Source organism: Rhinolophus hipposideros (assembly GCF_964194185.1).
Source record: "Rhinolophus hipposideros genome assembly, chromosome: 8".
Classification (NCBI taxonomy): domain Eukaryota; kingdom Metazoa; phylum Chordata; class Mammalia; order Chiroptera; family Rhinolophidae; genus Rhinolophus; species Rhinolophus hipposideros.
The window spans coordinates 4,221,924-4,293,521 of record NC_138054.1 but is presented as its reverse complement, the minus strand read 5'-3'; the positions used below and the strand labels follow the sequence as shown (position 1 = coordinate 4,293,521).

General features: G+C 43.3%; 4 protein-coding genes across 6 annotated transcripts; 3 read left to right on the top strand and 1 right to left on the bottom strand.

The window, feature by feature from the left end:
• Positions 1 to 15,836: 15,836 nt before the first annotated feature.
• Positions 15,837 to 16,214, top strand: LOC308500948 (large ribosomal subunit protein uL23-like; the record flags this gene model as incomplete). The annotated part of the gene is made up of 1 exon (XM_081056442.1): positions 15,837 to 16,214. The coding sequence occupies one exon, from the start codon at positions 15,837 to 15,839 to the stop codon at positions 16,212 to 16,214; it is 378 nt and encodes a 125-aa protein (XP_080912568.1).
• Positions 16,215 to 25,235: 9,021 nt separating this feature from the next.
• Positions 25,236 to 25,916, top strand: LOC308500825 (large ribosomal subunit protein eL29). The gene has a single exon (XM_081056265.1). The coding sequence runs from the start codon at positions 25,337 to 25,339 to the stop codon at positions 25,814 to 25,816; it is 480 nt and encodes a 159-aa protein (XP_080912391.1). The 5' UTR covers positions 25,236 to 25,336; the 3' UTR covers positions 25,817 to 25,916.
• Positions 25,917 to 29,531: 3,615 nt separating this feature from the next.
• LOC308500823 (tubulin beta-2B chain-like) lies at positions 29,532 to 33,525 on the top strand. Its single transcript, XM_081056261.1, has 4 exons — positions 29,532 to 29,705; positions 30,972 to 31,080; positions 31,431 to 31,541; positions 32,273 to 33,525. The coding sequence occupies exons 1-4, from the start codon at positions 29,649 to 29,651 to the stop codon at positions 33,331 to 33,333; spliced, it is 1,338 nt and encodes a 445-aa protein (XP_080912387.1). The 5' UTR covers positions 29,532 to 29,648; the 3' UTR covers positions 33,334 to 33,525.
• Positions 33,526 to 33,925: 400 nt separating this feature from the next.
• BPHL (biphenyl hydrolase like) lies at positions 33,926 to 70,848 on the bottom strand. Of its 3 annotated transcripts, XM_081056262.1 has the most exons (8): positions 70,491 to 70,569; positions 70,283 to 70,441; positions 62,659 to 62,762; positions 58,845 to 59,011; positions 57,426 to 57,579; positions 46,729 to 46,860; positions 43,239 to 43,362; positions 33,926 to 34,310 (listed from the first exon to the last, which is right to left on the bottom strand). In XM_081056262.1, the coding sequence occupies exons 2-8, from the start codon at positions 70,384 to 70,386 to the stop codon at positions 34,223 to 34,225; spliced, it is 873 nt and encodes a 290-aa protein (XP_080912388.1). In that variant the 5' UTR covers positions 70,387 to 70,441; positions 70,491 to 70,569; the 3' UTR covers positions 33,926 to 34,222. The 3 variants fall into 3 exon arrangements, with proteins under 3 accessions (XP_080912388.1, XP_080912389.1, XP_080912390.1); XM_081056263.1 differs by lacking the exons at positions 70,283 to 70,441; positions 70,491 to 70,569 and adding an exon at positions 70,660 to 70,848; XM_081056264.1 differs by having other exon boundaries at positions 70,283 to 70,578.
• Between the last annotated feature and the right edge of the window lie 750 nt (positions 70,849 to 71,598).

Sequence of the window (71,598 nt, the reverse complement as noted above, 5' to 3'; positions counted from 1 at the left end):
TGGTGCAGAATTGTCACCTCTGAAACAGAGTGTCCTTCTAGGCAAGCATCCTGCCCATCTTTCCTCAGGAGGCATGGCTGATACCCAGGCCAGAGAGCAGGAAGATGGTGACATTACATGGTAACTGAGTGAATGGGTTTGGGGGTGCCTAGTTACAAGAGCCTCACTCTTGGCACTCCCAAAATATGAGTTTGAATCATAAACAATTGTTGGAGTTTGGAGAGAAAACTATAGATTTCTCTTAGTGTATCCCCACTTTTAGTCAGGTAGAGGGGACCTGGGGAAACGTGGGTTTTCAGGTCTCCTAGCTCTTATCACTTCTCCCAGGTGCTCCTGATGACTCATCACGTAGCCAGAGTGTCTGTGTCTGGGCCTCCTCCTTAAACTTTAAACCTCCTGCTCCCCACCTGAGGATCTTGTTAAATGCAGATTCTGCATTGGGAGTCCCAGGGGGGAGCTGGAAATTTTACTCTTCTAACAAGCTCCCAGCCGCCCTGCCAGACCATCCTGTGAGTAGCTGGGCTCTAGAAAGTTGTCAGTAGAGTCTTAGCTCTGGAGATCCCAGAATTAATCTTTCCCTTGCAATATTAGCATATTAAAAACAAAATAAAACAAAGCTGCATGGGGCCTGTGAGATCTGTGTCACACCCCCCACACTCACCTGTCTGGAATTTCATTATCTCCATTTTTTGCTGCAAGTCCACTAAACCTATTGTGGGGACAGAGACCCAGAGAGCAGTTTCCAGGCTCTCAACCTCATGTGGAAAGGTGCTGGCTCAGGTAGTAGATGAACATCAACTGTGATTGGATGGCCATCAGCTGTGGCTAGTTAGCCATTGGCCACTGATATAACAGCTGCTAGCAAGCTCAGACTGTGACTAGCAAGTGGGGTTAGCAAGCAGATTGTGGATTGCGGGTCGTGTTGATCCCACTTCCTGTGTCTTGCCGGGCCACCAGCTAGACTGGGGTGCAGGAAGACCCCTCGTTGGACTGATGGATGTTTGCTTTTCTGTCTCGACCAGCCACTATCAAGAATATAATGGTATGACTCCCCCATCTATGGCTCCATTGTTGTTCCTTTTTGGCCTCACTGTATCCGCATTCTTGTGTGGGGAGCGGGAGCTGAGTCCCTGCATTACACCTGTTTTTGTCTTTCCTTTCTTCATTGACCATTCATTGAACAGATATTTACTGAGCACACCCTGTGACAGACATGGTATACGAAGACAAATGCCTTTGTATTGCAGACGAAGTATCAGAAATGAAAACCTGACTCTTACAATTCTCCTGTTTCCCAATGATATGAAGTGCAAGTGCCCATAAATGGCATTTCTAATACCTGCTAAAAGTAGACTTATTCTCTCATCCACAGCTCACCTGCCCTCAAGCCCTACCTGGTACTCGTAATTGCCTGCTGACCTGCCTAGGAGCTTGGCTCCTGCTCCCTCCTTCCACTTCCAGTGAGCACTCTTCCCACCGTCATTGATCATGCATTGCTCACTCACCCCTTTCAAGATGTAGCTCACCACCTCACCTTTCAGGGAGCCTTCTGAACTCTCAGGTGAAGTTCCTGTACCTGCTTCATTCTGACAATTTTACATTGAAATTCTGGTTCTCTCCATGCTTAATTTTAAGTTTCTCAAGTATAGAGAAATGTCTCAGTCATTTCCCCAACACCAAATTTCTGCTGAATTGCAGTTTGGTTTAATTACTACACCACCTGGCAGGAACTCCTGACTGTAGGTTTTCCCATTTGTGATGCCCACAGGCTGTGACCCGCTTCCAAGTCATTAGTTTTCACCTCCTAGCAGCTGGCAAAAGGCTAGATTAGAGACTGCTGGGGAATGAGAAATGTTCCAGGGCGAGGGTGCGTCATCCGTGGTATGTAACATTTTACAGCCCAGCTGTCGAGACAGAATCAATAAAAACTCTGTCAGTCTGGTCTACCACAACCATGTTACACTTAGAAATAGAGCAGGACAGGAATTTTAGATCTGCTCCCACCCTGGCAATCTCTCAGCTTTTGATATAATGAGATGCTCCATCTAATATTTGGGATGGCTAATCTTTTCTAATTTAGCAGCCTTTGTAACCATTTCACTTTTATGTCATTGAATTTCTATAAATCTATTATCCTTTTATGAGAAGAGGGTTTTGCAAAATTTTTGATTTTCATTCTCTACTCTTGAAATCATAAGCCCCATTCAAAAATCACACATACACACCACCAACACCATCACAAACCAGATTTTAAAAATTTAATTAGGCACATAACCCATTTTTATTGTAGGAAGAAATGCACATGTAAGTAAAAGAATCATTTCACTTAGTCCCACCATACACATGTGAGACACCTGTACTGTGTATGTTTCCAGATCTATTTCTGTGCACATACACATGTGTAAATGTTATTAGAAAAATATGATCACCCTAGGATTCCAGGAGAGGACGGGGAAAACCTGCCAGCCAAACTCAGACCCACCCACACCTAGAGGTGTGCAGACACCAGGAACAACATAGTCACGGGCCCAGCTTGAGAGGCACAAGACTCAACATAGCCAGAGGCTAACTCCAGGCCAAACCAGAGTACTACCAGGTTTGACCCACAAGTCACTCACCCAGAAGCAAACATAGAGAGTCAGCCAGAATGGGGAAACAAAGAAACATGTCCCAGATAAAAGAACAGGAGAAACCTCCACAACTGTAACCAAATGAAGCAGAGGTAACCAACATATCAGAGACAGAGTTCAGAACACTGGTGATAAGAATGTTTAAGGAGCTTAGAAATGACATAAAGAAGGATGTAGAAATCATAACGAACAATTAAATTAAAGAACACAATTATCGAAATTAAGAACTCTCTTGAAGGAATTACCAGCAGGTTAGATGAAGCAGAGGATCGAATCAGCGACTTAGAAGACAAGTTAGCAGAGATCACCCAAACAGAACAACAGAAAGAAAAAAGAATAAAAAACAATGAAGATGGTTTAAGAGACCTCTGGGATAATATCAAGCGCAACAACATGCGCATCATAGGAATACCAGAAGGTGAAGAGAGGAAGCAAGGGATTGAGAACATATTTGAAGTAATAATGTCCGAAAACTTCTCTAACCTGATGAAGGAAACCAACATACAAGCCCAGGAAGTGCAGAGAGTTCCAACCAGGATAAACCCAAACAGGTACACACCAAGACACATTATAGTTAAAATGGCAAAGGTTAAAGACAAAGAGAGAATCCTAAAAGCAGCAAGAGAAAGACAGAGGGTTACATACAAGGGAACTCCCATAAGACTATCAAATGACTTTTCTACAGAAACATTGAAGGCCAGGAGGGAGCGGCAGGAGATACTCAAAGTGATGGAACACAAAGGCCTACAACCTAGATTGCCTTATCCAGCAAGGCTATCATTTAAAGTTGATGGAGAGATAAAGAGCTTCCCAGAAAAGAACAAACTGAAAGAATTTATGACAACCAAGCCAGAAAAGAATAAATCTGGAGTAGCAATACTTATATCTGACAAAATAGACTTTAAAATGAAGAACATATTAAAAGACAAAGATGGGCACTGTATAATAATAAAGGGATCAATCTGACAAGAGGACATAACCCTAGTAAACATCTATGCACCCAACATAGGAGCACCTAAATATATAAAACAGATATTGACTGACATAAAGACAGAGATCAACAGTAACACTATCATAGTAGGGGACTTCAACACACCTCTGACAACAACGACAGAAAATCAATATGGAAACAACAGCCTTAAATGACACATTGGACCACTTGGATTTAATCGATATTTTCAGAGCATTTCACCCCAAAGCTGCAGAATACACGTTCTTCTCAAGCGCACATGGAACGTTTTCCAAGATAGGCCATATGTTAGGCCACAAAACAAGTCTTGATAAATTTAAGAAAATGGAAATCATACCAACTGTCTTCTCTGATCACAGTGCTATGAAATTAGACATGAACTACAGGAAAAAAACTGGAAGACACACCAATTCATGGAGACTGAATAACTTATTACTAAATAATGAATGGGTCAACCTGGAGATCAAGGAAGAAATCAAAAAATATCTCGAGACAAATGAAAATGAAAACACAACGACCCAAAATCTATGGGATGCTGCGAAAGCAGTCCTAAGACGGAAATTCATAGCATTGCAGGCCTACCTAAAGAAACAAGAAACATCACTAATCAACAGTTTATCTTCACACTTAAGGGATCTGGAAAAAGAACAGCAAAATAAACCCAAAGGGAGTACAAGGAAGGAGATAATAAAGATCAGAGCAGAAATAAACGAAATACAAACCAGAAAAATAATACAAAAGATCAATGAATCCAAGAATTGGTTCTCAGAGAAGATAAACAAAATTACCAAACCTTTAGCCAGACTCATTAAAAAAAAGAGAAAGGACCCAAATTAATAAAATCAGAAATGAAAGAGGAGAAGTGACAACAGACACCGCAGAAATACAAAAAATTTTAAGAAATTACTATGAGCAACTATATGCCAACAAATTTGACAATCGGGAAGAAATGGACAATTTTCTAGAGGCGTACAACCTTCCAAGGTTAACTCAAGAAGAAACAGAAAACCTGAATAGACTGATTACCACCAGGGAAATTGAATCAGTAATCAACAATCTCCCAACAAACAAAAGCCCTGGACCAGATGGCTTTACAGGTGAATTTTACAAAACGTTCAAAAAAGAATTAATACCTATTCTCCTCAAGCTCTTCCAAAAAATCCAGATGAGGAAGTACTGCCAAACACTTTTTACGAAGCCACTATCACCCTGATCCCACAAGCACACAAAGACACCACAAAAAAAGAAAACTACAGGCCGATATCTCTAATGAACGTAGATGCAAAAATCCTCAACAAAATATTAGCGAACAGAATTCAGCAATACATTAAAAAGATCATACACCATGATCAAATGGGATACATCCCTGGTATACAAGGGTGGTTCAACATCCACAAATCAATTAATGTGATACACCACATTAACAAAATGAAAAATAAAAATCACATGATCATATCAATAGATGCAGAAAAAGCATTTGATAAAATCCAGCAGCCATTTATGATAAAAACCCGTAAGAAAGTGGGAATAGAGGGATCATATCTCAACATAATAAAGGCCATATATGATAAACCCACAGCTAACATCATACTCAATGGGGAAAAGCTAAAACCACTCCCCTTAAGATCAGGAACAAGGCAAGGTTGCCCACTTTCTCCACTTCTATTCAACATAGTGCTGGAAGTTCTAGCCACAGCAATCAGACAAGAAAAATAAATAAAAGGCATCCAAATTGGTAAGGAGGAAGTAAAATTATCATTACATGCAGATGACATGATACTGTATATAGAGAACCCTAAAGACTCCACCAAGAAACTATTAGAGCTGATAGATGAATTTAGTAAAGTAGCAGGATACAGAATTAATATTCAGAAATCAGTTGTTTGTATATACCAATAATAAAACATCAGAAGGAGAAATTAAAAAAACAGTCCCATTTACAATTGCTCCAAAGACTATAAAATACTGGGAATAAATTTAGCCAAAGAAGTAAAAGATCTGTATTCACAAAAGTATAAGACACTGAAGAAAGAAATGAAAGAAGATACAAATAGATGGAAATACATACCATGTTCATGGATAGGAAGAATTAATATAGTTAAAATGTCCATACTGCCTAAAGCAATATACATATTCCACGCAATTCCTATCAAACTACCAATGAAGTTTTTCACAGAAATAGAACATATAATCCTAAAATTTATATGGGACCGTAAAAGACCCCGGATAGCCTCAGCAATCTTGAGAAATAAGAACAAAGTGGGAGATATAACGATACCTGACATCAAATTATACTACAAGGCTATAGTAATCAAAACAGCATGGTACTGGCATAAAAACAGACACATAGATCAATGGAACAGAATAGAGAGTCCAAAATAAATCCATGCCTATATGGCCATTTAATCTACGACAATGGAAGCAAGAATGTACGGTGGGGTAAAGACAGTCTATTCAATAAATGGTGCTGCGAAACCTGCACAGACACATGCAAAAAAATGAAGCTGGACCACCTCCTTACGCCATATACAAAAATAAATTCAAAATGGCTTAAAGACTTAAATGTGAGATCTGAAACCATAAAATTCCTAGAAGAAAATATAGGAAGAAACTTCACAGACATTACCCGGAGTAAGATTTTTACTGATATATCCCCTCGCACGAGGGAAGTAAGAGGAAAAATAAACATGTGGGATTACATCAAACTAAAAAGTTTTTTCACAGCAAAGGAAACCATCAATAAAACAAAAAGGGATCCTACTAAATGGGAAAAGATATTTGCCAATGATATCTCTGATAAGGGGTTAATATCACAAATTTATAAAAAACTCACTTAACTCAACTCCAAAGAAACAAACAACCCAATTAAAAAATGGGCAAAGGACATGAAGAGACATTTTTCTAAAAAGGATTTACAGATGGCAAACAGACATATGAAGAAATGCTCAACCTCACTAACCATCAGAGAAATGTAAATAAAAACCACAATGAGATACCACCTCACCCCAGTCAGAACTGCTGTCATCAATAAATCAACAAACAACAAGTGCTGGCGCGGATGTGGAGAAAAGGGAACGCTAGTGCACTGTTGGTGGGATTGCAGATTGGTGCAGCCACTATGGAAAACAGTGTGGAGGTATCTCAACAATCTGAAAATGGAACTACCTTATGATGCAGAAATTCCACTCCTAGGCATCTATCCGGAGAAATCCAAAACTCTAATTAAAAAATCTGTATTCACTCCTATGTTTATTGCAGCACTATACACAATAGCCAAGACATGGAAACAACCGAAATGCCCATCGGTAGATGACTGGATTAAGAAGCTGTGGTACATTTATACAATGGAGTATTACACAGCCATAAAGAAGAATGCAATCTTACCATTTGCAACAACATGGATGGACCTAGAGAACATTATGTTAAGTGAAATAAGTCAGACAGAGAAAGACAAATACCATATGTGGTATTTGTCACTTATATGTGGAATCTAAAGAAAAGAATAAGTGAATGAACTAATTAGAAACAGTTTTGGAGACATAGAGGAAAAACTGAGGGTTGTGAGGGTTGCTAGATGGGCAGGGGGTGGGGATAAGGGGTTCCTTCACCACATTAGGGAAGTTTTCCATCATTATTTCTTCAAATAGGTTCTCAATTCCTTGGTCTCTCTTTTCCTTCTGGTACCCCTATGATGCAAATGTTGGTATGCTTGATATTGTCCCGGAGGTCCCTTAAACTACCCTCATTTTTTAAGATTCTTTTTGCTGTTCCGTTTGGGTGTTTCCTGCTACCTTGTCTTCCAAATTGCTTATTTGAACCTTGGCTTCATGTAATCTACTGTTGATTCCCTCTATTGTGTTCTTCATTTCAGTTATTATATTCTTTATCTCAGACTGGTTCTTTTGAATGCTTTCTATCTCTATTTTTATGTTTCCTATCTCTTTTTTGAAGTTCTTCCTGAGATAAGTAACCATCCTTATAACCAGTGTTTTAAACTCTATCTGGTAGATTGCTTGTTTCCATTTTGTTTAGTTCTTTTTCTGGAGCTTTCTTCTGTTCTTTCATAGGACATATTTCTTTGTTTCCTCATTTAAATTGCCTCCCTGTGTCTGTTTTTATGCATTAGGCATAGAGCTATTATGTCTCCCAGTCTTAGGAGAGTGGCCTTATGTAGTAGGTGTCCTGTGGGGCCCAGTGGGCCAGTCCTACTGGTCACCTAAGTCAGGTGCTCCAGGTGTGTTCCTTGTGTGGGCTGTGTGTGCCCTCCTGTTGTAGTTGAGCCTTGGGTGCTGTTTGCACATCAGTAGGAGGGATTGACCCTCAGGCTGATTGGTTATGAGGACTGGCCAGGACTATGGTGGAGGAGCTGTTGTGCAGGGGCTGACCCGACAGAGCAGGATTCGCTTTAGCAGGGCTCTGGTGCCTGCCCAGTCTGCCTTTCAGGTGTGTGGTCTGTGGAGTGGCCTGGTGGTGCTCTGGTGCAGTCCGAAGCTGGCCACAGGGCTTGCTGGCCCATAGGGCCTTCTGGGAGGGGCTCTGCCACAGCCAAGTTCACTGCAGCCTGTACACTGCTGGGCCACCTGGCATGGGCCACAAAGCAATCCACAAATACCTTCCACCTGCCCCCGGGCGTGAAGGTGCCTTGGAGAGGCTAAGCTACAAACTGAGGCCAGCTGCCACTAGTCCTGGGCCTGGGGCTGCTTAGCAAGAGGTACAGGGCACACTGAGGCCAGATGCTGCTTCTTTGTGGTTTGTAAAATGTTGAGAGATCTTAGCAAAGTCCATAGATGAGCCAAGACAGGCTGTTTGTATGGAAAAGCCACTGAAAGCAGCTTGGGTGGGCCCACAAATTGGGTGGGGCAGGGTCTCCGGGAATCATCAAGGCAGGGCAAACAGTGTTAACCAGGTTGCTGGAGACTGAGATATGGTGGCTACCTGAGTCTGCAAGCTGGGAGGGGAAAGGGCTCAACAAAGAAACAGTAGCTTCTTCCAGCACTTCTGTCTGGGAGAAAGATGCCCTTCCAGTCCTCCCTCTGTAGCCAGACAATTCAATTCCTCCCTGTATGTCCTTGGCATCTTTCAAGCTGCTGCCCCAGTGCTGGAACTCAGAGCTAGTGAGTCCATCAGAAAATAAGTCATGCTTAGGCCCTTTAAGAGGAACGCCTGGGACTGCAGCAGCTCTCCATCTCACTTAGCCATAATCTCCACTGGTTTTCACAGCCAAAATTTAAAGGGACTTCTCTTCCTGGTATTGGAACACTGAGCTGGGGAGCCTGGTGTGGGGTTGGGACCCCTCGTTCCTCAGGGGGGACCTCTGCAGCCAAGATATGCCTCCCAATTTTTAACCACCACATATGAGTATGGGGACCAGCCCATTCCATGTCTCCATCCTTCCTACCAGTCTCAACGTGACTTCTTCTCTATATCCTTAGTTATAAGACTTCGGTTCAGTTGACCTCAAATGATTCTCAGTGATGCTTGTTCTGTAGTTTAGTTGTAATTTTGATGTGGTCATGAGGGGATGCAAGCACAGTATTTACCTACCCTGCCATCTTGACCAGAAATATTCCATAACAGCTCTTTTAAAACCATTGTCTGATACATTATTTTTATGTGTCATTCCTGCATCTCTTTCTATTGCCTTAGTTTTTTATCCTGATTATATGTCACATTTTCCTACTTCTTTGCATGTCTAGTATCTTTGAATGAAGGATATTGCAAATATGTCTAGTATCTTTGAATGATACTTGTATGTCTAGTATCTGTGAATGAAGGATATTTCAAATATCAATTGAATGAAGGATATTGCAAGTATTTCATTTTTTAAGCACTTGAATTTTGTTATCGTATTTTAAAGACAACAAGATATTTGAGCTGTGTTCTTGCAGGTAGTTAATTTACTTGTAGATCAGCATGGTCCTTTCTGAGGCTTATTTTTAAGCTCTGTTGGGTGGATCTACAGTAGCATTTACCTTGGTGCTACTTAAGTTCTGTTCCTAAGGTATGACTTTTCTAGGATTTCTACTGAATGTCCTGGGTGTTCACTGAAATATCTCCATGTGGCTGGTCAGAACTCAAATGTCTCCAGTCCTGTGCAACCTATAATTACCCAATGAGTTACTCTTTTCCCTGGTACTTGTTCTTTGTATGGACTTGTGGACTCTCACCTGAACATCACAATGTAGCATTCAGCTGAAATCTCCCAGATACCATGGGTTTTTTTCTTATCTTTGAAAATTCAACTTCCCTCAGCCTTCTAAACATCTATCTCTGTCTTCTCAGCTCTCAGCTTCTCAGCACAGCAAGAATGCTGCGCTCTGCGTGGATTCCTTCTCTTTGTACCATAGTTTAGAAAGTACTTCAGGCAGAAAGCAGAGTATTGTGGGACTCGTTTGTTTCCCTTCTTTCAGAAGTTATAGTCCTTGTGTGTCTATTTTCCAAAGACTGAAAAGAGTTGTTTCATTTATTCTGTCCAGTGCTCTGGTTGTTTATGGCAGAAGGGTTGATCTGGTATCAATTATGCGAATACACTCTTTTTAAATGAGGCTTTTGTAGTTGTTGTTATGTGGTAATTAACCAATAGTACACCAGTTTTGGGGAAGGGCTTTTTTTTTTCTGTCTTAAACATTGTTGGGGAAAAAATAAATAGTGCCTTTTTCGCTTCCGAAGACACATGATGCCAGGAACTGTTGCAGCAGCAACCATGAGGAAAGCCTATTTACGAAGACAGGGCAACGTGCTGAAAATGTCAGACTAGAAAGAATGAAAACAACTGGATCTGTGAAAACATCAGTGAGATGATATATCATAACCAACCCTGAAACCGTCTTAGCTCTAAACTAGCAGTTCTCAAAACTTTTGGTCTCGGGGCCCACTCTTAAAAATTATTGAGGACCCAACCAGCTTTTGAATGTGCATAGTATAGCTACCAGTATTTACCATATTATTAATTGAAATTGAGAACAAAATGGTACACAGAATAAAGAAGGCTACCTTAATTCCCACTGCTCAAACACAAAAGGTAGCTTCATTTTTCATGTTACCGTCTAATCTTGGCCTAACTACACAGATAGTTTATATATAATGATCTATCATCAACCACGCATTTCCCCCGTGACCATTAGACATCAGTCTGCCATATTTAGTCTGTAAACATTTATCATAAAAACAATGGTATTATGGATCAGCATGACCCTTAGCTATTGTAGAATTCAAATATTGTCACATCTCTTTATTTTACTTTTTTCCATTTATTCATTCATTCACTCACTCAGCAAACATTTATGGTGCTAGGCAATGGGGGTACAAATATAAATAAGACAGACACTGTCCCTGCCTTAAAGGATCTTACCATCTAGGAGGGGAGATGGACATCATCGTGTAATTTCATGCATTTATCCTTATGAGCCATGCGTTAGTGTTATGTTCACACAAACGTCAAAATATAGAATGTCTAATTTTTTAATGCTCTTGTGAATTATGTACAAGTGGCCAGACGTGGCAGCTCTGTGTGTTTTGGTTGACCAAGTTAGTTCCTCAAGGCTATAAAAACAGAACCATGAAAGGGATGTGTCTTCCACTTTTGTGGTTTAATCTCCAGACAGCACTCCATTCTACTTCCTGCCACAGGATGGGTAGTCAGATAAAATGCTCTTTTGAATGAGGAGAACAATTAAGTATTCAAAATGTGAGAACAAGAAAACACAAGATAAAAATAGAACTCACCAGCTTGCTTTGTGAAACGTATTTGTAACTGGTGGATTTAATCGTAGCATTTTTACCACATTCCAGCCTCTCTGAAGTAGACCACATTTATAAGGAAGAAGTCAGCAAAACATTAACCATACCACTTACTCTATTTTTTAACTCTAGGCCAGTTATGAAGAAATCTGTTTTCTGTTTCAGTCATAGAACTAATCATAAATTCTAAAAAAAAAAAACTTATTTAGAAAATAAAACTTCCAAGTTGATAGAACAGCACAATCAACCCTTGTATACCCTTCCTCTAATTTCAACAGTTATTAATGTTTTGCCCACTTTTGACACATTTGCTTGCATATGTATACTTTTTGGTCTGAATTATTTGAAAGTAGATTATAGACACCACAGCACTTCACCCCTAAAAGTTTCAGTACATACCTCTTAAGGACAAAGACATTCTCATATAGAGCCACAATGTCATTACCACACCCAAGAAACGTTATCATTAATTCAATAGTATTAATTCAAAAGTAGCCCTGGGATTGTATGTCGACTCAGCCCATCTTCCTGCTGGAACTAGCTGCCTGCCCCCCTACATGGGCACTGAGCCCTGTCCCAGCCCTGTCCACTGCCTGTCCAGAACTATAGCCTGACTTGGCATGCTGTTACTGTCCAGAGACTGCCAGGCACCTTCATCCACCAGCTCAGACCTTGGATGCTGATGCCTTCTACACCCCTAAACCAGCCCACCATTCCCCATCCCTGGGGGCCAGCCCCACAGTTAGGCTAATGCCTCTTGACCTTTTGACCTTGATCTGTGGCCTTTTGTAGCTTCCCATTGATATTTAAAATGGCAAGATGTTAACTATACATAATAGGACCAGCCATAGACATTTCCAATGTGTTCCTTGTACATAATGCTACCAAGAAAAACGCTTTCAGCAGTAATACCCATGAGCTTAAATTTCATTAATATTTGGGGCATAAAAGCGAAGTGCATTCCAGCTTTGTAGTAAGGGAAAATGCTTTGGAATGATGAAGATCAAATTGTTGAAAGTGGTGAGGGAGTGGACAGCTTTGACTCTTAGTCTCCTCACTTATTTAATCTCTCAGCCTAAGCTTGTCTCTTGTAGCAGGGCAGGGAGAGCAAATTCTTTAGGTCCCAGTGGGAATCTGCAGTGACCATCACAGCACAGCACACAATAAGCAAAGACTCAGTACCAAGATGAACAGGCATGTGACAGACATTTGCCAGCCTTGGTCCCTGTGAGGTCATTTGCAGGTCCAGGGAATGGCAAGGACTCTGCAGAGCACTTTGACCATGGTGACATTCGAGGGCACAGGCTCATTTGAATAGGAGTACTCACTTCTGCTGTCTGCCAGTAAAAGGAACTTGCTGCAGGAACAAAAAGCCTGAGAGTAAAGGAAAAAGCAGGGGAGTGAATCAAAATAGAAACAGGCTCAGTGCTCTGACAGGCAAGGTTCTCAATGAAGATGGTCCTTCAGTGAGTAGAAATATCTCATTTGAAATAGAACCTCATCGGCAAGTTTTGGGCTTTCTATTTTGCCACATTAATGCTCTGACAAAAGGGCTGCAGCACCGCTGATGTAGGAAATGAGGGGGAAGAGTAGACATTAAATGGATCTTCCATTCCTCCCTTTTATGCAGCGGGTATTGGAGGCTGTGTGCTGGTTACCTAGGAAACAGCTTGGATGTGAAAATCCAGAAAATGTGCTGTCAGGCAGCAGGAGATGCAATTGTTGATTTTTTTTTTGCTGGCATTGCGTGACGCCAGGCCATTTTCTTAACCCCTCAAAATCTGTTTCTTCCTGTGCAAGGAGAGAATATCTACTTCGCAAGTGTGTGAGTGTACGTGAGTATGCACATGTGTGTCTGTGTGTGTGAAGCGCCTTAGCTGGTTGTAGAACACAGAAAGAGCTCAGTGTGGATTTCCTCCCTTCTTTCCTACTTGCCTCACAAGCATGCCACACTTCAAAGTCGCCATTGATTAAATGGGATATAGACCTGACATAGAAACAACATGGGTAATGAATGAGAAGTTAATTCAACTTTTTGCAACAGGAACGATATTTAACACTTAATAGGAAAATGCATTATGTGGTATTAGATGATAAATCTTTTGTAAATCAAAAAATCACTTAAAATGCAAATACTTCTAATTTATCTTCCATGTGAATTTGAAATTATTTAAATTGAATATTGTAGATGTTCTCTGAATGAGTGCAGCTGCATAGCAGTGGTATGATGGGCCTCAGAAATCTCTTTTGTTCTGCTCGAGTTCAGACCAAATGAGAGGTGAGTGTGAGAGCTGGACATATCAATGGCAAAATGGCAGCATTATTACTGATAAAATATATGTTACTGACCTGTGCAGCAACAATGGGCCTTTTAATGTTGCTCCCCAGAATTGGAAAGATTTCCCACTCTCCTCCCCATAGCACTGGACAGTCGTGGCCACTGCCTGCCGTAGCACCCCAGTCCAGCTTGCTGCTCAGCAGAGGCAGCCCACAGCACACTCTCAGTAAGCAGACCCCTAACTATCCCAGTAATGCCAAAGAATTAGAGGTTGTTGACCATGCATGCATTAAAGACTTCAAAGACGTTAAGGCTACAAGTTTCCAATTTCATTAAGGAAGTGAATTCCCTCTTCAGGACTATGAGGCTCACATCTCCCCAGGTGCTGGAGTTTGGGCCACTGATGGCCCTCAGCTGAGCCCCTCTCTTATCATTACCTTCAGCTAAAGAGAGCTGCCTCTTCCAAAGTTGTGGTCCTTTCCTCAGGGACACCTTATATGCAAGCGCTCGTCCATGGGAGGAAGGTACAAAGGTTTACCCCCTTGCGTCAATTTGGGACATCTCTGAAGGGTCACCTGAGCTCCAGTGCACCCGGTGGGATTGGCTGAGCCCTTCATGGGGCCTGCACATTTCAACTCCTCACTTCCCCCAATCCTGCTTCCTTCATGCTCCAAAATACTTCTTGTGCAAATCTCTCTGTTTCCCAAGAAACTGATCTGACATTATTTTTCAAAGTAATTAAATCATGCATGTAGCTTGTAAGGAGGCGATGGACTTCACCAGACAGAATGACATCTGGAAACTCACATTCTTCTGTCATTTTCTTGATATATTTATATGATCATATTTCTTTTTTTTGTTTTGTTTTTTTTTTCTTTCCAATTCTTTCTCTGTGGTTCCTAGTTATCAGATGTTGGACTTCTGGCTGGTCTTCTAATTTTCTTATTAAATTCTTTCCTATTTTCCTTACGGTACTTTCTAGATTTGCTTGGACTTTATCTTCCAGTGTCATCAATTAAGTTTTCATTTTCACTCTTGTATTTTTTAATTTCTAAAACCTTTTTCTTAATTCTTTAAATTTTATATTTTTATAGGATTCTATTCTTATTAAATGGATGCACTATCATCGCTTATCAGAGGAGATTCATGAGATCTTTCAAAGACATTTTTCTCTCCCTACATAATTTCCTCCATATGTCTTTTTTCTTTTTTAATCTTTGTTTGCTTGTTTGAGCCTCTGTCTTTCATGATAGAGGTTTTCTTTAGGTATCTGGCAATCTTTTGTGTGCTCCTTTTAAAGAGAGACAGGAAGAAGCTAATTGGGATCTCTGAGCCCAAGGGCAGAGCTTTTTGACTTGAGGATTCATTGGGTAAATTATGGGTGATCTGACCAGTTGTTTGCTTGGGAAACCATCAGAGACAGTGTACAGATTGAATGATAGCTGAATATTTGCTCTGTGATAGTGCAATTTTATGTCTCAACTTGGCTAAGCTATGGAGCCCAGCTGTTTGGTCAAACAGCAGCCTACATGTTGCTGTGAAGGTATGTTGTAGACCTGGTTCACATTTACAAGCAATTTACTTTAAATAAAACAGATGACCCTTCAAAACATGGATGAGTCTCATCCAACTGGGTGAAGGCCTTTAGAACAAAAACTGGTTTCCCAGAGAAGAATCCCTTCAAGACTGTAGAAACCCTGTTTGAGTTTCCAGCCTGCTGGTTTACCCTGCAGATTTTAGGCTCTATTGGTCCCGTTTCTAGAGAACCCTGACTGATACACTCTTCTTTGCAAGATCACTTTTCTCCTCTACCAATCAAGAGGTGGAGTCTATTTCTTTACCTCTTGAATCTCGGTTTAGCTACATGATTTGCTTTTGCCAATGAGACATTAGCAAACGTGATGCAAGCAAAGATAGGAAAAGCCCTTGTGAATTGGAGCTTGCCCCCTCCTGCCGCTGGGGACCCTTTTGCCACTAGAGGAATAAGCATGATTAACCTGATGGTCAATGAAAGACACTGGGCTGTTGTTCCAGCTGACATCACGCCAACTGCCAGACATAACATGCGTCTCTCACTAGACCAACAAGCCTGTCAACCACCAGATGTGAGTGAAGCCACCCTAGAATATCAAGCCCCAACGGAACTGGCCCATAAAAAAATTATTCATCAAACTCTCAAACTTGTGATTAATAATAACTGTTCTGGCTTTTCATGAAGATGCTGCCAAAAGTGAAGAAGGACGCCCCTGCCCCTTCCAAAGCCGAAGCCAAAATAAAGGCTTTCAAGGCAAAGAAAGCAGCGCTGAAAGGTGTCCGCAACCACACAAAAAAGAAGATCCGGACGTCACCCACCTTCCGAGGGCCCAAGACACTGCGCCCCAAAGGCAGCCTAACTATCCTCGGAAGAGCCCCGAGGAGAAATAAACCTGGCCACTACGCCATCAGCAAATTCCCCCTAACTACCGAGTCAGCCAGGAAGAAGACAGAAGACAACAGTACACGTGTGTTCATTGTGGATGGCAAGACCAACAAGCACCGGATCAGACAGACTGGGAAGACGCTCTGTGACACTGACGTGGCCAAGGTCAGCGCCTGATCGGGCCTGATGGACAGAAGACCGTATATACGCTCAGCTGGCTCCCGACTGTGATGTTGCCAACAAACTTGGGGTCATCTAACCTGAGTCCAGCTGGCTAATTCTAAATATACAACTTTTTCACTGTAAAAAAACCAAAATAACTGTTTTGTCTTAATCCACAAAATTTTGGGTTAGTTTGTTACACAGCAAAAAATAGCAGATATGATCATTATTATTATATCTTTCTTCTTGAAATTATCATATACCCCAGAACATCCCCCACGTCTTATGCCTGGCTGCCAGCATTCTAAGAGCTGCGTAGAAGCCTGGAGGATTCAGCATTTAACATGTAAATATTTACTTAATCCCCTTCATAAATTAGGGCCAACTACAAACTTAAAGAGCACAAAGTATCCACATAGAAGTCTACCCTCACTTCTGACAAGTGCAGATTTGAGAGGTTCCCAAAACTACCCTCAGTTTCCATAATTTGCCAGAGGACTCACAGAACTCACTGGCAGCTGTCGTGATTATGGTTTATTATGGGGAAAGGATACAGATTAAAATCAGCCAAAGGAGGAGACATGGGGCAGGGGTCCAGAGGGGTCCAAATGTAGAGGTTCCAGTCATTCTCTACCCACAGAGTAATGGACAATGTGAACTCCCAGAGTCAATGTGTCACAACAAGCACTGAGGCCTGCCAACCACGGAAGTCCTTCTGAGCCTGTGGTGTCCAGAGTTTTATTGGGCTTTGGCCACATACTGCCCACACAGCCAATCTTTAGTCTCCAGCCCCTCCTGGAGGTTGGACTGATACCTTTAGTCTTTAGTTCCTGGGAGATCTGAATTGGAACCATGTGGCCCACAGCCCCTGTCACAAATCACACTAATAGACTCTCAGGTACACAAAGCCCCCAAGCAAACAAAGATCCTCTTATTAGGCAGGACATTTCAGGAGCCTAGAAATCACCTCCCAGGAGCCGAGGGCAAGGGCCAGACATGTCTTAGGGTAAGATGAATTATTCACGACACAGACCATCCTCTGGCCTTTGGCTGAGACAGGACCCTGTGGTCTGGCTCACGCCTCCCTAGAAAGAAAAGCCTATTCTGTGTGATTTTGGATGCTTGCAGATGTCTCAGATCAGCACATTCTCATATTGCAATAGTCTTTTTAGTTAAAGTTGCTCCGTATCTACGACTGGATATGTGTTTATTTGACAGTGGGGTCCCAGAGACAAAGATATAACATAACTTCCCTAAATGAGCACCATCTAGATACGGTGACATATAATGCCGGTCTGGCGTCCTGTCTGCCAGGCGGCAGGTGACAGCATTGGGGCTGCAGTTACCCACCAGCTGGGTGAAGCAGGAGCAGGCATGGTACATGGGAGTGGGCCGGCATCCGAACAAGGACATGGTCTCTGTCAGAACAGCCATATTGCCCACCCCAACCTCCCCACCCCCTTCTCTGCTGCAAATTCACAATGGAGTCTGCGCCCTCACCAAGGCTAGCTCCATTCACTGCCCCAGTCGTACTCCCAGGCTTCTGCCTGCCCTTATCCCTCTCTATCCCCTGCTGTGCTCAGTGGCCAGAGGCAAGTGTGGATGTCAGTGGTATAAAATTGCACTGCGTGGAGGGCTAGCTGGGGTTTGTGCCAGAAGACACTGATTCCTAAGGCAGCCACAGGGGGAGATGCACCTGGTCCTCATCCTGCCAGGACCCATCCATCAGCTGGGATGCTGCAGCATCAGCCCTACCTGGGGATGACAGCCTCCCCGGCATCCATGGCTTCCCCAGAAGGAGATGTGCTGTGGCCACACTTCTCCGTCAGTGCCCCTCCCGGCTTTTCAGTTGTTGTCATAATATGGCCGCTGCTCTGCGGATTTCCAAGCCCCTCAGCAGCAGCTGCTGGAGGAAGAGAGGCGCACAGCTATCTGGTCTGGCTAGCACTCTTTAACTGTCTGACCACGATGGCCACTCTTCCAAGGACACAAGAAGAAGAAGTGGGCCATCCTTTCTGATATTTAGGATGCTAGGCCATCACGTGATTTTTTTCTTTTTTTTTTTAATTTCCAGTTTTGGGAGGTCATCAGTGATGAACATGGGATTGACCCCACTGGCAGTTACCATGGAGACAGTGATTTGCAGCTGGAGAGAATCAATGTGTACTACAATGAAGCTGCTGGTGATTATTTGCATATGGTTTGCTTTCCTATCAGTCTTGCTTTCCATACTGTGGCAGTTGCAATGTACTAGAAACATGCAAATGACAAAGAAATGCTTCTTGCATTCATTTTAAATGTCAACTGCTAAAAAATACACTCTATGGTTCCTTAGGACTCCTGCATGTTCGCCATGACTAAGCCTGCCCTTTATCTCCTTTTTAAAGCAGAAAAGCTCCCCTATGTTCATACTTTTGTCTCACGTGCTGGAACTTTCTCTAATGAATTGCTGTGAAAGTAACATAGAGTAAGTACTATCTAGTCTGCTTCCTTTGCCAACCGCAGGTCTAAGTCCAGCTCTGTTCCCGCAGGAAACAAATACGTACCACGGGCCATCCTTGTGGATCTGGAACCAGGCACGATGGACTCAGTCAGGTCTGGACCATTCGGCCAGATCTTCAGGCCCGACAACTTTGTGTTCGGTACGTAGTCATGATCAGTGGGGACTGGCTCAAAGAGTCTTCTTCCTAAACACAGTGGAAACCAGAGTTCTTAGGGCTGAATGCCAAGGTGGACACTGCGTGATCACAGATAGCCCTGAGTCCTGACCTAGCTCCACCTTGTCCACGGGCGGTAACTCTCTAGACACCTCTAAGAACAGTGTCAGCCTCTGAGAATGTCAGGGCTACAGTGTCAGCTGTAACCCTCCTACTACAGATCCGTCTGTGAAGGGGAAAGAATAAAGGGAAGAAAAAAGCTTCAAACGAGTTCATAGGCAACTGGTAATTTCAGAGGACTGGTGACAACAGGTAACCACTTCAAGAAGCAAAGGCCAAAGGCACAGTTTATGACCGGAAGTGAGACAACAGCTTAGAGCCCGTGTTCTCTTCTGATCTCACCGTGTCTTTGCCCGGGCCTGTCAGTTGGACCTGCTTTAAGTTTATAAATACTGTACACAGACCTGTGCACACTGGCTGTGAGCATGGTGCCCTTTCCTCAGTATCGGCCCTGACAGCGTCTGAGCTCACTCTGAAGATAAAGTGTCCTTGCCCACAATCCACATGCTAACAGCAGAGGGAAAGGATGGGTGAGATGGTTCTTAGCAGCTCCACAAAGAACCAGGACAGCTTTATAGGAGTCACCGGTATGATGAGGCTGCCCAGAGCCTCAGAACTGCATTCATTATAGTTCTCAACTAAGAACAACCCTACTATGAGTGAAAAGGAGAAGGGATTGAAATATACAAATTGCCAGTTATACAAACAGTCACACAGATGTGCAGTCAATGGGGAATATAGTCAATAATACTATAATAATGATGTATGGCATCAGATAGGTACTAGACTTATAGGGGTGATCATTTCGTTAGCTTTATAAGTGTCTAATCACTATGACCACTATGTTGTACACTTGAAACTAATATAATATTGGATGTCAACTGTAACTGAAAAAAAGTTTCTTTAAAGAAAAAGGGAAAAAAAAGTATAACTTGATTGGTTCTGAATCCTGTGCTTCCCCAGATTATGAAGGACTCAAATCCTGTTTCACGGCGGGATATGGGGGCCCAGGAAGGGACTGAAAATGTTTAGCTGGTATAGCTATCTGAAAAGTGTGAAGAAGACAGACATCAGCTAAAGGGGCCAAACAGGGACCGATAGCTAAATGGCAGGTGTAAGGAGATGTGGAGAAGCTTTCTAACGAACATGTTTGTGGCCCGCACTGTTGGTACCCGCCTATGTTCCTTTTACCCTCATTCTTCCCAGACTCCCTACTGCATGTCCTACCTGTAACCCCACTTTGGAAGGAGAACCCATTCAAGGACAGGCTGGAGGCGGATAGTCCAGTTTCCTAACTTTCAGGGGGACTCTGAGTGATGGTCCACCTTGTCTGTTACAGACACCCAGTGTGGAGCCCTGTGCCCACAGCAGTAACCCGCTCACAGATGCAGCCTGCTGGCTTCCTTCCCTCTCAGCTCAGTCCCCCACTCCCCTCCTGCTGCTTCCTGGGAGCAGCTCCCTAAAAAACTTCCACTCAATCCTTGACTCAGATTTGCTTCTGGGGTCTGACCTAGACACTCACCAAAGAGGAGATGATATAATAGTTTTCTACTGTTGTGTAACAAGTTACCACAAAATCAGTGCCTTAAAACATCATAATCGTCTAACAGTTTCCATGGTCAAGAGTCTGGCGTGCTGGGTCCTCTGCTCAGGGCCTCACAAGGCTGACCACCCTGAGCTACTCCATCTGGAGTACAGGGCCCTCTTTCATGCCCTTCAGGCAGCTGGCAGAATCCAGCTCCCTGCAGACGCAGGTCTGCAGTCCGTTTGGTTGCTGGCTGTTGACCAGAGGCTGTCCTCTGCTCCTAGAGACCGCCTGCCATTACCTGCCACATGGCCCTCTCCACAAATGGCAGCTGCCCCTTCAAAGCCAGCAGGAGGGTATCTCTACTGCTTCAAAATGCTGACCTTCTCTTCTGCTACCAGCTGAAGAAACTTCTCTGCTTTAAAGGGGCTCATGTGATTTGGGAAGGTCCACCTGAATTATCTCCCTATTTTAAGGTCAACTGATTTGGGACCTTACTTACATCAGTAAAATCCCTTCCCAGCACCTGGATTAGTGTTTGATTGAACAACTTGGAAAAGGTGTATGCACTCCAGAGCCAGAAGACTCTTGGGGCTGTCTTAAAATTCTGACAGCCACCAGTAGGCAGTTTGGAGAACGGAAAGATGTTCTTTGGAACATCTTGTTCATAGAGTAAGTGACTTTTCCACTTCCTAGTAGTATGGCCTTGGGCAAGCATTTTAATCTCTCTGAGCCTTAGCTTCTTTTTCCAGAAAATGGTGATCCTTGTGCTTACTCCAGAAGGTTATTATGAGGATTAATGGAATAATTCATGTAAACTACTTGGTGCTGCCATGAGCATTCCAGTAAGGAAGGTGTTCAAGGAAGGGCTGCGTGACTTCTTGTCAGGAACTCTACAAGGGAAACCAAGACAGATTAATTTAGGAGTACCTGTTAATTTTTAGAACATATGATTTTCAGGTCCCTTTTGATCACAGAAGTCTATGGCTGTATGTGAATATTCTTGGAAGAGTTAATATACTTATCAGAATAAGGCCTTAATTGATTAGTATTAAATTATTTCCTTGGTACAGATTTTCATAAGGGGGTGGAATCTGTGTGCTCAAATTGGGGGAAGAGTAGCAAGAGGTGGGAAAAAGAATCAAAAAGGAAACTTAACCACCCTTACAATTTCACTTAGGTTAAGTTCCAATTTAGTGAGTTCAATTTGCAACTGCAGCTACAATGAAAATTTCTGTGTTAGTCTGGCTCATAGTAGCAACCTAAGATTTCCCGAGGCAGTCCTGCAGGGCAGAGACATTCCCTTCGAACTTACTGCTGACATGTGCTTCCTAGTTTTCTTGTCTTGCTCTTTCATCACTTCCTTTTAGCCGAGACCTAAGATTGGACAGCAGCTTCTGATCCCGGCACTAATTTCTGGTCGGACTTGAAAGCTCATTTGTTGACTCAGCTCCAGATCTTGCTGGGCCTCCGTCCTCTCTTACTCTTCCCGCACCCAACCTAGGGACAGCCTCAGCCTCTGCATGAAGTTCAGCTTCATTTCCCCAGTGTCAGTATGGGCATCTCATCCAGATCTATTTACCTCATTAATTACAAAATTATCCAACCTTAGATGGAAGGAGAACTGACTCTGGGTGGTGAACACACAATGGGATTTATAGACGATGTAATACAGAATTGTACACCTGAAATCTATGTAAATTTACTAACAATTGTCACCCCAATAAATTTAATTTAAAAAAAATTATCCAACCTTAGAAGTCATCTGTGAATTAGCACAATATACAAGTAATCCATGAAAACAAAAATTTGACTTTGAAACACCCAGTACAAAGAAATGTCTGATTGTATATTGCTTCTCTATCCTATACTTCACGCCAAGGCCTACCTCTCCCTCTTCCCCCAACAAACATACAGCAACAAAGCTGTCCTTGGCCAGTGCGCCCCCTGTTGGCCAGGGGAGCTGTGACGGGAGCTGAGTGACCCAAGACCTCACCACCGCCCTGATTTTCTTCAAGGTAACTGTCCACACACCTGCTCCTCCCTTTTCTCTTTCAACATTCACAGCTCTGTTAAACCTCTTTCAGATGATGCCTTTCTAACTTATTTGTCTCCATAGTCTTTAATCTCTTCTAGTCATCAAAAACATTCTAATTATTTATGTCCACAAAAATGATACTAATAGTGAGTGATGGATGAAGCAAGTTGAAGAGCTTTGTAGGTCCAAGGCACTCTTATTTTTGGAGGCACCATGCCACATCCTATCAAAAATATTTTCATTTCTATTTTGTAAAATTTGTACATTAATTATAATTTATGTTATGATGTAAAAGTTCAGTTGCATTTGACTAGTTGATGGGATGTGCTCTATAGATATGTAATCAGACATTTATTAATTTTACTATTGCAGTTTTCTTTCCATATTTTGGAATTGTCACCCCACTGCCCCTACTCCAGCACCCCATCTAAATATCTTAGGTCTCGAAAACTAGATGCTTATTAGTGCCTAATGGTAAAATCGACCTTTCTGTTAAGATTAAAACAGTGGAAGTAACAAATATTCCTTCTAATTAAGAGAAACAAAAGACTATTGGCAGCGTGTTACACAAGTATCAGACATATGAGTGTTCAACAACATTTGGTATAACCATATAATAAATTTTACAAAATCAATCCACCACATATTTGAAACGATGCCTATTACTATGTTTGTACTACATGAAAATAAGGTATAAATAATAATTGATAATAAATAAGCAATAGTATTTGTATACAAATTGAGTATTTCTGAGATTTAGTCAGAAACAAAAGAAGAAACCATGAATAAGAAACAATTTGGGGGTGTCTCTGAGGACTCCTGGCTGCACAATTGAGGAGGCCTTCGGAGACTAGATATTTCCCGAGTTTAAAATAAAAGGCACTTCATATTTTGAGCACATTTTCCCCCTAGGTATTTTATGAGTTTGGTGGTGGTTGGTTGTTTCTCCCACTGCAAAGACTTTTCTTGAGAAAGCTGTATAAACCACCATGTTGTTGGTGGGGTGGGGGAAGGGGGAGAGATTTCTATATTACAGGCTAAAACATTGGCAGTTTGGAATGGGCACGGATTAAGGCATGGAACACCTTCCAGGAGAGCAGAGCTGGGAGAGGGGCAGTGACAGAAGAGAGGAGGGCTGCTACAGCAGGACCAGGACACCCCGGGTGGCAGCTTCCCCCTTCCCCCCACCCCAGTGCACCAACTTGCTGTAAGCCTCTCACAGCACATGATCAGCAGAAGAAAGAATTATTAGGCTCTGCACAGACTAACTAGCTTTCTCACCATGGGGAGGAAAATGATGATGTCAACCTTTCCGTAATTGCTCTTTGCCTTGAAAGTGAAACGGAACAAAACTTGAGCTCTGGAGCTACTCAGAAAATGACCAGCATCTTTTCTGTACCAGGCTTGGCCCCATGGAAGTCAGCATGGTTAGCCCCACCAAAATTCTTTGGCAACTCAGATTTTGTCATGAAAAAGCCAGTTTTCAGAAAATAGGTGGCCAGGGAGTCTGAACATTGGAAAGTGACAGGAAAAGGTTCTCTTGGGTTCCAGACTTCCTCCAGGAGCTGGTCCAGTCCTGGGGGTGCTCGGGCTCAGAATCATCCTCAAGGCATGGGGACTCCATTGACCCATAGACCCTAGAGGGTTTGTGTGAGACAAAGAGCATGGTGCCTCAGCTCACTGCTTGAGTTGTGCTGCTTGTTTATTTCTACAATAGCCCCTTTCCTTGCCGTGGACAACCTCAAGGACTAGGGGTCAGGATTATAATACAGAGGTGTGTACACAATGTTATGGGTACAAAGGAGGGAGCATCACAGAGAAAGTGACATTAGAGTTGAGCCCTGATTTATGGAGAAGATGTCCTGGGGGGAGGGAGGGAGGGAAGGAAGGGAAGAAGGAAGGGAGGAAGGAAGGAGGAAATTGTAATACCAATTATAATAACTAAAATTTATATAACACTTACTGTGAGTCAGGCAGTATTCTAAGTGCTTTCACATATTAATTTATTCAATTTTTGTAATAACCCTAGGAGGTAGGTACTATTACTATTCCCACTTTACACTAGACACAATTGAAGCACAGAGAGGTTAAGTAACTTGCTCTAGGTCACACAGCTAATAAATGGCAGAGTCAGGATTTGTATCTATTCTGCACAGGGCCTGTGCTCTAAACCACTCAGAGAATGTGGGGGTGGGCTGAATCAGATGGGGGAGGAATTCATGCCAGTCATGTGAACAGTCTTGGCCACGTGAAGCAGAGAGTTTGCGAAGAATTCAGCATGGCCCAGACACTCTAGATCAGGGGTGTCCAAAATGCAGCCCGTGGGCCAAGTGCAGCCCATGATCCATTGTTAATCGGCCCACAGCAAATTCCAAAAATATATTTAGTTTACTTAAATAAACCAGGTGAGGCAATACGTACTTCACCTCGAGTGAGTGGCCCGGCTGTTTGTGTATTTTACCGCATATGGCCCTTGGTGAAAAAAGTTTGGACACCCCTGCTCTAGATTATGGGGACAATGATAGCAGTTCAGAGAAGTTTAAATATATTTGAAAATTTGTGAGATTATGTCTGATTTAAATCATGGCATAAGAAAATGTAGTATTTTTCCATTCTTAATATCAAAGACAAAAATAATTGAACTTATGTTAAAAACAAACAAACACCTAAAAAATCCCATGAAAAGAAAAAAAAGGAAGATAATGTATCAAACATGAATAGTGAAAAAAAATATATTTAGAGAAGAATGAAAAGATATTTTTATGTTCTTTAGTATTTTCTAAATCTGTAATCAGAAAATATGTACATATAAAATAAATGTTCTTGGAGTTTGGGAGTTGCGGGCTAGGGTGCAGACATGGCCAAGTCCAAGAACCACACCATGCACAACCAGTCCCGAAAATGGCACCGAAACGGCATCAAGAAACCCCGATCGCAAAGATACGAATCTCTGAAGGGGGTGGACCCCAAGTTCCTGAGGAACATGCGCTTTGCCAAGAAGCACAACAAGAAGGGCCTGAAGAAGATGCAGGCCAACAACGCCAAGGCCTTGAGTGCACGGGCTGAGGCCATCAAGGCCCTCGGAAAGCCCAAGGAGGTCAAGCCCAAGATCCCAAAGGGCGGCAGCCGCAAGCTCAGTCGACTTGCCTACATCGCCCACCCCAAGCTTGGGAAACATGCTCGAGCCCGCATCGCCAAGGGTCTCCGGCTCTGCCGGCCAAAGGCCAAGGGCAAAGCTCAAACCAAGGTCCCAGCTGGTCCTGCAGCTGCAGCTCCGCCTCCAGCTCAGGCCCCGGCTCCCAAAGGTGCCCAGGCTGCCACGAAGGCTCCACAGTAAAGACCTCTGTCTGCCGATGGAGGACGGAGAGACTGGGGGACCCTGGGCTGCTGTCTGCGTGGGGCTGGTGTCCTCCTGTGTTATCTGGACCAATAAAGCTGAGGCAGGATCTGGCAAAAAAAAAAAAATGTTCTTAGCACAATAAAATACATGTATACAAGTGTATGTGTATATTGTACTCACACACATATATTTTCAATTTTTAAAGGTCCAGATTGACAATTCTAGTAAAAATAACACAAACTAGACATGAAACATTCCAGAAGGTGGCTGAAAAACATTACTATATATTTACTCCAAATTATTATTGTCTGGTGGAAAAATGTATAAACTTTGGTAGAGCTGACATTTTCAAAGTAAATTAAATTGGGGTTGAGACTGTTTATAGTTCAGGCAGCACTATAAGCTGCCTAAAGCAAGTACCTTAAATGCTTTAAGCAAAATTCTTCCATCTTCACAAAGAGATGTTTTATTAAAAGCCTGAAAATGTGTGCTCAAAGTCAAAGGAGTGCAGGGCTGTTTTAGATGAGATTCATGTGAAAGAGAAATTGAGGTTCTTCATCCCCTCAGCCTTTTCTGAGAGCACAGTCATGTCGGATGTGAGACTGTTCTAGAATAATTGAGACAATTTTATTGCTGGGATGGTTCTTGGGTTTTCATTATTCTGCAGGGGGTCCTCAAAATTTCAGGACCCCCAACCAGATCTATTTCAACTAGCTCACATCTGTCATTTTAGAGATGGCATCAATTAACAGAGATTATCACCATAATACCACATGCTCAGAGGGCACTTTCACTAGAACCCTCTCACTGAAGGAAGGAGAGGAGGAAGGGCAGGCAGAGAGAAGGGTAAGATCCTGAGACCTTTTGTAAAAGGCATTGCTGAGCCTCCTACGGGAGTCACACCTTCCCTCTCCAGTCTGAATTCTGTCATCATCACCCCAAAGTGTCTTCTGGGTAAGGGTGGCTCAACCATTGTTGGTGACATCAGTTCCAAAGCAGGACATGACATGTGGCAGGAGAATGTTGGCTCCCTTCCCCATCACTCTGCCCAACAGAGCCACAAGAGAAATGAAGAAAGGGAGAGTAGGGGGGACAACCTTCCCCCCAAAGCTCATCAAAAGCCCATCCCAGGGAAGGAGAGGATCAGCTGGCCCCATTTCCTCCTGCTATTATCTGCCTGGATGCAGATAATAGCACTGTTGTGTGACAGCCTGGTGGCTGGAATGCCCACGTGGTGGAGGGAACAGGAGCTCACAGTCTTGGATGAGTCACTCTAGGTTGGGCAGGCATTATTTAAAAATCTGCTTGTGTGCTTCTCTGATTATATACTAACAGACACCAGGGGCAGGTGTTGGAGGAGGAGCGGGCAAACAAGTAAACAGGCTGGGGTGTGTATTGGGTAGCAGGAGGAGGCAGGCTTGGGAAGAACATTTGTTGCCAGTAGTCCACAGAGCAGGGAGTCCTCGGGTGGCTGGGCCAGCTGTAATAAATGCTGTCACCTATTGACTGCACGTACACTAAAGGTCCAGTTCACAGACACTGTCTCTTCATGATGTAATAAAAAACAGATTTTCATATTTCAGAGATGGTAATAGAAGCTCTGAGAAGTTAGGTGACTTACTTAACAACCCAACCAGGATGCAGCAGAGTGGGCATACTCCATGAGAGTATGTGTATATTATACTCTCGCCCTCCACAGGTAGGGAAACGCCCACCTGTTAGAATCTCCATGTCCCCAACAATCCCTTCCAGGTCTCATCCTCTGCTCCTCTTTGGCCCAAAATTCCCACCATGAATGAAACATCAAAGGCTAACAGGCAATTATCTCCAGAATATCTTTGTGGAACTGTGTAATCAGTGAACTTACCTGGAGCAGGGCCATTCTATGGAGAGGTTCCGGAAGACTCCAGCTGACTATGAAGAGCCCAAGATGTGGGAGTTGGTCATAAAGGTGAGGAGCAGATGGAGGCCCAGCCCTAGGAACCTGGGAACAACACCAGTGGGAGGGGAGAGAGGAGGAGAAAGTCTAGGAAAACTATCCCACCCTGAGAGGAGGCCCCAGGTGCCTGCTTGTGTGCTGGGGGCTCCTAAAGGACCAGCTTCCTGAAGCAGGAGGTGATAACGCCATGATTTTGCCCTTCCACCTCTGATATATGCCCACTATTAACATGACGAATAGGCTAAGTATTTATGATAGCATCACTTTGGGTTCTATGGGGTCTTTTTGCTCCATAAACTTGACCCACTTTCATATAGAGCTTGTCATTTCCTACTCACAAAGCTGGCTGCGGGATACCTATAATTATCATCATTTTATAGCTGGAGAAACTGGCCCCAGAGAGGAAAAGGAGGATGTGCTGGGAAACAGAAGCAGTCCCAGGTGCCTGCTCACCTAGCCCACTGTTAAGATCATCTTGGAGAAGAATTAAGTTTGAGTCTTACCTCATCCCCACTAAGCCGTTAAAACTCACCTGGGCTTGCTCTTTGTACAAGATCTAGGTGCCCGCACTTACTAGCTTTGTGGCCAGTCAACTCTTTCTGCCTCCTTTCCCAGCTGTGAATTGGGACAGTAATAACGTTTGCTCTAGAACAGTGCTGTTCAATAGGTAATTTAAAATTTTCTAGCAGTCTAGAAGACATTAAAAAAGTTAAAAGAAAGAAGTGAAATTAATTTCGAAAATATATCCAAGATGTTATTCTGATATGTAATCAATTTACAAAATCAGTAATGGAATAATTCACATTTCTTAGTGATCCATGGAATCCTCTGCGTATTTTACACTTAAGGCACATCTCAAGTCAGACTACACACATTTCAACTGTTCCATAGTCACACGCGACCGACTGGTGCTGACAGAGCTGGACTGCCGAGCTCTAGGAGGATGCTGTGAGAATGAGTTGATATATAACTCATATGTATGTAAGGCACACGTGTTTTGGCTGACGCGTGGCTATTATATTTACATTCACCCCCCCTGCCTGACACACACGCACGCAGAATTTTCCACATTTAAGTGGCTTTTACGTGGACCCAAGACCCAAAACAGATACGAGACAAATCCAGCGCCGAGTTCCTTTTCCTAGCCGCTCCCAAACCGACCATCTTCCTCACGTATAGAAGCGAAAAGCCGCCCACCCTGCCATCCTCGCTGTTCCTGAAGACAGCTGCCGGCCATCGGTTCTCACCGGAGAGCCCCCACTCCTCCCCATCTGCCGCCCCACCCGGTGTTCCTACTCGTCTGGAATTCCCCTCCGGAATAGAAAGAGAAGGAAGCTGGGAATCCAGGGCCCTAACCAGGATGCAGGAAACCTTAGCGAACAGCTCGAGTAGACCCCACTGAAAATTCTGGGCCCCCAACTCCAAAAGGGTGCTCGGTGCCTCTCGCCCTCCCCCGGGAGGCGAGGACCCTGTTTGGAAGCAGCGTCTGCCCCGGTCCCTGGACCCAGGTCCCAGCCCCTTTACGGGGGTCCAGAGTGCACGCGGTGGGGTGGGATGCGACATTCCCGTGCACGGTCGGGAGGCCGGCTGGGGTCGGAGGCCGCGGGGTGCCGGGGCTGGACGCCCTCTGCGGTCCCACGGGCGCGGCGACCGGCCGGAGCGCCCCGCACCTCGCACCGCGCCCCGGCTCCCTCTCGCGGTGCCGCAGTCCCGGGCGCACCGCCCCCCTCAGCTCCGCCCGCCATTACGTCACCGCGGGCCGGAGGGCCGGTCAGTATAAAAGGAGGAGCTGATGGGCGGTGACAAGTCTCGGCGCTCGGGAGTGTGCCGGTCCGCGCCGCTCGCACAGCTCCGAGGGCCAGCGCCTCCACCCGCTCTGCAGCCGGCACCATGCGCGAGATCGTGCACATCCAGGCGGGCCAGTGCGGCAACCAGATCGGCGCCAAGGTGGGCGCGCCGGGGAAGGGGCCGGGGGGGGGGGCGGGCCCCGAGGCTGCGGGCCGGGACCGGGCGTAGGGGGCGGCGGGGGCCCGCCCGCTCGGGTGGCGCATTCTTCGCCGGCAGCCGGGCGGGGCCCAGAAACCCACCCAACCTGCCACGGTGAGCGCAGCCACGCAGCTGTGTATGCCTTTAATCAAGGCCCTTTGAAAGTTCGCAGCGAACCAACCCTTCTGCGGTATGTAGTGGGCATTTCTCTGGTATATTAGCCCATGAAATTTGGATAGAGACTGCGGTCATATTAATACACTGGCCTCACGTGGAAATTAATTTGGATATTTTCGTCTATAGTTTGAACGAAAAAAATGCAGTGTCATTGAGGTCACAGATGTTACAGAGACTACTCCTTCCTTGGACTACAAACAAAGATGTTAGATAATTTCTCTAATAAGAGCACCACCCAGACGTGGTATATAATATAATGCCAGTCTGGCTTCCTGTCTGCCAGGCGGCAGGTGAAAGCTGCAATTGAAACTGGGGCTGCAATTACCGACAGCAGTATACGAAGCAGGAGCAGGCATGGTACATGGGAGTGGGCCGGCATTCGAACAAGGACATGGTCTCTGTCAGAACAGCCATATTGCCCACCCCAACCTCCCCACCCCCTTCTCTGCTGCAAATTCACAATGGAGTCTGCGCCCTCACCAAGGCTAGCTCCATTCACTGCCCCAGTCGTACTCCCAGGCTTCTGCCTGCCCTTATCCCTCTCTATCCCCTGCTGTGCTCAGTGGCCAGAGGCAAGTGTGGATGTCAGTGGTATAAAATTGCACTGCGTGGAGGGCTAGCTGGGCGTTGTGCCAGAAGACACTGATTCCTAAGGCAGCCACAGGGGGAGATGCACCTGGTCCTCATCCTGCCAGGACCCATCCATTAGCTGGGATGCTGCAGCATCAGCCCTACCTGGGGATGACAGCCTCCCCGGCATCCATGGCTTCCCCAGAAGGAGATGTGCTGTGGCCACCCTTCTCTGTCAGTGCCCCTCCCGGCTTTTCAATTGTTGCCATAATATGGCCGCTGCTCTGCGGATTTCCAAGCCCCTCAGCAGCAGCTGCTGGAGGAAGAGAGGCGCACAGCTATCTGGTCTGGCTAGCACTCTTAACTGTCTGACCACGATGGCCACTCTTCCAAGGACACAAGAAGAAGAAGTGGGCCATCCTTTCTGATATTTAGGATGCTAGGCCATCACGTGATTTTTTTCTGTTTTTTAATTTCCAGTTTTGGGAGGTCATCAGTGATGAACATGGGATTGACCCCACTGGCAGTTACCATGGAGACAGTGATTTGCAGCTGGAGAGAATCAATGTGTACTACAATGAAGCTGCTGGTGATTATTTGCATATGGTTTGCTTTCCTATCAGTCTTGCTTTCCATACTGTGGCAGTTACAATGTACTAGAAACATGCAAATGACAAAGAAATGCTTCTTGCATTCATTTTAAATGTCAACTGCAAAAAAATACACTCTATGGTTCCTTAGGACTCCTGCATGTTCGCCATGACTAAGCCTGCCCTTTATCTCCTTTTTAAAGCAGAAAAGCTCCCCTATGTTCGTACTTTTGTCTCACGTGCTGGAACTTTCTCTAATGAATTCTGCTGTGAAAGTAACATAGAGTAAGTACTATCTAGTCTGCTTCCTTTGCCAACCGCAGGTCTAAGTCCAGCTCTGTTCCCGCAGGAAACAAATACGTACCACGGGCCATCCTTGTGGATCTGGAACCAGGCACGATGGACTCAGTCAGGTCTGGACCATTCGGCCAGATCTTCAGGCCCGACAACTTTGTGTTCGGTACGTAGTCATGATCAGTGGGGACTGGCTCAAAGAGTCTTCTTCCTAAACACAGTGGAAACCAGAGTTCTTAGGGCTGAATGCCAAGGTGGACACTGCGTGATCACAGATAGCCCTGAGTCCTGACCTAACTCCACCTTGTCCACGGGCGGTAACTCTCTAGACAGCTCTAAGAACAGTGTCAGCCTCTAAGAATGTCAGGGCTTCAGTGTCAGCTGTAGCCCTCCTACTACAGATCCATCTGTGAAGGGGAAAGAATAAAGGGAAGAAAAAAGCTTCAAACGAGTTCATAGGCAACTGGTAATTTCAGAGGACTGGTGACAACAGGTAACCACTTCAAGAAGCAAAGGCCAAAGGCACAGTTTATGACCGGAAGTGAGACAACAGCTTAGAGCCAGTGTTCTTTTCTGATCTCACTGTGCCTTTGACCTTGCCTGTCAGTGGGACCTAATTTAAGTATTTACAGAATGTCTCTGTTCTTAACTAAAAAGCAGTTAGGGTTTGTTAAGCCATCTTCTTGTTCAATTAATAATTTCATTTGAACTCAACTTGCTTATTTTATTATGATCTCTTGTGTTTTTGAGGTCACTGATACAGAATATTTATCTGTAGGTGAGAAAAGGTATCTAAAAGAGTAGAATCTCCAATTCCCAGATTGGTCCAGAGTCAAAATGACAGAATTTGGAATTCCTTATGCTTTGGTGTATAATATTCTCCTTTCCCTCTGGCAGGCCAGAGCGGGGCGGGGAACAACTGGGCAAAGGGCCACTACACCGAGGGAGCTGAACTGGTAGACTCGGTCCTGGACGTGGTGAGGAAGGAGTCAGAGAGCTGTGACTGTCTGCAGGGCTTCCAACTGACCCACTCGCTGGGGGGCGGCACGGGGTCCGGGATGGGCACGCTGCTCATCAGCAAGATCCGGGAAGAGTATCCCGACCGCATCATGAACACCTTCAGCGTGATGCCCTCGCCCAAGGTGTCCGACACGGTGGTGGAGCCCTACAACGCCACCCTCTCCGTCCACCAGCTGGTGGAAAACACAGATGAAACGTACTGCATCGACAACGAGGCGCTGTACGACATCTGCTTCCGCACCCTGAAGCTGACCACGCCCACGTACGGGGACCTCAACCACCTGGTGTCGGCCACCATGAGCGGGGTCACCACCTGCCTGCGCTTCCCGGGCCAGCTGAACGCAGACCTGCGCAAGCTGGCCGTGAACATGGTGCCCTTCCCGCGCCTGCACTTCTTCATGCCCGGCTTCGCCCCGCTCACCAGCCGGGGCAGCCAGCAGTACCGCGCCCTCACGGTGCCCGAGCTCACCCAGCAGATGTTCGACTCCAAGAACATGATGGCCGCCTGCGACCCCCGCCATGGCCGCTACCTGACGGTGGCCGCCATCTTCCGGGGCCGCATGTCCATGAAGGAGGTGGACGAGCAGATGCTCAACGTGCAGAACAAGAACAGCAGCTACTTCGTGGAGTGGATCCCCAACAACGTGAAGACGGCCGTGTGCGACATCCCGCCGCGCGGCCTGAAGATGTCGGCCACCTTCATCGGCAACAGCACGGCCATCCAGGAGCTGTTCAAGCGCATCTCGGAGCAGTTCACGGCCATGTTCCGGCGCAAGGCCTTCCTGCACTGGTACACGGGCGAGGGCATGGACGAGATGGAGTTCACCGAGGCCGAGAGCAACATGAACGACCTGGTGTCCGAGTACCAGCAGTACCAGGACGCCACTGCCGACGAACAGGGGGAGTTCGAGGAGGAGGAGGGCGAGGATGAGGCTTAAGAACTTTTCACATGCATCGTGCATCTTCAGTAAACTTCTGTTGTCCTCAGTCAAGCATGGTCTATTTGTATACTATGGTGCTCAGTTTTGCCTCTGTCAGAAATTCACACCATTGATGTAATAGTGTGGAACTCCTCTAAATATTAGTCTTGTCTAAGGTATCTATACTAATTAAAAAGCATGTGTTCAAAACCTCTTGTCTCTTTATTCTTCCACTAAATACTTATGGAGTCTCTTTCTGGGTTTAGAAATTTTTAATAGAATTTCTAAATGTTTTAATTAATACTCTTTTTGCTGTTTTTGTAAAGAGAGATAAAAAGACATTTTTGTTTCATCTTCACTGCCCCAAAGTATTAAAAGTAAAGGAATCCAGTAAACGTAAGGGAGTAGATTTAAGGATAAAGCAAACCTTCCCTTTGCTGTAGTTAGAGCAACCCTGTGAAAATGTAGAATTGAGCACCTTCTATATCTTTACTTCCCCTTGAACAATATGATCAATACAAATAAAAAGAACAATGAATGCCTGTGCCTCTCAGATAAAAGTTGTATTATTAATTCAAGGTGCCCTGAAACAGCAGTCATGAACACTACAAATGCTTCATCTAAGATTTATTTGCAAATAAAGGAAATCACGATAGGAATTTACTTTTTAAGACAATGGTAGAAATTCACAGCTTAATGTTAAAAAATCAGATTTAATTTTCTTAGCTATTAAAGGTCAAGAATGTTTTTAATATGTCATCGTTCATATTGGATTAGCAGCAGTTATAGGAAGGAGTAGAAAGCCTAGAAGGCAGGTGACCGGAGGTGTGACACAGGGGTGGATTTCAAAGGCAACAACAAGCCCTACACTAAAGAATCACCAGGTCATATGTTCTCGGAGACATTTTCATTGTAAAAAGTCTTCTGCTAATTTGTTGAATTCATTCGCAAAACGTAAATGCAGGTTGTGCTTGCCTTCTGGCATCACATGCAACCTAAAAAGAAAAAACTTATGATTAGCATGCCATTTAAAACCTCTTACCCTCCCTAACATTTCATGAAAATCTAAAGTGAAAACCTGCCACGTTTTGTTTCCTGACTATTATTGGGGAGAAACTATAAGGTACACAGTATAGACTTTCTGTGAATATAGACTTGACCGAAAGCCTCCTGGAGTTTACTTGTATGAGTACCCTAGAGGTTGACTTGACAGTAACAGAACACACACACAAATGGTTGTTTAACTGTAAACCTGATTGACAGTGGGGGATATGATTTGGTGGTTACCTAAAAAAAAAAATCCATTTTAACAAGGTTAATTTTAAGAGGTTGGAAAGATGATAAAATGCAAACAGTCCAGAATCCATTGATTGGAACAGGTGACTTTCTTGGGGCATCTATATAGTGTGAAAACCCAAATCAATTCAGCTACCATCGGCCTGTTCAAGGTTCCAAATCACGGTTATTTTTGGAGGACTGAATAACTAAATACAAGCCACTAGACCAGGGCGAATAAGTGTTCCTTAGGACTTTGAGGGCGGCAGAAGCCTGCATCAGCAACCCTTTGTTCTGTAGCGATCACTACATCTTGTGTGGCAAACTTCACTATCCTCACAAGGCTTCTTCCTTTCAATAGGGTTTTGGTCAAACGTGACTAGTTTGCAATTTCTTTAATAAAGGCAGCTTTCTCTGAGTTCTGCATTTTATTTACTGGCTATAAAAATGCAGAAATAAAAGTTTTAAACAAAGCTTCTAGGACATAAGTGCAAGTTTGAGTTGTTTTGTCCACAATGACAATTAGACATTAAAAGGAGTATATCAGGGCAAAATGCCAGTTACGGCATTGCCTAATTCTCTGATATTTCACCACTTGGGGGCAGAGAGCTCTGAGGACCTCAGTGAGCAGTAAGGAGGACTTGTGGGGAAAGGGCCCTGGGGGACAGAGCTGTCCTTGGATGGTATAAGACCTCTTGCAACTCAAGCACATGGGGGTGCAGGTGGGGGTACTGAGGTAATCAAGATAATCTACTTGAAAGGAAGATATATTATTGCCATCTTTCTGAGGCTCTTGGGAAAGTTAATAATGCCATTTATAGTAACTAGAATATTCCAAATTCAATTTTAAATGCTGTTCAGAAAAGAAGGGCACGCTGTACCATCCCCAAAGATGGGATCCCAGTTGCCTTAAACAAGGAACAGGGCGGAACAGGGCTTGTGGGATGCTCAAGGCCTGTTTGTTTGTTTTTAAAGATTTTATTGGGAAAGGGGAACAGGACTTTATTGGGGAACAGTCTGTACTTCCAGGACTTTTTTCCAAGTCAAGTTGTTGTCCTTTCAGTCTAGTTTTGGAGGGCGCAGCCCAGCTCCAGGTTCAGTTGCCATTGCTAGTTGCAGGGGGCGCAACCCACTGTCCCTTGCGGGCGTCGAACCGGCAACCTTGTGGTTGAGAGGACACACTCCAACCAACTGAGCCATCCTGGAGCTCAGCGGCAGCTCAGCTCAAGGTGCCATGTTCAATTTTAGGTGCAGGGGGCGCTGCCCACCATCCCTTGCAGGACTTGAGGAATTGAACTGGCAGCCTTGTGGCTGAGAGCCCACTGGCCCATGTAGGAATGGAACCGGCAGCCTTTGGAGTTAGGAGCACGGAGCTCTAACCCCCTGAGCCACCAGGCTGGCCCCAAGGCCTGTTTTGAAGAGACAGAAAGAACAAACGGCCAGACATTAAGAACAAACTGCTGAAAGGTCATACAAGGGCACATCTAGGCTAAACTGCATGCTCTAATATGTGCTAAGCTGGATTTGGAAGCAGGGACCCCAATCTGCCCATCTTGCAAGGCCTCCTTTGTGGATAGCCACGCTAGCTATCACGTGCCCCACCCCATTCTATGATTGGTTCAAATTCCCAATAATGAGGGAGAAACACCAGCTGACTATCCCTCATTTTTAGCCTCAGTGTTGACTGCACTCTTCCTATAGTAATCTCTAGGTCTGAAATAAAAACTAGGCCTCCTTCATTAAAAATATGGGAAACCTGTTCTGAGGCATCTACATTCAGAACTGCACTGAGTTATGATGGATGGACAGAAGGATGAGGATATGAAGAAAATTGCTCTTCTTCTTGATACCTTTTGGGGGTCATTTGAAGGTCACTTTACTTAAAGCCTATTGTGTGTTCATCTTTTAGAACAGTACCACACCAGACTATATAGCTATCAAAGTAATGTAGCAACCCTACAGCTGACCTAGATTCTCACCCAAGTAACATGGATCTAATCGCATGCCCCATGGAGAGTGGTTTTCAAACAATCACATTTCCCAGGAACATCAGTAGGAACTGCCCCCCAATGCCAAACACATGGTTCAACTGGAAATGAAGGTGCCTCCGAGAGGGTAAATGAAAGTTCCTATTTGCCAGGGCAGGCTCCTCTTTGCATCTGGAACCTTTAGGAAAAGGGATGTGATTCTAGATCTTTTGAGAAATTAAAAAGTCTGACCTCACAGTATAAATTCAGTGGTCACTTGTGTTTGATAGAGTCCTCCTAGAATCTCACTGTCTATGGGCAAGGTAGTGAAGGAGAAATTATGGTACGTTCCTTTCCTCAGTCTAACCTCCAGCTTTTCAAATAAGCACTGAGAGCCACAGAAAGGAGCAAGGCCCTAAGCAATGTGCTGTAGCATTTTTCCTCCTCTTTGGATATGACAGAACTCTAAATTATTTACAAACTCATGAAGTTTCTGGTAAATCTGTGAGCATTTTTGTTTTAATTGAAAACCAAAGTCGGCTGCTGGTTCTTTGTACCAGCATCTCTTCCATTATGCAAAATGGACAGCAATGTGGCTAATAGGGACATTGTCACTTTCAGGCAGTCCTTTCAAGGCCATCCAAACTGGGCTGCCAATAATTTTTAGCCCCTTTTAATTTTTTAAATTCTTTATCCTCTGCTCCTTCTAGAAAGCCCCATCTAAGTAAAAGGTAATGATGGGTGGGTCACAGTCTCCTTCCAATAGTGGTGGTGTTGGGGGGGGCAGGACACGATAGGCAGGCTCCCTCCAATCAGCCCAAGAGCTGATCAGGCATTTGGAAACCAGGGCGGGGCAGAGCTCTTATGGAGAAGTTCCTTTTCTCAAGCAGAAGCTTGTCTTAAGCATTAGAAAGAAACAAAACTGCCTCCGAGGCTGCTTTTTCCGTAATGCTACAGCTTGGATAGCCACGCGGTAGCTACTCCCTGGCTGTCAGGATCTGCTGGATCGATGCTTCCAAGTGGGGTGTGGAGAAGAAAATCTTGCCAAATCTGCTGGGACCTAGTGGAAGCCTTCGGACTGCACTGGAAGCTTTCTTCTGGTCACAGCAGAATATAATTGGAAGTAGTATCACAGGGTTAAGGCATGGGCTTCACGGAGTCAAGCACGTCCAACGTAACCAGTATGGAATCTGTCTGTTATACCACCTCCCTAAGCTACAGCTCCTCCTCTGGAAAATGGGGACAGTAATAGTATGTACCCCACAGGATGGTTCTGGAGATGAAATGAGATAACACGTTAAGGCACACAGCACAGGGTCACTGGGAACACAGTTAACAGTTAATAAACATTTGCTATTATTTTATTATTCTATTTATATTGCACTTTACAATGTACAAAGTCCTACGAAGGTTCTAATTATGTACAGCATATTAATGAAATTCTGATTGAGAGCACAATTTATTTACATTTACTGGCTAACTCAATCAACTCCAATTGGAAGGTTCTCACCTCAAGAGAGATTTTACAGAAGGGGATGGAGAGGCAGGGCATACCCCCAAGGCGGGAGGTGGTCTAGAAGTGGAAACTGAGGCAGCCGTCCAATTTTCAGTGTCTACCTACCCCAGAAACCTGGCTCACTTTACTACCGAGTCGGAAACAAACCTTTGCCCACAGCATGAAATCTATGTTCCCTAGGCCAATTCACTTCAGTCCTGCTAGTCGTGTGGCTCCTGCTGCCTTGGAGGCTGGGGCTCTTACCACAGGTGGCTAGACCTGAAGAGCCCAGAAGCTACAGAGACCTTTCCTCCCTTCTGTGATTCAGACAGAGGACACCATCTAGTCCACTACCCGGGTAGCCCAGGCCGCCTGCTGGCACACGTTCCCATGAGGCCACGACCTCTGTGCAGAGCAGCACATGCCCATCACCCTCCCCCATTATGACGGTTGGTTTAATGTGTCAACTTGACTAGGCCACAGGTGCCCAGACATTTGGTCAAACATTACTCTGGGTATTTCTGTGAGGGTGACTTTGGTTGAGATTGACATTTGAATCAGTAGGCTTGAGTAAAGCAGATTGCCCTCTCCAGTGTGGATGGGCTGCATCCAATCAACTGAGGGCCTGAACAGAACTGAAAAGCTGACCCTCCCCTGAGGGAATCAATAAGACAGAACTCCTCCTGCCTGACTGCCTCTGAACTGGGATAGCAGCAGTTTGATGCCCTCAGACTCAAACTGAGACATCAGCTCTTCCTGGTTCTCAGGAAGATGCAGGAACTACAGTGTCATCTCTCCTGGTCCTCCAGCTTCTGACTCTGCTCCAACTTGCTGACTGACAGCTTGGACTTCTCAGCCTCCACAACCACACGAGCCAATTCCTTACTCCTTATAGAAAGCAACCCCTCCCCCCCCACCAGCTGTGTGTGTGTGTGTGTGTGTGTGTGTGTACCCTATTGGTTGCTCTTCTGGAGAACCCTGACTAATACACCCATACCTAATATTGGTGCTGAACACTGGGACAGAGGGCAGCTTGCCTCCAACCTACTATAGCTGGACCCTGGCTACGTCCTGGGGCCCCTCAGCACCTGCACCCAGACAGGCATTCCATCCACAAAAGTGGCAGCTACTGTGTACTGAGCTCTTACTAAGTCTTAAATGTACAAATACTCATTTCTCAAAAATTACTTTGAGATGATAGCTATTATTACTCCCACATTACACACAAGAAAGCAGAGGTACAGAATTATATGGACACTGCTGCAGGGCATAGTGAGGGACAGAGCCAGCAGTCAAACTTCTGTCCAAGTCCCGCCGGTGCCCACCACATTACGAGTGCCACCAGCGTCCCAAAATACCAACTCTGCCCTCCAGACAAAAGTCCCCTGTAGTTGACACTGGTCCCAGGTGCCACTCTGCGCACATGGAATTTGCCCCTTGTTCTTTCCTGCCTGGTCTGGCTCTCTTGCCTCAGCCCCAGAACATGCACTTGGACTCCACACTGTACTTTTTGAGCCTGAGTCACCAGTCAGTGACCCCTGGCATCCACAGAAGCTGCGCCCTGTGTGCTTCTCTTCCTCTCACATTCTGTCTTCTAATACGTACTAGACTACATCTTGGGATAGGTGTTGACATGATCGATGGAAGGAAAATTAAATTCACATTCTAACAGCTATAAAAAGGTATAAATAAGGAGCAATGTGGACTCAGATAGATGAGTAATTGGAGGAGGAGGCAGAGACATTTGACTTGCAACCTGAAGGATGAGTACACTTGGCCAGGCAATGAAGGGGGTGACCGGTAGAAAAGAATTCCAGGCAAGGTGCTGGTCATTTGCTGCTGGGTCTGAAACCCACATCTTGACCTCTGCTGGGCCTCTAATTCCTGAGATCTGGCATCTCCTCAGAGACATACCATTATGGGCTGAACTGCACCCCCCCCCAAAAATGTATATGTTGCAGTCCTAACCCTCAGTACCTCAGAGGGTGACCTTATTTGGATATAAGTTTTCAAAGGGGTGATTAAGTTAAAATGAGGCCCTTAGGGTGGGCCCTAATGCAGCATGACTGGTGTCCTTATGAGAAGAGGAGGTTAGGACACAGACACACAGAGGAGAGACCATGTGAGGACACGGGGAGAAGGCGGCCCTCCACAGGCCAAGGAGAGAGGCCTCAGAAGGAACCAACCCTGCTGACACCTTCATCTCCGACTTCCAGTCTCCAGAACTGTGAGAAAATAAAGTTCTCTTATTTCAGCCACCCAGTCTGTGGTGTTTGTTATAGCAGCCCTAGCAGACTAACACACATAGTTAAGGACACAAATGGCCCCACAAGCTGTGTAGTCATATCCTCTTCTGAGCCCCACTGCCTCCCAGGGCTCATCTACTCCAATCCCAAAAAGTCTGCTGGGTGCCAACCTCTGCTCAATGCAGATTCTCTGAAAATGAGCTGGAGATAGCCTCATGGGTGATGCATGTCTGGTAAATCCAGCCAGAGGCTGGCTGGCTAGGTAGGTGGTGAGTGACATCAGTGCTTTTCAGTCTAAGAGGTAGGGCTGGAACCGCAAGAGACGCACAGGGGCTGGGTCAGGACAAGGAGAAGCAAAGGGGCAGGATATGTTCCCCATCGCTGTTATAATCAGAGCAGCTCTTATTTTGTTTTATATCTGCAACTTCTGCAGATATAAGAGTTTGTTAGGAGGAAGGGTTCAACTGCTTAAAAACAAATTGTAAAACCAGTGAACTTGAATGATCTCTAAAGCCTCTTTGCTTCTAAGAGATTCTGTCATTCTTCTCCCACAAAGAAAGAAAAGAGAGAGACAAATTCGCATGCGCAGGAAGCATGCCTGCTACACAACCGCACCCTTCATTAATCTCCGTCTGAGCAGAGAAAGGCATTGGTTTCATACATGAGATCTATTTGTTGGTAAAATCTTTGAAGGGATAGGCTGTGTCTTTAGTTATAAATGTACTTGGCAAGGTAATGAAACACCAAGTTCATTGGTGCTTGCTTCTCTGTTGTCAAGTGGTGTGGTGGACAGAATCACAGTATGACTTTGATGGTCAAGGAATCCACCTTCCTTTTGTGGGGTCCAAAGTAAACCACCCCATTCCAGGTAAGTTCATGCAACATAAAGGGCTGTTTTAGCAAAGGAACATAGTAGGTGTAAAGTACAAGCCACTTTAGACAATCATTGCTAGCAACACTTTACCTTCAACTGATTTGTTCCAAAGAATACTGCTCTAAGAAAATGACCTTCTGCAAAATATTCTACTGAAACAATTAACATCAGAACAGTAAGGGAATATTTTTCTCCCATGTTGATGTATTCTATTGCTAGGAGATGGGTTTGGAAAAGAATTCCTACATTCAACTTTCTTGCAGACTGTATTTTATTGAACCTGGCTCTCCAAGCGAACCCATGCATTACTAAGAGTCAGTGTGCAAACACCTAAATAAATAAATTAGGTCACTAAATAAGAGTATGTTTATGAGAGGCAGCTGTGCTGTGGGGGAAAGCATGCTATTAGGAGAAAAATAATCTAGAAAAAACAATCTAGGATTTGTCATTTATTAGCTACACAACCTTGGATGATTACTTAGTATCTCTCATCCTTGACTTTTCTCATCTGTAAAATGAGGACAATATATTTTTCATAAGTTAGTTATGAAGTATAATTAGATACTGTATGTAAAATGTATTTTAAAATGTAAAATTCTATATGGATATAGAAATTATACAGGTTTACAGTAATTATACTTTATTGTCGAATAAGAAGCAGGGCCCCTACATTTAAAACTTCTCTGAAAAATGTGTTTGTTAAAATATATCATGGAATAGTAATAGCATGATTAGAGAGTAGTGGAACTGTTTTGGAGTGTGCTGCTTTCACTGCTGCATGTGGGAGCCTGCAGGACAGGGACAAGCGCTCTCCACCTGGGCAGTGCTGGCCCACAGCAGGCATCAGAAACTGAGTCATGGAGGGAAAGGAGGTAAGGAGAAGGTGGGAGGGAGCAAGGAAGAAGGGAGCGAGTGCAGGAGGAAGGGTTTTCGTAGGCCACTAATAAAGCCAATTTCAGAAGAATCCCACAGAATTTCCGAGACGCCCTGGGTAATGACAGTGGCTCTGGAATTAACATACAGTTTCTGAACGTGTCAAGGCTCACTTGGATGTTTATTTTCCAGTATGTTTGTTTAAAAATAGATAAATTAGGTCACTATCTGCTGGTCACACCTCATTTTCTCCTTCAGGATATGCATCCATCAATGGCATATGAAAGAAACACTGAATTTATTTAACTTTGAATTTTCATCTTGATATATAGCTGGCTACGTATTTTGGCTCGCAAAAGCTGGCTCCCGTGTTAGCCAAAGTATTTAAAATATCAATTTCTATTCACTCCATACAAAAATGCACGGGACTGAAGAAGAACATTTCTGCTGACACGTCTTACAATGTTCTTTGATGTCCAAAGCTGCTTAGCAGAAACAAGAATGCAGAGAACAAGCAACACGTATCTATTTAATCAAGTGAGCCACGTTTGTGATTCTGAATAGCAGATCTCTCACCTGGAGTGTACATATTTAAGGCTGAAATAACACCAAAAGTTTACAATGTATTTAAGTGGGAAAAAAGCAGGAGTCAGAGTTGAATGTAGAACATGATTATTTCTATGGTAAAAAATACCGGAAAAAGAAACACAAAAATGCTAATAGCGAGAGAATTTAAATGGGTGGCAAGCCAAAGGCGATTTGTCTTCTTTTGATTTTACAAATTTCCTTTATTGGTAGGTAGTGCTTTTATAATGATAAACTAATCAGAAAATTCCCAAATTACATAAAATTGTTTTAGTAAACAATTGTTTAAGTTCTATCAATAGATGTAAACTGGCAGGAATGTTGCAGAACGGAGAACACTCCTATCACCACACGGCCTCCACAGCAACAAGTCACTTATCTGACAATTCCTCTCCTGTTCATTACTGGTTACCCACAAATCAGGGCTACCTGTGCTCCATATTGCCATGGCACCCTAAATACAGTGGTACTACGTATTGACGTTGGCAAAAGGGAGGCTGGGTATGCCCTTAAAACCCCAACCTTCATGTTTCTTTTCCTTACTATAGCTGCTCCCGTTTCCTTCCGAAGCCTCAGAGACAGAGTACTGAGGCGGAGACTGGACTTACCGGGACCCTTTCACGTGCTTATGGATGAAGTCAGCATGAAAACGGGGGACCATAGGATCCTTTGCACCATGTACAATTAAGGTGGGGCACTGAACCAAGGGCAGCAAGTGCCGACAGATATTACCTGAAAGACAAGTGCAGGGAGAGTCAGCTTTAATGCGAACATTCCACCAGGTAAGAGTGCTCAGGTAAGTTGTGATTCTCTTTGGACTCAGTGTCCCCATCTGGAAAGTGGTTTGGATTAGATGGGGTCTGAGGTGCCTTCCCGCTCTAACATTCTTTGGGTTTCCTTTTCTGTGTCTTCCCTGTTTTTTGTTTGTTTGTTTGTTTGTTCTTTTAAAGCTCTACTAGTGAACAAGCAGTTTTGCCTGATTTAAATTCATAATTCATGTAAAACATTAAGAAAAACACTGTCCCCACCCCCAATTCTTTATAGTACATAGAGGCAGTTCCCTGTTTGCAAAATGATGGTAGATGCTTGGCATCTGCAAAGTTTTTCCTGTGAAATAATGTCTTAAGCAGTCCTTGGGGTCCCAGCTAGCCCTCAAAGCACATACACCTCACAATGAAATTACAATTTACACGCAGTAAACAAGCTTCTCTTCGTCCCTCCTGCCTCCATGACATTCCTGACTGATACTTCTGAGAGATTCTAAGATCCTCACCCCCATCTATAGCAACATTTCTAAGGTAAATAAGGTACAGCCTGGGTTCCAGTCTTGTCCTGCATCTCCTGCCTGTGAAGTCTTGGCGGTTCCTTTGGCATTTGGAGCTTCATTCAAACAGGGATTAACCATAGTCCACTGGGGTGGTCACAGGCTAAAAAGAGATGCCATAACTCAGGTTCCCAGGCACCCAGCAGGTACTCCACAAAGCCAGCTCCTTCCTCCTCCTCCCTTCCTCTGCCTGTGTCAAGAAGAAAACCTGTAGTTCTGAGAAAGCTGGGAGCCACCAGGGGGTGGGGTTTAGGCACCCCTCCTCTTCAGTTGCGGGCTAAATGAGAAGGTGACAGGCTGACCAGGGAAATACTTCTTTAGGTCTCTGGATTTCCCTCTCCTACCCCGGGGATGAGCTGTACCTGCCAACTGTACACTCAGGTGATTGAAGCTAGCATTACTGAGCACTCACTGATTCAAACTGTTGAATACTCGTGAGACACTTATAATAGTTACATGTTCTAAGTCATTTAGTATGTACCATTATTTGTAAATCAAGTACTTTAATGAAGTACTTACTCTGTTCTTGGTGCTGTAGAAAAGCTGGACATATATAACCTCATTTAATTCTCATAACACCTTTATGAAGTAGTTATTATATCTCCAGTTCTCAGACAGGAAACTGCAGTTTAGAGAAGCTAAATCTGCCTGAATCCATTCTAACAACAAGCCCACAAGTAGCAAAGCCAGAACTGACACCCAGGCCTGTCTGACTAATTGCAAATCTGTGCAATTAATCCCTATGCTAATCTGAATATCCATAAACTTGAATGCACACCCATGGCAAGGGCTCCTGTCAGCTCAATTAGTACAGAAGGGAGATTAGTAGGTTGCTAACAATCGTGCTTTAAGGTGATTCATACATTGTTAGATCCTCTATATCATCACTTTTTTTCATTCCCTTTCTCTCTTTTCTTTAAAAACATAGATTTTATTTTTTAAGAGTTTTAGGTTTTCAGAAAAATTGAGTGGAAGGTACAGAGATTTCCCATGTCCCCTGCCCCCCAACATATATGGCCTCCCCCACTATGAATACCCCCACCACAGCGGGACATTTTTACAATGATGAGCCGCCGCTGACACGTTACCATCCAAAGCCCGCAGGTTATCCTAGGGCGCACTCTTGGTCTTGTACGTTCTACGGGTTTGGACACATGTATAATGGCACGTATCCTGCGTGGTATCACACAGAACATTTCACTGCCCTAAAATTCCTCGGTGTGGCTGTTCTGATATGGTGTTTTCCTGAAAATAAGACCCAGCTGGACCATCAACTCTAATCTAATGCATCTTTTGGAGCAAAAATTAATATAAAATATTTTAAAATTAATAATTATATATAATATACAAATATATATAAAAATATAAAAAGTAATATAAAAGATATTAAAATAAGACCGGGTCTTTAATATAATATATAATATAATATAACACAATATAATATAATATAATAACGTGTCTTATATTAAGTTTTGTTCCAATAGACGCATTAGAGCTAATGGTCCAGCTAGGTCTTATTTTCGGGGAAACACGGTAGGTGAATAGTGGGATCTCGTTTGGCCCATTTTTTAATCTGGTTGTTTGTTTTCTTATTGTCAGTATTAAGACTTCTTTGTATATTTGGATAACAGTCCTTTATCAGATAGGTCTTTTGCAAATATTTTCTCCCAGTCTATGGCTTGTCTTTTCATTCTCTCGTCAGTGTCTTTTGCAGAGCAGAAGTTTTAAATATCAAACACAGGACATCTTTTTGAACTGCTGATTCAATTCTGCTTCTACTTTTCACTCCTCTCTTCAAGAAAACATAAAAGTTTACATTTGACAAAGTTGCCTTCTTTAATGGAGAACTGTCTCAGACGTTGTTTCATAACATTTTGTTTCGGTTTAAGAGCTGAAAGAAACATTTCAAGCACCTGTTTCTATGAGCGGATACTGCATTTGAACAGGATATATTTGCTGTTTTACATTTAAACCAAGAAAGTAACATTTCCAAATGTCCTTTTCATTGTGAAAGTTTTGACAGATGACTCATGCTGGAAATAATTACTTAAGAGATCAAACTGGTCCTTCAATCACAATGGTTTTGTAACTGAATGTGCTCCAAGATTAGACTCTAGCTACTCTCTATTTTTTCAGCAATTAAAGAAAAATGAGAGCTTACAAATGTAAATATCTATATAAAATAGATTTCAATTCAGAATTTTTCTTAACAATGTCAACTATTACTGAAATTGGAAATCATGTTAATTTTTTCAGATAAAGACAGAGCTATCTATCAGGGCTCAAGTCATATAACTTAGTTCTGAAGATGGGAAAAGAACTGAACATTCTCTTCTTCAGATTAATTCATGACAGAAAGCCCTTCCTTCTTTGTCCTAGGGTAACACATCTAAATGTGCAAAAGAAAAAAACATGGTATATGTTGCAGCTTGTTTGCTTCCTTATTACTCATTCTGGGATTAGAACATAAAGACTATTTGAGACTTATGGAGAATTATTTTGTCATCATACATAAAGGCTTAGAAGGAAAAAATAACAGTCTGCTATTAAAGACAATATAAACCTTTGTACATTCAATCTGTTTCTATCTTAAGGCGGATTTAACATACAAGAGCTTGTATTGTATACATTTACTAGCATCCTCTGTTCATACAGCAGTGTGTAAGGTAGTGGACGAATGCATTAATCCCTGAGGAATTCTGGGACATCAGAGGAGGAACTCAAGCAGCCTCTATAATCAGCAAAGGAACCATTAAGCAGTTCATGTAACCTACCATCTGGAAGATGTTTAAACTGTTTCATTCCATCCACCCATTTTTCACAGGTTTTTGCAAAGTAGTCATACCCATATAGGGTTTCCAGAGGCTTTCTTATTTTCTCACTCCATTTAGAAACATCTCGGATACCTAGAAAATTGAAGTGTGGACAAGAATAGGTTTAGTTTCATACTAAAGTTTATCTTTAAATATTCCAAGCACAGTCCAGCTCAGAGCCACTGTGTTTGCTGTTCTATCTTCCTAGAACGCATCCCCAGGTTTCCATGCGGCTCAGTCCTCCCTGACTTTATCCAGGTCAGTGAGGCCTTCCTTTCCTGACCACCCTCCCTATACCTACTCTGCTCAGCACTGTGCAGTGTTTTCTGTATCCATGGCTGAGTATCTGTCTCCCCACTAGGATGTAAGCCCCAGTGTAAGAGACTTTGCTTTGTTTTGTTCCCGATTGCAACCCCAGAGCCTAGACCAGTGCCTGGTACAACATAGGCACACAATAAATTCTTACCAAGTGAAGAAAATTATGTCTGCATTTAATGCTTTCTGTTAAAGGTATAAGATAAAAGAAGATATTCCTCTAATTAGGGTGATCTGAATGAGAGTGACATTATTTACAAAAGAATTTTTTTCTGAATAGCATTTATGTACATTGAGAAAGACACAAATTACTTACTCTAATTTCTGCTACTGAAGAAATATGAGTGTAAAAGGCTAACTACTAACTTCAAATTATACTACAGATGATTCACTATTAGGAAAGGATGTAATAGCTAAAAACTGTCTTTAAAATAAATAAACACTTTCAATTAGCCTTCTTTAAACACACTGAGATAAAGATTCCAATCTTCCTGAGCATATTAAATATTGCTTATCTAAAGCTTTTAATACAATGCTCCTGCTACATGATGCTCCTTAAAGAAAACATGACACTAATGATATGAATTCACATCAAACACTAACCTATACAGAGCTCCAGACAGTGCCAGCACCCATATATACTTAGTGAACAGAGACAATGAAATGGAAACAAACTGCTATTTGCAACTACAACTGCCTTCTAAAGAGAGCGGATCCTGTCAGAGTGCTTGCCTTTCTTCTGCTGATTGGTTTACGTCTGCAAAGGAATGCCCAGAGCGGCCTACAGAAACTGAGGAGAGCTCAACAGCTCTGCACAAAAGTGAAAAGGCTTTAGAGAAGGGTGTAGGGAGGAACTTGAAAATTAAGAAGTAGGAGGAGACTTGGGAAGAAGAAAAAGGAGAGCTGGAAAAGGGGAAGTGGAGAGGGTGCTAGTAAGATGATGTGAAGCTGGCCAGTAAAAAATTCCCTGTAGATATTTCTACTTTTGGCTGTGTAGCAGACCACATGCTCAGAAGGGGCCTCTTACAGTGGAACAACTAGATCTTTCATAATATATAATTTTTGTTGCAATGTTTAATTGTACTAATTAATAGACTGTATGAATGTGTATGAGTGTGTGTGTGTGTGTGTGTGTGTGTAAGAGAGAGAGAATCCTGAAAACAGAACAAAGAGTGAATGGTAAGACTACTACAAGGCAGGGTTGTTTTTGAGGAAAATATAACTGCTAGCTGGGGGTGGATGGTTAGAGGTAAACTTGAAATTCCTGGATTAAGCTGAGATAAAAATGGCCCTAACCTTGTCAACTGTAATTGGAAAAAAAAAATTACAACGTCCAAATATGACTTATAAGTAATCCTCTTAGAAACTAGGAATTTGAGACAACGTTCTTAATCTAATAAAGATTTTCTGCAAAAACAAAACTATCAGAAACGTGTACTTAATAGCAAAATGTTGAAAGCTTTCCTTCTGTGATAAAGAATGAAAGGATGTATTCTATAATCACTACTATTCATCACTGAATGTGAGGCCCCAACAACACAAAAGTGCAAGAAAAATGAATAAAAGACTATGGATCTTTAAGCAAGAAATAAAACTGTCATTCTTATGTGAAAACAAAAAAGGCCCCAACCTCCTATGATCCTGCAGTTCCCAACAGCAGCAAATGCAAACCCTCTGAGAAGGAAAGCATTCTCAGTTGGTGCTCACTGGGACTTTGTTATTTGTTGCCAGAGTAAAAGTAAGCAAATATTCCCTCCTAATCGAAGGCCACAAAACAATCAGAATCTTTACAAAGCTAATTGAAAACTAGGAAAGTTGAAAAGAAAGCTTAAGAAATTATGCAGAACACCTCATCAAGAGATAAGATGAACAAGAGATGGGGAAGGTGGAAAGACAAGGTCTCCAAAGTCCAATAAATCCCAGAAGCGGGAAAGAAGGAAAATGGAGGAGATTCAATATTTGAAAGAAACAAGTGAGACCGTTTTTCAGAAATTATAAAAGATAAGAATCCACAAAAATCAAATGTAATTCAAATAGGAGAAATAAAAAGAACCTACACTTAGACACAGCTTAGGAAAACAGCACTATATCGAAGAAAAAGAAAATCTGACAAACAAGCAGAGATAAGACATCACTCCAAAGGAAGGAAAATCAGACTAACAAAACTTCTCAACAGCAATTAAGGAAAGCAGAAGACAGTGAAATATGTGAGAAAATAATTTTCCATTTATATTTCTGGTCTTAGCCAAACAATCTTTCAAGAATAAGGGTGAAATAGTGACATTCTTAAGTAAAAATTGAGTTGATTATTAATAGACCTGCCCTTTAAAAACTTCTAAAGAATGATTTCAGGAAAGAGAGAAAAGATCTTAGAAGGAATGTCTGAGATGAAAGAAGGGGAGTAAATTGACAAACATGTTGATAACTGTAAAGACTCACCAAGCTAATGAGAAAATAAAACATTGTAACATTTCCTTACATTAAATAGTGCTGTCCGTAAAAAAAGCAAAAGACAAGCCACAAGCTGTGCAGCATAATTACTAATACAATTCCTAACCGGCAAGAGGTTAGTAGTTAGGTTAGCAAGGAACAAAAAATAACACCCCGCCCTCTCCCCGACCCCCCACAAACCAATAACATTGAAATACTATTGGAAGTGTTCTAGTCTTGAGTTGGGTAGAGAGTCCTTGGGGTTTTGTTCTGTTGTTACACCTACTGTATTACATGTATCAACTATTACATAATAAAAATTTAAAAATCAATGAAAAGACATGAATAGTACAGAAGAAACCCCAATGGTACATAAACACTTAAAAAATTCTCAACCTTGTTAGTAACAGAAAAATGCAAATTTAGACTCCCAATAAGATATTTTACACGCACTTCACTGGCTAGAATTAAGAAGTCTAATGCTTCCAAGCTTTTGTTGAGGATGTAAGTTAAGGAACCTCATATGTTGCTAGTCAAAGTGTAAATTTATTTAATTGCAAAACAATTTGTCACTTATAACAGAGTATATTTACATTCCACAATACTCAGCAATTTCATAGAACCTTGAGAGACACTGCCGCTCATATGCCCCACAGGACATGTACAAGCATGTCCATAAGGCCACTGGAAATAGATCAACTGTCCACTGACGAAAGAAAGGGAAAATAAAATGCAACGTTTGCCCAATGGAATAGGATACTGAAACATCCTGAATCTTACAAACATAATGTTTGTAAAAAGAGAGTCACAGAAGACGATCTATAGTATGAAATCACTTTGCATAGCTCAAAAACAAATTATATAATAAAATATGTAACAATATATAATAAAAATATAAATACATGTTGATTTGTAAGATTTATAGGTCTAATATATCATTATGTGTAACATTAATATATAATATAAATATATTTTATATATTTTAAATATATATATTTTATAAATTTATATGCATTTGTACAAAATAAAGAAAGTCCCCTGTGATGGGAAGGCCAAGACCTTTTAAGAGTCAAATTGGCTAATGGTCAATATGAAGATATTTTTCTTGCTAAAATGTAAATTCCTCCTATTGCAAGATAGCAAGAGATCCTTAAAATGAATTAACTTGGTCAAAGCAGGGATTTGGAACAAGAGATATCTATGCGAATGTAAAATTGGGGGCAAGACCTTAGACTTCCACAGCAAATATTATCTAAATCTCAAAAGGCAGGGAAATCCAGCTATAGCTGGGGCAAATCAGATGTTCACGTCAAACACTGTGGTTAAGAACACAGGCTTGGACGTCATACTATCTGCATTTGAATCCCAGCTCTTGCACTTACTAGCTTTGTGATCCCAAGCAAGTTCCTTAACCTCTCTGTGCTAGTTTCCCAATGTGAAAATTGAGAATTAAAATAACACTCTAGGATACAAAATAAATAAGTTAGAAATGAAATGTGCTAACAACAATGCCTAGCATATAGCAAGCACTCAAAAATATTCTGTGCATTTATATATTTACTTCTGTCATTTTTTCAAGAGTCAGTTTTACTCCAAAGCATAATTTCCACCAAAAAAATGAAAAATAATTATGATTCATAGTTAAGTTCCTAAAATAACCATTTCAATCAAAGTGTATGCTGATCCAAAACACCTCATTTCTATCTGAAAAGAAACTGAAATATATCTTTTGTTGAGCGCATAATTTGTGCTAAGCACTGGAATCATAATAAAGAAAACATTCACTCATCATTAATGAGTGAGTTAATCCAGTAAGCATTATTCGAAGCCTGCTATGTGTTAGTCACAGCAGATACAAACTGAAATGAGATATGGTTTTTGTCCTTAAGGGCCATATCGTCTAATCAAGAACTTGTAAACAAGCATGGCAGAATGTGCTAAGTGTGGGAGAGGCTGGGGAGGACAGAGGAGGGTCAGTGAGCTCAAATGGCAATGGGGGGAGTGGGAATGGTGGGGGCTTCCTAGAGGATACACAGCTGCTCTAAGTCTGTGAGAACAGAAGCCAGCAAGCAAATACAGGAGCAGGAACAGCATGGGCAGTGCCACAGAGGCAGAGCCATGCCACCAATGACAGAACTGCAGGGGTTTCCAGGTTGCTGAAGAAAAGGAGGGGAGTGTGGGGGTAGGGGAGACAAAAGTGCTAGAAAATGGACCTAGACAGAGTGTCCTGGGTCACTCAAACTCTGTGAGCAAAGCTGAGAAGTTTGAACTTTACTTATCCAGAAAGCCATGGGAGACCTTAAGGATTTTTAAGTAAGATATAATGAGACTTACATCTTACCAAACTCCTATCAGAGCAGTGTGGAAAGTAGATTGAAAGGAGGTGAAGATAGGGGACTGGTTAGAAAGGTGTTGAGTCAATCTAAGTGGAGACTGCTGAGTGTCTGGACTTGGAGCCCGGCAGGAGGAGTGGAAGGGGTAGGATGGTCCCAGACAGAGCAAAGGAAGAATGCAGAGGGCAGATGGCCACACTGTCGAAATTAAACGCTTGGCTTTTAGTGTCAGACATGAATCGCCCCACCCAGTGGTGCCATTATGGCTGGTTTCTTTACTCTTTTGTGCCCTGATTTCCTCATCTAAAGAACAGGCTGATTAATACATAATTTACAGGGACGTTGTGTGGGTTAAAATGTTAGCTCATAGCAGCCATTCAATAAATAGTAATTTAAAATATTATTTTGTGGGGGAAATAGCATATTACGTTAGGTATCATTTACCAAAATAAGAAATTTAGCAGGAAGAATAGGTCTGAGGGAAAGATTATGAGTTCAGTTTTAGAAAACCGAATGTAAGGCTCATGTGGGGCAATCAGTTAAGAAAACTGAATAAAAAGTTGACTACCGGAATTTGGGAGTTTGGTGAAGCCAAGGGATGAGTGAAGCTACTTGGGTATAAAAATGAGAAGAGGAGCAGAGTGCCAAAGATGGTGCTTGGGGACTCCAATGTTACAGGGCCAGCAGAAAAGAGTGGGCACTGTCAAAGCCAGAGAAAACCAGACATAGGAGGGGGAAGTTGAGAGAACACGGTGGCAGGAACTTCAGCACACACAGCTTCAAGAAGAGGGGTGTGATCAATATTATACACATCACATGTGCGTTCTCAAATGCTGCAGAATGACCAAGGAACCAGAGGGCAGGACGTGTCTGGTGGGCTAGGTAGCAGAGGCACTGTTTTCTCTGGACTGCAGTGGGCAGCCATCTTAGCACCAATTAAAAAGAGACAGGGGCTTGAGGAAGGTGGAATGAGGGCTGGGAAGGGAAACAGAGGTATATCAGACAGAAACTAAAGCAGGGTGTGAGGTTGAGAAAGAGTTTTTTGTTTGTTTGCATAAAGAAGGGAAATCAGGTCTGCACGTGGTACGTTCACAATTTAGTGTGAACTTTATTGAAGTGAAGGCATGAAAGGATGGCCTTGCCAGGGACGAAGGGCTGCAATGAAAGTGTGTGCAGAGAGCTACAAAGCCCCAGAGGGAGAAGGCCCTCCAGGTCTACGGGTTCAGGGACACCCCTACGAAGGTGGTGCTACAGGAGCTGGGAACGGGATGAAGGCGTGTTTGCTGATGAGAACGGGGCTGGAAGGGAAGACAAGGCAAGCAAGCACATCAGCAGATGCCAAGGCAAAGAGACATGGAAAAACAAAGCTTTTTTTCAGAAATGAGGGAGATGCACAGGAAGGCTGAGAGGAAAGGAGATGAGGCTACATGGGCTGGCGCGGGCCAGGGGCTTGAATGTTACTGAAGTTACTGAAGAACTGCCAATGGTAGAATTAAATGATCAGATTTTTGCCTCAGTGAGGAAAGTCTCCTATGGAAAACTAACTACCACAACAGGCCAAGGGACTGCATCAAAAAAATGGTGAGTAGGAAGCAAGGAGCGGGTCCCTTTGGAGGTCCTGTGACTGTGGTCTCATTAGAAGCTACTCGTAGCTAGATGAAGAGGACAGAGTCCCACAGGGATGAGCCAGGGCTTCTAGCTGAGATCCCAGGGAGACTGGGGGCCACTGACCAAGACAGAGATTATGGGCTGTGTGTGGAATGGGTCAGGAAGTAACGAGTTCAGTTTTAGACATGATCCATTTTCACAAACTTACAGACTATCCAGAGGAAGGTGCTCAGCAGGTCGATAGAAACATGGCTGTGGGGCTCAGGAGAGGGGTCTGACTGAACACAGTAGTTTGGAAATCATTCACTCCCATGTCATAGCACCAGGTGTGAGAATTAATGATTTCCTTCTGAGAACAGAGCATGAGAGATGGGCCAGCACCTCAAAAGAGGAAGAGAGAAGAACCAGAGAGCCAAGCTAGAGGCCCTAAAGGACAGAATTTAAAGAAGGGAGTGGTCAACAGAATAAAATCTATAAAAGATGTCTGCTCAAGTGAGCACTTAGTATCTCTTGGGTTTCTGGTGCTGGCTAAGGTAGAGTGAGCCCACTCCAGCCCGTCTCTCTCCGATTACAATAAAACTCCAGACAGGATACAAGAAGCAACTACCTGAAGACTCTGCAAAGTTATAAACGCAGGAGATGAAACAGAGTCAGAACTTGAATAATGACCCAGAATGGGGATGAGTTTCTTATTTTTCCTCAGAAAACTGAAACATTGGGAGAAGCCCCTACAGTGAATCAGAGAACCAGGACGAGGTGCCCCTGGGTAAGGGACCTTCTTTCATTTTTTTCCTCTCTCTCTTTCTGCTCCAACCCTGCCCAAGTTTTGAAACTGCACTGCAATGGGGCTACATAGCACAGAGGCAGGTCAGGCACCTAAAACCCAAGAGAAGACCAGCTCTCTGACCAAAAGGCACCAGGAAAAGGGGCCCCTGGTATCTGAAGATTGTAGGCAAAATCTCTGTTATCTTTTTTTCTCTCTTTTTTCCTGACACTTTGTTCTAGTTGCAAAAAACTGTACAACACCAAGGTGAGGGGGAGCACAGAGGATCCCCGAATTCTGTATATGAACTGATACAAGTCCTGGGATCACCCACTAGCTCTGCCTGCATGGGCAAGACACAAAGAGGCATACAGCATAGGCTTTAAGAACTAAACCACGATATAAACCATCATCCAAGTCCCAAAACAGCTCCTGAATAGGGCACGAGTAGGGCAGACACAAAGAAGCAGGCTTTGAGAACTGACCTGACACTGGAACTACTGCTCACAGAAGGCTAAACAAAATTTGCAATCTGAACCTAATCAGACTGACTGCATGCCAAGGGGGAAAAAAAATCAATATTCTTTACAGTACTTTAACAGGATACAGTCTCACATCATAATTAAAACAAAAACACTCTAAAATTAATCAATATACAAAACACACAAACAGATAAAGGAAAAAACCCAATAATCAAAATACAGGAATATCTGAGCAATTCTTAAGAGAAGAGACAATTAACAAGTCCCAGAAGAGAAAGATATTGACAAAGAAAAAACATCTGATGGAATAATAACTACAAATTCGCCAAATTTGGTGCTCCAAAATACACAAAGCAAAAGCTGAAAGGAGAGGGGCGGCTGGATGGTTCAGCTATTTAGAGCGCGAGCTCTTAACAACAAGGTTGCCCGTTCAATTTCCGCATGGGATGGTGGGCTGCGCCCCCTGTAACTAAAGATTGAAAACAGGGACTAGAGTTGGAGCTGAGCTGTGCTCTCCACAACTAGATTGAAGGACAACAACTTGACTTGGAGCTGATGGGTCCTGGAAAAACACACTGTTCCCCAATATTCCCCAATAAAAATTTAAAATAAATAAATAAATAAACTGAAAGGAGAAAGAGACAATAACAGAAAGGTACCTGAGAAACCCCTAATATTTGTAAATTAAATAATATTTCTAAATAATAATGGGTCAAAAAGGAAGTCTAAAGGGATATTAGAAAATATTTTAAACTGAATGAAAATACAACAGATCAAAATTTGTAGGATGCATCCAAAGCAATACTTAGAGGGATATTTATAGCATTAAATGTTTATGTTAAAAAGGAGCAAGTTCAACATCAATAATCTAAGCTTCTACTTTGAGATTAGGGGGAAAAAGCAAATTAAAATGAAAAGCAAGCAGAAGAAAATAAAAGCAAAAACAATGAAATTGAAAACAATAGAAATCAATAAAACCAAAAGCTAGTTCTTTGGGAAAAAATCAACGAAATTGATACTCCTCTAGTGAAGCTGGTCAGGATAAAAAGAGAGATGACACAAATGACCAGTTTCAGGGAAAAATGAGGGGATATCACTATAACTCTTACAAACTTTTAAAGAGTAATAAGGGGATACTGAAAACAACGCAAAAAGAATCCACTGGCTTTGACAACAAGATTATACTTACCTCAGTCAGAACAGTTTTAGTAGAGCAGACCAGAATGGGAGATGGGCCAGCATGAACTGAAGAAGGAATGAAAGGAGACTGTGTGGAAGCAGAGAGTGCAGACAACTTTTTCAGTAAGTTTGTGGGAAAGGACAAAAAATGGTAAGGTAGTAACTATAGGTAAGAAGGGCAACCTTTCAGAGAAGGAACAATGCTCACCTTTATAGGCTGAGAGGAAAGAGTCAAAGAGAGAAGTCAATGATACAGGAGAGGGAGAAAGGACCAAAGGCACGTCCTAGAGGCAACAAGAGGTAATGGACCAGCAACAAGGCGGAATGGCCTACATTGCACATGACAGGCAGTCTCCTCTGAACCAGGTGGGGATCCAATAAGGACAGGCAGGCATACTGACTAAAACTGGTAACTAAATCAGATTTATCATTTAAGACTTTCATAGTTCTTTACCAAACAGAAAGACTGTCAAGAACTAAGATTCTACAACAGAACACTGCCATTAAATAGATCACCTAAGTCATGTGAAATTTCAGAATAGCTGAAAAAGACTAGTCTTATGATATTCTAGTGCATGAGTCTGCAAACTTTCTGTAAAGGACTAGAGAGTAAATATTTTAGGCTCTGCAGGCCAAGAGGCAAAATCAAAGGTATTCTCTAGATAAAGGAGAGAAACTTCTGATCTGCCTGGCCCTAATTGTCTGGGGTGAGGCAGGCCAGCATGGGGTGATGGTGGGGTATCCCAGGGCAATTTTGCTTTTTGTTCCAGGGACCCCCCGACCCTAATGTGTCTTCCTCTTCTACCAAGGGTCCAGTGGTCTCAATTTGGACTGCTTGCTGGAGGTTAAGCAACTCCTGAATAGACAACTGAAATGCCATGACTGAGTGCCTGGTAATGGCCAACAGTCGCCAATGTGGAGGTGGCCACCAGAACAGGCCCTGGGCAGCAACACTGGGAGTGGAGGAGGAAACAGGAATGGGAAGGGACACCCCATCTTAGTCTCCAAGACTCAAGGGGCTAGCCTCCTTGATTGGTACCTTACAAAAACAGGTGGCAAGCTGGATTTGGCCCATAGGTTGCAGTTTGCTGGCCCCTGTTCTCCTGTCTCTAAAAACCTCAAAGATAAGCCTGAAAAGATAACCTCAAAAAATGTGAATAGCACAAAAATTCTTTATCAAAATATAAGGTTTCATATTTGAATACAATGTTCCCTTTTGCACTCACATTATTTTAAATACAAAGGTTATGAGTAACACTTCATACCAAGCCTCTCCTTCCTCGAAGTTCACTATCAGTAGAAAATGTAAATACCGACTTCGCCTTTTCCTGAGTCATTAAAGCATCACTTCTTGAAAGAGAAAGCTTTAAAACACAGACTGATTAAATTGCATTACTTTTCTGAGAACTCACTTTTCTTCCTACCTTAGAATTGAGAACTGGAAGCAGATGAGACATGACTTGTCAGCATATATCAACATAAGACATGACAGGGGAGAGGGAAGTGGAGGGTGCTATTGTCATGACATCTCCAGTTCATGGAACCCACCTTGATAAATCATTTCATCCTCCTCAGACACATATGCGTTGGCTCCCCAAATCACCATCCTGTGGATGTAAGATGGATACTTTGCAGCTGCAATGAGTGCTGTTATACCACCATCACTCCACCCCAGCAAAGAGACCTTTTTAAACTTCAGTGTCTGTGATAAATACAACAAAAAGCACAGCATGGCTTATTGCTCCTCTCTGCTAAAAGAACGTGATAATCAATAATTAACAGAATCAATACAACTGTGGGGGTTTGGAGTATCAATTGGTAATTAAAGAAAAATCCTGGAGTTCACCATTTAATGACATATTTTCTCTCAATTAGTTTGGTGTAAACATAATTGTCATAAAAACTTAAGTACGTAGTATTGTTTTGAATTATGAAGGAACCACATCTTCTGGTTGGGTAAAATCTCAAGAAACTGGAAACAATGGCAATCAACTGTACTTGGACAAGACAAGTAATGTGTGTGTATACACACACCTGAGTAAAGGCTTTGAGAACACTTAGAGAGGGAAATTGGATGAAATGAAGTCATTGCATCTGGTAAAGCCACAGACTGCAACCTTGTGAAGAACTGGCTAGAGGAAGATTGGGAGAGAATGGTGACATGGGGAGGTTATGTTAATTCTGGGGTTGAATCAATCAGGCACTGAAAATGTGTTTCACAGGTTCACAAAGATTAAGCTTGAGAGATGCTATCTAGAAGTAAAAATTGAAAAACTGGAAAAATTAAGTTAAAGAATTAACAAATATCACTCCAAGATATTTTCTAATAAACTGGGAGAACTACTATGGGTAACAATTTGGCACCTTCTTATAAAAACTCTTGCACATGGGCACAAGGAGGTAGGTCCAGGGTGTACACACCCGTGTTGTTTATAATAGCAAAAAAAAAAAAAAGAGAACTAAAATGTCCATGGACAACAGAATGTTCACTGCATTTCTGTTTTTAATCACAAAAAAGGCAACTTAAAAATTAAGTTATTTATCCACCATTAGAAGAGAGGTGAAATAAGACATCCCTACAATGGAATACTATGTGTCTATTATAATACTGATGGAAACTTTTATTTATTGACATGGAAGTATCTCCTTGACAAATTGTTCAATGAAATAGTAAGTTGGAGACACATTAGGAACAGTATGATGACATCAATATAAAACTGTGTATTTATATATGTAATAAGATTGGCCAGAAAGGCAGAGCCTCAGTCTTGGTAGCGGTATGTCTAAATATTAACAGTTGGATTATGGGATATTTCTACTTTCTTCTTTATGCCTATTTGAACTCTTTAAGTTTTCTATAGAAATCACATGGTATTACACTTGTAAAAATAAAAAACAAAAACAAAATAAATGAAGTCAGGCCCAGCAAGACCCTAGTGTGGGCTCTTTTTTTCCTAAGAGACCCACCTTCATCAAATCAACAGCATCTTTTGCATCCCTTTCAAAAAAATCCACGGGGTAATCTCGATCTGGGGGTCTGGAATGTCCATATCCTCGAGGATCCCAGGCAACCACTGTGAAGAGCTTCTTATTCAGGCTCTTAATCTGAGGTCCAAAATCAGTCTCTCCACATCCTAAAAATAGCCACCTGGTTAATTCTGGTGAATGCGTTCATTATTTCAAACACATTACTGTAAAAGCAGAAATAATTACAAAATTAAAACAAAGTAACTAGTTTACTCAAAGTTAGACATCAGAATGTAATCAGCAAAGGGGCCTTGCAAAGATGGAATCCATTTACTGGAAGGCAGACTTCCTTTCCTGGTGGAGTTCAGAGCTGCCTCTTATCTCCCCCCTGGTGGCTACTTTGAAAAGACGGACGCCCTCATTCTTCATTTGGTCCTTTATTATTATTAGAGCCCTGAACTTCTGGTACCTTTTCAACTTAATCTTCCTTAAAAAAAATTAAAAAGAATTCATTATACTTCACAGAAATAGATATGCTTCTGGTTCGTTTTTTCTTTCTTTTTTTAAAAAATGACTGTTACAAGCGACAGATCCCAATATCTGAAGACAAATTTATGATACTTGGTCCAAGTTATTCAAAGTAGGATTCTAAAATCCCAGATTTTTTTTTTTACTAAGTTAATGTGAATAGTCCTTTAGATTTTGTGTGTGTGGGGGGGGAGGGGTTATAACTAGAAACCATAAAACTAAACACAGAAATGAGGGGGGAGGGCAGGGTGTGGAAAAAAGAAATCCAATTAGTTTATTTCAGTAAAACCTTACAAAACAGCGTAAGTTAACAAGCTGGGAGTGGACTCGACTGGCAGTCCCCAGCCTGCCCACGTGCTCACATCTACTGCACGCAGTGTGCAAGGCCAGACTCTCAAGGAATCTAGTCCAGGGGGAAGTCAGCACTTTATTTTTAAGGTCTCCTTGGTTTCTGAATACTCCTAGCTCAGGCCACAAATGGATACTAAACATCTTGCTTGATAAACTAGCTATTATTAGAAAATGTCTTTCAATATGGTGTATGATCTTTTATCATTATCAAGGACCATCACTGTTCCTGACAAGACATACCTATCTCAACATCAGGTAAATAATTCAGAAAACCCAAGCCAAAAACATAAATGGATTTCAAACTCATGTCTACTGCTCTGACATTTGAAGGTTCTCTTATGGTCCCTGACTGGAGGGGCAGGTGAGAAGGCAGGAAAAGGGAACAGTCTAACTTAAGACCAACTTCAGAAATAATAACACTTGCTTTCTGGTACACACATATACATTTGAAGACCAGTGCAAAGAATCCTGGAACCTTAAAAAATTATTTTCACTAATCATCAGAGAAATGCAAATAAAAACCACAATGAGATATCACCTCACCCCAGTCAGAATGGCTATCATCAACAAGACAAATAGTAACAAGTGTTGGAGAGGCTGTGGAGAAAAAGGAACCCTCATACACTGTTGGTGGGAATGCAGACTGGTGCAGCCGCTATGGAAGGCAGTGTAGAGGTTCCTCAAAAAATTAAGAATAGAATTACCATATGACTCAGCAATCCCTCTCCTGGGTATCTACCCAAAAAATCTGAAAACATTTATACATAAAGACATGTGTGCTCCAATGTTCATTGCAGCTTTGTTTACGGTGGCCAAGACATGGAAACAACCAAAATGTCCTTCGATAGATGAATGGATAAAGAAGTTGTGGTATATATACACAATGGAATACTATTCAGTGGTAAAAGATGATATAGGAACATTTGTGAGAGTCTGATGCTAAGCGAAATAAGTCAGACAGAAAAAGCAGAGAACCATATGATTTCACTGATACGTGGTATATAAAACAAAATAAAAGAACAAGAGAAACAAATGACAATAGTTTAGGGGTTACCAGAGGGTAAGGGGGGACGGGGGCTCTAGAAGAGGGTAAACAGGGTCTAATATATGGTGATGGAAAGAGAACTGACTCTGGGTGGTGAACACACAATGGGATTTACAGATGATGTAATACAGAATTGTACACCTGAAATCTATGTAACTTTACTAACAAGTGTCACCCTAATAAACTTTAATTAAAAAAAAAGAAAATCAAAATCAGATTGGTATGAGTGGAGCATCATAAAGCTAGCTGGATCTCAATCTCAGTTTACAGATAAGTAGTTATGTAGAAAGCCCAGGGGAAATTTTTCCAGTGATCCCAGGACTTCTCAAATTCAGTGTTAAGGGTTTTAGTGTTGTTTTGTTTAAATAACCCCAATATGTACTTATTTCCTTATGATTTGCTTCTTTCTCCTGAAATTTTTCAATTACTTGATGTTCCACTCATAGCTACTGAGGCACCCTTGTGAAGATAATTAGTACCTTTTTACCTTTAAGCTATTGTGATGGGGGACATTTACCCCAATGGCTAATGTACAGCCAGTTATCTATAAAAGCAATGAACAGTTTACCAGCTTGGATTTCCATTATTTCAGCATTGCAATCATTATCCAGGTATAAAAAATTTTTTTGACACTTTTTTTGTTTACATAAAACCTTTTTCAAAAATCAAGAAGTCAAACAGTGAAATTCTCTCTCCCAAACCCTTGTCCCCAGCACCCAGTGCCCCTCTCCACAGGCAACCAGTGTTGATGTGTTTCTGTCTCAAGTATCATATACTCATAACTGTTCCTTAATTTTTTTAAATTAAAGTTTATTGGGGTGACAACTGTTAGTAAAGTTACATGGCTTTCTGGTGTACAATTCTGTAATACATTATCTCACATTGTGTGTTCACCACCCAGAGTCAGTTCTCTTTCCATCACCATATATTAGACCCATTTTATCCTCTTCTAGAGCCCCCCTGCCCCCTCTGGTAACTCCTAAACTATTGTCTGTGTCTGTGAGCTTTTGTTCCTTCATTTGTATGTCTTGTTCTTTTGTTTTCAGTTTTATACACCACATATCAGTGAAATCATATGGTTCTCTACTTTTTCCGATTTATTTCGCTTAGCATTATAGTCTCAAGATCCATCCATGTTGTCACAAATGGTCCTATTTCATCTTTTCTTACAGCTGAATAGTATTCCATTGTGTATATATACCACAACTTCTTTATCCATTCATCTATCGAAGGACATTTTGGTTGTTTCCATGTCTTGGCCACCGTAAATAAAGCTGCAATGAACATTGGCGCACACGTCTTTATGGATAAATGTTTTCAGATTTTTTGGGTAGATACCCAGGAGAGGGATTGCTGGGTCATATGGTAATTCTATTCGTAATTTTTTGAGGACCCTCCACACTGCCTTCCATAGCGGCTATACCAGTCTGCATTCCCACTTCAAAAAGCCTTTAAATTCATCAGTTTTGTTCTTAGCTCTTGTTTTAATCAGACACACAGTCAACCACAACAGTGCGATCAATCCATCTTTCAGCACTGAGTCTCCCATCCTGGTACCCCTCGATTCCAGGCAAACTGGAATTTTCTCATCTTCTTTCTTCACCCATCCCTTCTACCCACACTGCTTTCCTTGACCCCTGTCATCTTCCCAAAGTGTAGACTAGTAACTACCCAGTGTACTTGCATGAGAAAATCAAGGTATTTAAAGGAATACAAAAATACATATAGCAGAAAGTTATCTATCTATATCACCTAAAGTGGACTGTAGTAAATATTACTTAAAGCATTTCAGCAAAGCACTAAAATTAACAATCGGTATTTGGCAAGTACTATGTGAAAGCATCGTGGGCTACAGAGCAGGCAAGAGCATTCCATTAAAACTTTCCAGACCCAACATTCCAGGAAGCAGCAGGACTGCGTGGTCGCCCTCTCCCGTCTGCTGATAATGCAAGTGGATGCCATTCACGGCCACTTTGGCAGAGGTTACTGAGGTGCTAGAAGAGAAAAACCAAAGGAAAATTATTATTTAGTGCTGCCAATGTAATACGACCAAACTGCCCTTTTATACACGAGTCAGCTCCAGTACCCTTCTCAGGCTTCTTGGGTTATTTTGATTTATGCATCAGTTTCCCAAACCTAAAAAGGACATGGGTTTGTATGTTTCTGACTAGCCTGCAGATCTGGATTGCCTTCATGCATGAATATCCTACAGCACCAGCTCAGGGCTTACCCTGCACAAGTACTGAGAGGCTTGCTCAAATCATGGCCATTCAGGCCCCTGAGCACATGGCTGGGGAGCGGGAAGCCACTGGTGCCAGAGTGCAGGCCGACACAGGCGCTCCATGCAATGGAATGTGAGGGTGAGCATCACCATCACAGACCCTGGCACGTCACCTGGACCGTAGCAGGTCTAGAGGAGCCATCTGGACCTGCAGCTGCCTTAGCAGCATTCCCAAGGATGAGCCTGGTCTCAGGGGTCCACAGGGAAGGCCCTGATCTCCAGGCCGGCTAGGCATATGGCTTCTCACGTTCTCTAGCCACCTACAGAGGGCTCTACTTAGGAATGCCTGTCCACACAGATATGGTCAGACTGGTTTTTAGGATGTTGAAATATTCGTGTTGATTGCTAAACACTGTGTTTCCCTGAAATTAAGACTTAGCCAGACCATCAGCTCTAATGCATGTTTTGGAGCAAAAATTAATATAAGACCCAGTCTTCTATTATATTATATAAGATCTGGTACTATATATTATAATCTAAGACCTGGTCTTATATTAAAATAAGACTGAGTCTTCTATTATATCATCTAAGACCCAGTCTTATATTATATTAAAACCAGGTCTCATATTAATTTTTGTTCCAAAAGATGCATTACAGCTAGCTGATTGTCTGGCTAGGTCTTATTTTTTGGGAAACACGGTATAGCCAGGTCAATAAGCTCTCTCATCTCAAGAGCCTTCTCCCTGCCACCCAAGACCTCGCATGATGCAGCATCTAACTGCACGTTTGGCACAAAGAGGGACTTAGGCCAACGCTACTGTGAGGGTCTGTTCTGACTGAATGATGCGTGTACTATTCCAGGTGTTCTGTTCTGATGAACCTACTCAGCTGCTGTTCCAGAAGCTCTGGGATGACTGTGCCAGGATATACAGCAAAAGAGCACACACAAGGCCCCGCATCAGGCTCTAACAGCATCCCCACCAATTTCCCAGATGGCTGGGTGACAGGAGGGCGACATTATGGCATGCCAGGACAGATGCTGGAACAAATGTGTTGAACACAGGTACATCAAGTCTTAAACAACACACAATTTCTGGGAAAATATGACAGAATTGGGCGGTAATAAGGCTTGACATAACTATAAGCTCATTATCTGCAGAACTATTATGGGAGGAGCAATAATTAAGCCACTAAGCAATGCTAATGTCATAACGACACTGCCACGTTACTTATTGCTGCTCTATTCCTCTGAGTACTTCATTTTTATTGTTAAGATGGCTCTAGGAGCAAGATAACCGCAAATACTACTCTAATAACAACAGTTCATTTCAGTAAACCTTTGTTTACTGACATGTTTGCTTTGCTCAAAGTAAAAGACAAGATGAAGACAGAGATTCACCTGCAAAGCCTCAGGGAGGGGTGGGTTGACTGAGGAAGGAAGAGCTTGAGGCACAGGGTTGGAGCATGTCCTGTGTTCACCAGGAAGGACGCAGCTCCCCCATAGACCAGTGTTTGCACAGCTCATGTCAGAGATGATGCGTACCCTTAGTACTCCTCCTGCCCTAAAGGTTTCTGAGGGGCTCCCCTCCTGGTAGCATCAAGGGCATGTTCAGAGAGATCATTTTGTACAGTGAGAATATTATGTACAATAAGAGGAACCTCACCCCCACCCCACCCACTTTCTCAAGGTCCAAGCCCGTGGGTTTTCATGACTGACTGGGTATTGCTGTCCACATCTCTCCAGGGGCCCAGGAGCCAGCCTAGGGCACTGGTTTACACAGGCTTCCTTTCCTTCAGCTTTCATGATCATTCTGCAGTCTCTTCCACAAAAAAACTTAATTTCCCTCTGCACTTTGCTGTATCTGTGTTTTGATTCCCCATTTCAAATTTATTATCCCCAACTCATATTCTTTTGATTGCCTGATAAGAACGTAGAAATAAAACCAGATAGTCTAGAAGTGGGCATAATGGCAACCTTCTAAGGCAGAAGGTTCTGAAGGTGGCTTTAGAGAGACAGAGAGATCACATCAGGGTTGGAGAAGAGTGAGAAAGTAACATTTGAGGTGAACTCCCAAGATTGTAGGAAGGGTGCTTCTAGAAGAAATAGTGTGATCAAAGGGCCAGGAGCAAGGGACAAGGCCTGGAAGGAGTGTGGAGGCAAAGAGGGAGCATGTTTTTTGAGCCTAGTGAAAGGGTTTGCAGGTAGGCTAAAGGGAGTGAAAATGTCCCTCGTGCTTTGTCAACATCCTGCGTGTCATCACAGCAGAAGCACCTGCCATTGTCACAGCAGCCAATCCCTTAGGGTTTCTGGAGGCTGCCCAAACCTTTCATCAGTCTCCAGTTTGGGGAAACAGAAAAGAAGACTGTGTATGAACAAAAGTAAATCAAGTGTGGTTTGGGCAGCCGGATGGTTAAAGCGTGAGCTCCGAACAACAGTGTTGTCGGTTAGGTTTCTACATGGGCCAGTGAGCTGTGCCCTCCACAACTAGACTGAAGACAACGAGCTGCTGCTGAGCTTCCAGACAGGCAGCCGGACGGCTCAGCTGGTTAGAGTCTGAGGTCTCAACAACAAGGTTGCCGGGATGGTGGGCTGCACCCTCTGCAATCAGATTGAAAATGGCGACTGGACTTGGAGCTGATGGGCCCGGAAGAAGCACACTGTTCCCCAAGATTCCCCAATAAAAAATTAAAAAATAAAAAATAAAAAAGCAAACTAAGTGCAAATCAATTTCAAACATAAGAAAAAAGTTTCATTTTAAAAAGTTACTAAATGATTTATTTTCACATAAATATAATGGAAATGGGTATAGCATTTTTTTCTCCAGGTAATCAAGGGGACCCTCAGACAGCAGGCAGGCCTCAGATAAACTGTCATGTGTACGGGGAAAGAAAATCAGCTGCAGAGATCATGACCCGAATGACCCTGACGTACTTAGTACCTGGACTACGTTCAAGACACCAACATTTCCAAACTCTCAGGTAGGAAGATAGAAAACTTCAGAACATTTGAAGAAAAAAATGAATCCCTTTCCCTTGCGCTGTCAATTTGTCTTTTCCACCTTCTCCCTCCTAATAACGCCTTCTCTAACCCAGGTGTTCTTAAGCAGGTGTGTTCGTTAGAATTACCCTTCCAGAGTTAAAAATGTACCTGCCTAGGACAATCCTGGGAGGCCATCATTCAGTAACGGGTGGCATGTACTTTCCAAAATGCCAAGACCCTACTGATTGTGTGGGTGTTCCATGTTGCTTGGAGGCTGGCAGGGAAGACAGATAATTAAACCTGCAACCAGCAGGTACTATGCAGTTTGTCAAGTACTGTGACAGAGAAGTAGGGGGTAAGGAGACCTTGGGGGTGTAGGCAGCAGACCCCAAGTTCACCATGTGTCATGCAGGGAGTCATGCGGGGTCTCTGGTCCCGCTCCCCACATAAGAACGCAGGACATGGTGAGGCCAAAAAGGAACACCCACGGAGCCATAGGTGGGGGAGTCACACCACTATAGTCTGGCTGGCGGCTGGGTTGGAGACACAGGAAGCAGGAGCCACAGGATCTGCAAATTGCTCTCCGCTTCTCTGCCAACCAACCAATCCCGAGCAGCCACGGCAGTTATATCAAGGGCTAATGGCTAACTGGTTACAGCTAATGGCCAGCTAATCACAGCTGATGGCCATCTACTACCCGAGCCAGCACCTTTGCACATGAGACCGAGAGCCTGGAAACTGCTCTCTGGGACTCTGTCCCCACAGCTGCCCACTCACCTCCTTTTCACGAGAGCATTTCCTGCCCCTCACTGTATCAGTGGGGCTCAAACTTAGATTTGAATCATCTGGCAAACTTTTTATTTAAGTGCCTAATAAATTTTAATTATTATTATAATTAATTTGTTTCTTCTTTTCTGGCAAATTTAAACCTCTGGATACCCAGGATATACTAAATCAACATTTCTGGGATGGGATCCAGGTATCTGTATTTTTTTAAATCCTCGAGATTCCAATAGGTAACCCAGGTTAAGAACGACTGTACTGAGTTAATTTCTTAAAGGAAAAAATTCCGTATCCCTTTGGAAAACAGCCTATAGGAAGGCATGCTCAGTAGAAGAGCCTATGTCTCACCTCATATTTTTCCTTGACTCCATTTTTTTCTGGGAGACTAGACAGGCAATTTTGAGAAAGGGAAGGCATTCAGGAGTAATAACAGCAGCAATCATTTCCCGATTGAGAGGGATAAACTGCTCCCCTCAAAGAAGGAGAAGGGGAAGGCAAGACTGTAACAGTTTGGGGCAAATAGTTAAACTAAAACTAACATTTAGTTTAATTATCAAACTAAATAATGCACTCTGCTAAGAGTTTACCTCATCTCACTCAGTTAGCTATGTGATGCACATTATACTTAATCTCATTTTACCACTGAGGAACCGGAGAATTGGAGATTTTAGGTAATCTGCCCTGTCACACTACTACCATGTTTCCCCGAAAATAAGACCTAACCGGATAATCAGCTCTAATGTGTCTTTTGGAGCAAAAATTAATATAAGACCTGGTCTTACTTTATTATCATATAAGACCGGGTCTTACATAAGACCGGGTCTTTGTCATGCAGGGTGTCATGTGGGGTCTCAGCTCCCGCTCCCCACATAAGAACGCAGGACATGGTGAGGCCAAGAAGGAACACCCACGGAGCCATGGATAGGGGGTTCATACCACTATATTCTCACTGGAGGCTGGGTGAGACACATGAAGCAGGATCCACACGATCCACAATCTGCCATCCACTTCTCTGCCTGCCAACCAGCCAACCAACCAACCAACACACCAACACAGTCACGGCAGTTACATCAGCAGCTAATTGGCCACCCGGCTACAGCCAATGGCCAACCACCACCAGAGTCAGCACCCCACCACGCGAGGCCGAGAGCCTGGAAACTGCTCTCTGGGACTCTGTCCCCACAGTCTTATATATATTAATTTTTGCTCCAAAAGACGCATTAGAGCTGACTGTCCGGCTAGGTCTTATTTTGGGGCAAACACAGTAGGAAGTGCAAAATCAAGACGAGCATCTGATTAACAACAGAACCTTTCGCACTTTCACACACTACTTGGAAAGAAAAATGGGGGCTATTAATAAGATACATCTTCACTTTGAAAGTCCTACACAGTTGCTTTACCTTGTATTTAACTATTTCTTTTGTATATGTTTTCCAAAGTAACCACTAGCTACAATAAATCTATCCCCAATTTACATGAATTTTGATGACGTTTTTACAACTTTTCTACATTGTATTATTATTTATTCATATTTGTGTCACTACTAATTTTACCTACTAATTACTTAATTCTTATTATGTCCCAGGCCTATTACATTCATTGTCTCAAATTCTCAGAACAATTCTGCAAGGCATGCAGCTTAGAGAACAATTCTGCAAGGCACGTTCATACTCATGCAGCTAGGAAGTAGCAATGTGGTCATCTGAATGCTAGAGGCCATGTTTTGTCTGTAACCTTATAACTGAAGAGAGTCCCCAACGGGGCTCCTGCACTGGGGCCACACTCAGCCTGACTGCCAGACAGAAGTGGAGACGAGCGCCAGGGGGAGGGCAGTCTGGATTCACTGGCAGAGCATCCCAAGATTGAACTTGGAAAATATTTTTCTTTTAGGCAGGTTGTTAGGCTCTGTAAATTATTAATATAGCAACTGTACGTAACATACAATTCCAGGTAGAAAAGGCTTTTTTGACCTGGCCCTGGAACAAACCATTTTACAGACAATGAAATAAGAAGAGTCAGTGTTCCAAACCAGACCCACAAACAAATTTTTGGAATACAACTTCAGGGTAGGTTGGGCACTGGCTGTTCTGAAGCAAAGGTTTTACAGGAGTGCCTTTACCTACTTCATTGGACTGCAGCCTTCTTTAAGGATTAAGCAATACTACTGTTTGTTTTCCATCTTTAAGGATTAAGCAATACTACTGTTTGTTTTCCGAGTACATGTCCTACCTATTTGCAACTGCATTTATAAAATGGCAGTTCAAAATCCAGACAAACCTGTTTTCCAAAGATATTTTAGGAAGAAGGATTTGCAGTGCTAATGACGGGGACTTCCTGCAATCATTAAATAATCTATTGTAATTTTGATATTGCTACAATCACAGTAACTATTTCAAACCCTTTGTACGAATAGGAAACTGGAAAAATTGCAATTTTTCCGTGTTGATCTCCATTGCTACAGACATTGACATATTTTTCCATCTGTATCAAAATAGTCCTGAAAATCTGAAAAGATCTAATAAGAAAAGAACCTAAATGAAATATAAAACTTAAGAACTAGCCAATCACAATATAAAAATGTCCGAGTTTTCCTTCTTTCTCCTTCTAAATTAAGTTTTCAAATGAGGTTTCCACATTAGACAAAGTGAAGTTATAAATGCCAGGTGCCAATCTAGCATTTGACTTCTTCCCAGTCAGGAATGGAAGTTACCAATCAACGGTTAATTGCACACGTGCGTTGAGTGTGTCTGTGTGTATGTAGGTGTGCAGGGAATAAAGCGGAACAAGCTCCGTGACGCTCTATCCACATTTTCTGCCTACTATGTCTTGGAACCGAGGGCCCCGTTTCTAAGACAGTGGGTCTGAGATTAGTGTTTGTTGGTGTTGGTTTATCTCAAAGTGTGTGTGTGTGCCAGGGGATGTCGGAAGAGGAAGAGGCAGATGTGGGGGCATCTGCACAGACCCACGACATCAGCACCCTTGGAGTCAGGCCCAGGAACTCGAATTTCCCCAGTTCCTAAGATGATCTTCTACACGTTAAGGTTCGAGATCAGCAAGGAGAAGACTCCGGGGTTTGGGAGGCGTGACTATGAGAGCTAATGCGTGACGGACGTTCCCAGGCTGGTGTTTTACAGCACACACGAGAGACCATTGCCCTGCAGGACTGAGGAGACTGGGCAGGGCAGCGGACTGACAGTGAGGGGTTTGAGGTCTCAATCTGTCGTGAGTGTGTCTGTGACACAGCAGATCGCCTTCCCTCCCCGGGGGTCTTTGGTCTGCGCGATGAGGGGGCTGCACGCCCCGGCCCACTCCTCGTCGGTCCAGCGTCACAGAGCCGCGGCCCACGACGGCTGAACGCCGCGCAGCAGAGCGGCAGGGGCGGAGGTCGGCCCCACGGCCGCCCGCGCAGCCACCGCGGCTCCTCCCCAGGCCGCCGCCAGCACGCGCTCTCCCGGGGCTGCCCCCCCGCCCTCCCAAGGGAGCGCGCCGCCGTGGACGCGGGGGCTCCCGGGGGAGCGGGAAGCCATTACCCGAAGGTGGCCGCGGGGCGGGCGGAGGAGCCGTAGATCTCCGACTTCCGCGCGGAAAGCAGACCCCGAAGCCGCAGCGCGCCGCGGCTGCCCAGCGCCACCATCACAGCCCGGGGCGGCGCGCGCACTGCAGCGCAGCGCAGCTCGGAGCCCCCGCAGCTCGGAGCCCCCGCAGCTCGGAGCCCCCGCAGCTCGGAGCCCCCGCAGCTCGCAGGCCAGGAGCCCCGCAGCTCGCAGGTGGGCCGGGCCTCGCCGCCCGCGCCGCCCTCGCCGCCCTCGCCGCCCGCGGGGACGCGCGTGCGCCGTCCGCCCGGCGGAAGCTCGTGGGCCGCGCGGCCCTTCGCTCGCCTCCCCCGCCGGGATGCTTGGCCGCGTACCCCGCCGGGTAGTGCTGATCCCTGACAGACTCGACTCGTGATCCCACGGACACCTGGGCACCGCTCATCTCCTCCTGGGGTCCCAGGTCTAGCTCCGGAGGAGCACCTCCCCGCTGGCTCTGCCTCGCCTCCACCCATGCGGGGTAGCCTGCTGGTTCCGGGAGGCGCGGACACCTCCCCGCCCCCAACACACACCCCCATCCTGCCCCCCTGGGGTGGTGGGCCCGGCGGGGTCAGGTGGGGTAGGCGGAAAAGGGGCTTTCATGTCTGGCTCTGAGGTGGGCCGTGCATTTGCTTCAACAGATGGGATTTAATTTTTTTTTCTTCCCACCACCTCACACCCATTGGAATGGCTATTATAAAAAAATTAAAAAGTGTTGGTGAGGATTGCAGTTGGTGTTGGTGGAGAAACTGCAGTTAAGAGGAATATAAAGGGGTGCAGTGGCTGTGCAAGATAGTACAGCAGTTACTCAAAGAATTAAACAATTACCTTATGATCCAGCAATTCCACTTCTGGGTATATACCCCAAAGAATTGAAAACAGGGTCTCAAACTAATATTTATGCACACTCATGTTCATAGCAGCATAATTCCTAATAGCCAAAATGAGGAAGCAACCCAATAGTCTACCAATGGACGAAAGTATAAATAAAATGTCTCTACATGTAATGGAATATCATTTTGTGTTAAAAAAGGAAACTGACATGCTACAATATGGGTGAACCTTGAGGATATTATGCTCAGTGGAATAAGCCAGTCACAAAAGGACAAATACTCAATGATGCCGCTTATACGAGTATGAGGTACCTAGAGTAGTCAAATTCATAGAGATAGAAAGTAGAATGGTGGTTATCAGGGGCTGGGATTAGTGTTTAATAGGTACAGTTTCAGCTTTGCAAGATTAGAAAGCCTGGAGAAGGATGATGTGATGGCAGCACA

Bases quoted from the DNA above. Each gene is read 5' to 3' on its own strand.
- LOC308500823 (XM_081056261.1), top strand. From the start codon at position 29,649: ATGCGCGAGATCGTGCACATCCAGGCGGGCCAGTGCGGCAACCAGATC. The intron at 29,706-30,971 runs GTGGGCGCGCCG...TTTAATTTCCAG, and splicing joins GCAACCAGATCGGCGCCAAG to TTTTGGGAGGTCATCAGTGA. The intron at 31,081-31,430 runs GTGATTATTTGC...CTGTTCCCGCAG, and splicing joins GTACTACAATGAAGCTGCTG to GAAACAAATACGTACCACGG.
- LOC308500825 (XM_081056265.1), top strand. From the start codon at position 25,337: ATGGCCAAGTCCAAGAACCACACCATGCACAACCAGTCCCGAAAATGG.
- BPHL (XM_081056264.1), bottom strand. From the start codon at position 70,386: ATGGTGGCGCTGGGCAGCCGCGGCGCGCTGCGGCTTCGGGGTCTGCTT. The intron at 46,861-57,425 runs GTGGGTTCCATG...TCAATTTTCTAG, and splicing joins GGATGAAATGATTTATCAAG to GTATCCGAGATGTTTCTAAA. The intron at 43,363-46,728 runs GTAGGTTACATG...CTTGTCTTTCAG, and splicing joins GTTTAAACATCTTCCAGATG to GTAATATCTGTCGGCACTTG.